The sequence below is a fragment of the Nansenia antarctica genome (assembly GCF_963989245.1).
Source record: "Nansenia antarctica genome assembly, chromosome: 4".
In the NCBI taxonomy this organism is placed as follows: domain Eukaryota; kingdom Metazoa; phylum Chordata; class Actinopteri; order Argentiniformes; family Microstomatidae; genus Nansenia; species Nansenia antarctica.
This window is the reverse complement of record NC_137689.1, coordinates 58,932,250-59,004,338: the sequence shown is the minus strand read 5'-3', so window position 1 is coordinate 59,004,338 and position 72,089 is coordinate 58,932,250. Positions and strand designations below refer to the sequence as shown.

The 72,089-nt window shown below is 42.7% G+C and overlaps 4 protein-coding genes across 4 annotated transcripts; 2 read left to right on the top strand and 2 right to left on the bottom strand.

Annotated features, from left to right (window-relative positions):
- Positions 1 to 6,595: 6,595 nt before the first annotated feature.
- LOC308154979 (claudin-23-like) lies at positions 6,596 to 7,411 on the top strand (the record flags this gene model as incomplete). The annotated part of the gene is made up of 1 exon (XM_080528205.1): positions 6,596 to 7,411. The coding sequence occupies one exon, from the start codon at positions 6,596 to 6,598 to the stop codon at positions 7,409 to 7,411; it is 816 nt and encodes a 271-aa protein (XP_080384331.1).
- Positions 7,412 to 40,610: 33,199 nt separating this feature from the next.
- LOC308156181 (coiled-coil domain-containing protein 17-like) lies at positions 40,611 to 46,295 on the bottom strand (the record flags this gene model as incomplete). Its single annotated transcript, XM_080529536.1, has 13 exons — positions 40,611 to 40,763; positions 41,146 to 41,256; positions 41,638 to 41,860; positions 42,204 to 42,419; positions 42,686 to 42,771; positions 43,169 to 43,278; positions 43,460 to 43,585; positions 43,805 to 43,956; positions 44,218 to 44,337; positions 44,758 to 44,914; positions 45,104 to 45,236; positions 45,770 to 45,919; positions 46,167 to 46,295. The coding sequence occupies 13 exons, from the start codon at positions 46,293 to 46,295 to the stop codon at positions 40,611 to 40,613; spliced, it is 1,866 nt and encodes a 621-aa protein (XP_080385662.1).
- A 2,640-nt stretch (positions 46,296 to 48,935) lies between these two features.
- Positions 48,936 to 61,885, top strand: smad2 (SMAD family member 2; the record flags this gene model as incomplete). Its single annotated transcript, XM_080528891.1, has 10 exons — positions 48,936 to 49,174; positions 55,315 to 55,404; positions 55,876 to 56,069; positions 56,280 to 56,414; positions 56,624 to 56,698; positions 56,983 to 57,036; positions 57,453 to 57,665; positions 58,189 to 58,326; positions 58,845 to 58,989; positions 59,506 to 61,885. 10 exons carry the CDS (start codon positions 48,936 to 48,938, stop codon positions 59,627 to 59,629), a joined length of 1,407 nt encoding a protein of 468 aa, XP_080385017.1. The 3' UTR covers positions 59,630 to 61,885.
- A 343-nt stretch (positions 61,886 to 62,228) lies between these two features.
- LOC308156180 (polyadenylate-binding protein 1A-like) lies at positions 62,229 to 63,327 on the bottom strand (the record flags this gene model as incomplete). Its single annotated transcript, XM_080529535.1, has 2 exons — positions 62,229 to 62,495; positions 62,590 to 63,327. The coding sequence occupies 2 exons, from the start codon at positions 63,325 to 63,327 to the stop codon at positions 62,229 to 62,231; spliced, it is 1,005 nt and encodes a 334-aa protein (XP_080385661.1).
- Positions 63,328 to 72,089: the final 8,762 nt, after the last annotated feature.

The window sequence follows — 72,089 nt, the reverse complement described above, 5'->3', positions numbered from 1 at the left end:
AAGACTCAAAAGACTCAAAAGGAACATAAACAACTTTGTATCAATATAATTAAAAAGGAACACAAACATTTGTTGTATCGATACAATACCTTACATAATAATAAAATAGTCATTACTCAGAGCCAGAGAAAACTGTCTTATATAGATTGTTGTCTTACAGTGTCTGAAATTCAAAAGAGAATATTTGCATGCCTATGGTTTCTCCAGGTGTTCAAAGAGGAAAAACCTAAATAGTTCAGAAAAATAAATACAACATGCTGGCATTCTTGCAAAACTCAATCGTTTACTGTTTACTGGATCAAAATAGCCAACATTTGCACTGATGAAGGTATTGCAAGAATGCCAGTGTGCTAGAGTTTCTTCTCTTGAGGAACAGTGTCTGTACTTGAGTATACTTGAGTGTCACAGAGTTGGGGTCAACCATTACCGTGAATGTGTTGGACAATTCAAGAAGTCCTTAGAGAGAAACAGCAGGCCCAGAGGCCTTACTGCTCATACATGGGGTTACGGAAGTTTGCCACTGATCCATAGTCACTGTCATCCCGAAGACGACCATAAGACACGCGCCTGGAATAGAGAGAGAGAGAGAGGGTTAAAGAGAAAGATTGGTTGTCATTATACAGATGCATAATGAGTTTGACCATTGCTTTAAAAATCAAATCATCCTAATACCAACCAAAACAAACTAGGAAGGATCTCCAATATCTGTCGCACAATCATTGGAGCTCCACAGACAGTCTGGACGCCACTATATGAGTAAAGGGTCCTAAAGAAAGTGGATAAAGTCCTATAGGACCCTTAACACCCCCACGAGTTCTTTACATTTAGGGAGCGGTTTCTCTGGCCCCCAGAGCAAAACAACAAAAATAGGGATGACCACTGCACTGCACTTTATACGATTGCACTTTATAACTGAGTGAATGTTTTGTATATTGTGTGGATGATGCCTTGAGAGTCAATATCTCTTGATGTCTTGTGAAAACCAAAGGAACTATTTCCCCATAAGGGATAATAAAATTTTCTACCACTACCTCCAATGGCTCTACTCACCTCAGTTTGAAGTAATAAGCTCCTCCAAACAGCAGGAGGACAAAGATAATAAACACAGATACGATGACTGCAACGCTCGCTGAGGAAAGGATACAGAAGATTAGATTAGATTAGATTAGATTAGATTAGATTCAACTTTATTGTCATTGGCGAGTACAAGTACCAGACAACGAAATGCAGAAGTGGTTAACCTCAGTAGTCAGTGAGTCCCCGAGGGCCTCAACAGTTTCTTCTCAAGCCCTCAGTAAGATATAGAACAACGCTCTTTATTACAAATGCTCGACATCTGTGTTGAAACCACTTCCAGTCAGTGACGTGGCATGTATCAACAGCTCTGGACATGGGGTCAGAGTTCTATCATTGCCATGACAGATAAGCATAAGGCCTGTTACTTATTTTACTCTTCTCAGGAGGTTAAAATATGTGGATCTATTGGATTTCTATTTTATTTGACCTCTCTCAAATTATCTAAAACAGTGTCATAACTATTTCTTGGCCCGAATAAAACAGCACTACCTGATAAAGGTTTAACATTAGACATTCTGAATGCATCCCTGATGTGAGACGAGTCAGCAGTCATATTAATACTCAAGTTAGATCCATGACCAGTCAAATCAGTCAGACTAATGGTCACCAGGGGCCGGATTCACAAAGCGTTCTTAAGAAAAAATGTGTTCTTAAGAACCACTTTTTTCTTAACTTTGCTCTTAAGACAAAATGTAAGAAGATTTGGTATTCATGAAGAAATTCGTATCTTTTCTTTAGTTTTTTTCTTAACTTTCTTCTTACGCTTTTTCCTAAGATAGAACTTAAGAACAAAATGAGATTCTCGAAAACAAAGTTCTTAGATTTCTTCTCAAATTTCTTCTTAACTTTAAGAGAAGCTCTCACCTGTCTTAAAACAGCTAAAGTGAAAGGTAAGTCTTACTTGAACAATTTTGTATTGCATTTATTTGATTTTATTAATATTTAGTTTCTGGTCTTACTACCCTCTGACCTTAGTCAGCTGACTAAATGATATCTATAACTGTATAATGTATCCTGAGGTCAAATAACTTGTTGTGCTGAGAATGAATGTGATTAATGATCAACAACACATACCGGTACAAATCGAATGTGGACTTTGACATGGCATGTCTTAATGTCCAATTCTAAAAATGCTCACATGTTCACATTCATAGATACTTACTATTACTAATCACATTTAAAATAAAAGTTATTTCTGCCCAAGGTGAAAGTCAAAGAAAAGAAACACATTTCTCAATCATAATTTAACTGCGTAATAACAATGATGATGATGATGATGATGATGTACCTGAACTGAGAGCCTGTTTCTCATTGACGTTACTGGATGTGGTTTGAGTAGCTGTACTAGACGGGGAGGTCTGGCCTGGTGCTGCTGTTGAGGACGACTGTGTGGTGGTCACCAATACCACTGAGCTTGAGGCTTGAGACTGGACCGACGTAGAGGAGACATTACCAGTAGTTGCATTCACAGTGGAAGATGTTACAGTCGACTGACCAGTACCAGCGGTGCCTTGATCCACACTGGTTGGTATCATAGTGGACTGGGCAGTACCAGTGGTGCCTTGATCCACACTGGTTGGTATCATAGTGGACTGGGCAGTACCCGTAGTCGCATCCACTTCAGTGGTACTATCCACATTAGTTGGCATCACAGTGGACTGGGCAGTACCAGTGGTGCCTTGATCCACACTGGTTGGTATCATAGTGGACTGGGCAGTACCCGTAGTCGCATCCACTTCAGTGGTACTACCCACATTAGTTGGCATCACAGTGGACTGGGTAGTGCCATCCACAGTGGGGGAGGTAGGTTGTGTACCTGTAGATGGCGTGGACCCACCAGGATATGCTGTTCCCTGGGTGGTAGTGATGGCTTGAGCCACGGTGGTCTGGTTTGATGTACTGCTGCCCTCCGTTGTTGGTGATGGAGAAGACAGGGGTGAGGATGAGGATGTTGGGAAGGCAGAGGTTGATGAAGGACTGGTGTTGGCAAGGGTTGTGTCGCTTCCAGATGCCACTGTAGTTGTTGATGGTAGGCTGGTGGGTGCTGAGGGAGCGGTGGTGTCTTCAGAGCTGTACACACCGGCACTTGTGAAGGGAGAAGGAGTGGTCACAGAGGCATGTGGGGTGGATGATGATGATGGTGATGGTGATGAAGATGGCTCTGTTTTCTTCCGGGCTGTACTGGCCTGTACACCACAGTACAACAACCCTGCAAGCACAATGGAGACAATGTATATAATAATCAACAATAACAAAAAAATCAATAATCAATACTATGCATATATTATATACAATAATAATACATGCATCCATGTTGCTAGTGTTCATAGTAGCAGCCTATGTGTTAGTTGATTTGGTATAACTTTAAGTTATATCAAACGTCAATCACAGATAGTTGTCATGACACTTGAAACCTAACCCAGATAAGATCTACCTATGTCAATTTTGATTTCCCTTAGGCCTAACTGTCTTCAGAGGTAATAAGATATACATACCTGTCAGGAGAATAAACGTGCCGACTTTAATAATCGTATGCGACATCTTCGTGCGCTTGATAAATGTATCTAATAACGCAAACTGCGGTAGTTGAGGTTGTTACAGTAGTCCTCTAAAGTCGAGGGCAGACGGTAATTCGTTTGGAGCAATTAATGTTCAAGTCCCGCCTCTTGATAGCGCTTTCGCCTGACCCCCTGGAAGAAAACACGCCCCAAGGCTATGTTAGATTAGATTAGATTCGATTCGATTCTTGAAAATACGTTTTGTCATTGCAAGTGAGTACAAGTACCAGACAACGAAATGCAGTTTAGTAGGCTATCTAATCAGAAGTGCAAATAGTGATATAAGATCATGATATAAAAAACATTATATCAAAACATGACAATGATAGTGATAGGGAGAGTATGGCAAGTATGGTAGTTTAGAGATATACAGTTGGTATATAACATATACATAAAATAAATACCCGACCGTGACCGACATCTAACGTGCGTGAACGGTCTTCTTTCAGTATAGCTGGGTTGTTGGACAATTACCTTTCTGGTCATTTTCATTTAAAGAATTATAATTATTCTTTCCTGTGTGTTATTGCTGGTCAGTAAGTAAAAAAAACAGCAACCAGTGCATGTTTTGAACTGTCTAATAACACAGTGAGTCATAGTTGGTGACAAATGTTAATTTACGGCCATGTAGGCTACTGAGCGAACCTAATGCACCTGTCAAAGCTCCCCGCTACTCGATCCTCCGTCTCATCGACATTGTTGTGGTTACCCAAATGATCCGCTAGAGGGAGTCATATCCCTGCAGAAACAATATTATATTGTCAAAACAGACAACGCATGGCCTCAGTATGGGTAAGCAGTATGTCTTAAATCAATACAATGTGCAAATAAAAAGAATACATATGCACAAAGAGGTAGTAGGCCACACCCATATATCACAATGAAATACTGTTCTTATAATTCTGTGAGGCTACATAACATTTAAATAAAAACACGGAAAACATTTTTCCTTTTTATAATCTGTGCATTCCCCCCCCCCCCCCCACACACACCCACACACACACACACGGGGTACATGGACAATGACTCTCAGCATCCCCCCCCCCCCCACCCTGGTGTACAATGACTCACAGTATCACCCTTACCCCCCCACACACACACACACACACACACACACACACACACACACACACACATATCTCTTTACCCTTTGCACAGACATTACATACTGTACATAAGCTTCCTAAACTGTACATAGCTCATAACTGTTTACCTCTAAACTACCATACTTGCCATACTGTACATCACTATCATTGTCATGTTTTGATATCACAATTTACACTTCTGGTTGGATGCTAAACTGCATTTTGTTGGAAATTGGTTCCATCCCCATTCCAGCCTGAACTCTTACATTCTTACATTATTTCAAATGTGTGAGGCCCGCCAGGTGCTCATGGAGTAGTGGTTTACTTTACCACATGCTGGTACAAGATCCAAATACAGGGGATAATATTACTTTATTTCCACACTGACATATACAGCAATGAAGACAAGACAGTCAATACAATACAGTGCAGTGTGTACAGGTGCAGTGGCAGTTCACATGTCAATATGCAAAAGTAGCATAGGTCCAATAGTAGCAGCATTCACATGTTAGTTAAAGTTAACTATTATCCTTCAACTATCCTTCCTCCTTGCACTCAGATGGACTCAATTGATCGAGGAACTTGTTGAAGGAATTTGCCATTTTGCATCTGAGCTTATTTTAGGAGTGTCATAGCCAAGAGGGTGAATACATAGGCTCAAGACATTTAAGCTTTTAATTAATAAAAAAAAAGTATTTTGTATTGATCAGTGTCAAAACATATCAACCAAATCTATGTTTAAAGTCAGGTTGGGGTGAATACCTACTGAAGGCACTGTAGGAGACTGGAGGGAGGAGGAGGGGGAGGGGGGAGGAGGGATGGGAGTTTAGTGTCTGTGCTTTGTAAAATAAGCTGTGATGTAGGCTAACAGTATGATGGACTGAGAAGAAACAGGGGAAAATCACAAATGTCCTCCTCATATTCAATAGGGTAAATGTAAATCTCACTGTTCACAATAAAGTCACATAACTAGTTCTAAATACCATAACTAGATTGGAATGTTTTTTTTTAAAATGCTGTCTGGTTTGTCCACATTCCTCATTACATCCTTAAACGGAACTTTCGGTTAGCCTACTCGAAAGTAAAATGCCTTGGTGTTATCTTTCCATGTAAAGAAGAAAATAGTGTTGTTCATTCTTGTTAAGATCTATAATGGTACTCTGTGCTTAACACTTAACACTTAAGGGCACTGAGTGAAAATTGCCATTACAGTAGGCTATTTGCATTTCACTTTCCCCCTAATATATATTTTTCAATGTAATTTGAGTGCCTTATTAAACGTTAACATCATTGAGTAATACACTAACAATGACAAAAACATTACAAATCCTGGTTGCGTGTGTGTGTGTTGAAGGTACACTGGGACCTCTGTTTAGCTTGAATGTTTGCACAATACATGACAGTCAGTTCTTCTTGTAGAGCGACATTCTTATCAACACATTCCCACGTCATGTCGTGTCATCAGGCTGTTTCGAGGCAGTCATCTGCAGTAAACATAATTAAACATTCGAAACACACTGAACATGATTGAGTCGCACGTAATAAGTGTTTTGTATTGGCCTACAGTATTCGGGGGAAACGTATGCGTTTAAAGTAAAAATAAATAAAATAAAGCGTCAATTGCATTGCAATCCGACAGGAGCTGTCCGACAGGTAGGCGTCACGTCACACAACAGGTGCATAACATCAAAGCCTCCGCAACGCCACACCCAGCGTTTTTGGGTAACACGCTCTCGAGGTAGTACCACCCTCAGAGTTTCAGTCAGACAAGTTTTTAAAGACAGCACTCATTGCATGCATCTTCACTTGTCTTGGACAGAGGATTACAACCGCATCACACAGCCTACGCAAATTGACAGCGGCAATTCAGCAGCCATGCCAAATCAAGCCGTGCAGTGGATGCGCACCTCGATGCGCACGCCGGGCATCCTGATATTCGGACTGGTCTTCGCCCCCTGCGGTTGGATCTTGAATCTGACCTCGACAGTGTCCCCGAATTGGAGAACAATCAACAATATTCCGGGTGAGTCTACAGACTTGATCCTAACACAAGGCATATGGGACATATGCAGGGCATTCGAATCGTCCCGAGAGATCCTTTGCAACCAAGATGACCAGGTTTACTTCAACAACCAGATTATTGAAGTCGCACAGGGGCTGATGGTGGCGTCTCTGATTGTGACAATCATCGGACTGGCCGTGGCCATCCCCGGGACCAGGTGTTGGACGGACCGCCCTAACTGGGTAATCGCCGGTCTGGGAGGTCTGCTGATTTTTTTGTCGGGTGTCATGACGCTCATCCCAATTGCCTGGTACACTCATATATTGAACGATATCACAGCAGTAAGCACGGATATTCGCGTGGGCTACTCCATTATACTCGGTTACATCGGGGGGATTTTTGAGTTGGTCGGCGGCTTCGTCATGTTCGTTGGGATTTGCCGTTGCTGTGGCGGGAAGAACCGCGGAGAGGTACAAGTGTCTGACACCACACGCTTCAGTCACACCCGGCCTCCCACACGGCGGGTCGACGTACCGAGCATCAACCGGAGCAATTTAAGCAGCGCCAGCAGCATCCCGTACTCCAAGGACTCCATGGATGACGACGTTGCCTTTCCTCGTGCAAAGAGCACCGGTGCCCGGACTGTCAACACCTCTTACAGCGGGAGACCATACGACGCCGACTTGTGAGGACATTGTGAATGTGATGCTTTGGATGAAGAAGAAAAAAGAAAACACACCAAAAAAACACATGACGAAATGAAGCAAATGCCTTTTTTATTATTAACATTGAAACCCTTTTTTGTGCTAACTTGTTCCATATGTTAGAGATTCTTCTTTTCTGGAAATTAGGCTTAGCCTACTTCCAAACGACTGTGTTTTTCTAGAATATGTATGCTTATTGCTTTGGCGTTAAATATTGTTGGAATACTTTTAAGCCGATCAACGATCAGCCGATCACGCACTTTATATTATTCAGGCCCACATTCCAGGAAAGACAATGTTGTGAATTAGATCTAACTCAAATGTTTAGGCCCTGAAGCAAATGTATACTACTGTAATGAGATTTTATTAATTAATGTTATTAAAATACCTGCTAAATTTACAAAAAGCTGTTGTGGACTGTTTGCCTTAATTCTGTCTCCTTGTGGAGACTGGGAGCTTACACCTGTGTCAATTCCGGTCAATCATAGTAGGCCTAGTGGGAGTAAGGGCTAGGGCAGTGGTTTTCAACCCTCTCCTCGGGGACCACCAGCCGTTCCACATATTTGATCTGTTCCACCACCAGCACACCTGATTCAACTAATCAAGTGCAAAGCAATTATGCAATTAGGGTTAACCACTGGGATAGGGGGTACATTTTTCAATTCAGTGGGTTCCCCCCATTTTCTGAATAATAGCGTCATATATGGTTTTGTCTTTATAGACTTCACTGTGAAACAGCATTAGCTTTGTGGTTGTTTCTGTGTGACTGGCGGGCTTTCAACCCTGGTGTTTCTGGTAGAAGAGTGGACAAGAGGACATCCTCAGCAAGGGTCACGGGGATACCTCATCACAAGAGCGTGATTCCAAAGCACCTCCACTACAACTGGGAATAGTCATGCTGTAGGAAATGTCTGTGATGTGGCCCCTCAAGAAAACATAATCTATTAACATAACATCCATCTATTCATTAGTATCAGAATTATACTTTGAATAGGCCCTATGCCTATGCCATGTTGGGTTGACTGAGCCTATGCCTATGACGTAGCTCTGGCTGTATAGGTAAATGATTAGTTCTGTTGCCCCTCAACATGTTTACATGTAGTATACGTGACAAATCTACCCTCAGAATGCCAAACACAGTGCCTGATATATATATAGGTACTTACACCCATCTAATCAGCTCAGATCAGTACCCAAGGGTGGGGGCTAGAGATTGACGAGGAAGCACACCATTTTTGTGAATGGACAACTTAAAGGTGCAATCCTTTGTTTCTTCAGCCCAAAGGCTTTTCCGTCACTTGCTTTAAAGTTAAGAGATTGGGTGGGGAAATGTGACCACATGAGCTCTGGATGCAAGACCTAACAGTCATCATGAGTGTTGTGTTTTTATGTAGGCCTACTGTGTTGTTGTATTATGCTTTGACGAAACCTGGCAGCAAATAAAAACATAATTGAAGGAATCAAGTTGCCATCAGAAGCTCTTTTCTTTATATAGCTATAATCACTCACTCGACTGAGCACTCTTCGGCCAGCACATAATATGATATATAATAGACAATATCAACACTTTAAAGTACATTTTTTATTTAGAAATGCATAGTTTACAAACAATGATCAATCGTATACTGTACTATTATGACAAGGTAAGAAAGTTTCGTTTATTTAGCCTTTCAACGTAATTCTTCAAGAAACAATATGTATCTGTCATGAATTGGAATTACCATTGAACAAATCCCCAATTGTGCCTTGAACATCTTTCCCAGAACTGGTCTCCACAGCCCACCTGTTGGTGTAGGTTTTGGTTTCAGACCTCAAGTAGCCGAAAATGGAGATGAACCAACCGCCAAATCTCTAGTCCTTCCTGGATTCCTCGCACCCTCTTTCCTCACCCCCACTTCTCAAAACTCACTGGAGAAGGTCCACGGGAGGAACCTGTGACATTCTCCTCCAATGAATTAAGAGGTGTTGGCGAGGAGAGAGGTTACGGAAATAGTTTTGCAACTGATGGCAGCATCATTGGTTGTACATTTAACTGCATGCCTCATTCCCAAATTAATGATATAGGCACAGCCTATGAAATGGGTTGTACATATGCACAAACATCAAAACAGTTTTGAGTCAAACATGAAACATCTTGACAATTAAATTACAATACTTGTGGGGCTACAATTCCAAACATGGAGCAGATTCTATTTTAGTAAACAAAGAATTGCATAACTTAAAGATATATACAAATTACAGTGTTTAACACAGAAGTATTTTACAACACTAATTTCCAATGTGATCCTCAATGGAAACCAGACTGAGGGCGGAGACATTGATCATACATATGAATGAAAGCAGCGTTTTTCAGTCCATACACCTGCAGTTTTACAAAAAGAGCCAAATAGATGAAAATTAAGAAAACCTACTGATCAGTGTAGAGTTTCACTTCAAATGTTTTGCATTGAACACTGAAGGTTTCTGCCACATTCAGCTATAGGAACTTGATGATTTTATAAAAAGATGAGAAGTATTGTCATTTCAATGACCAAAGTGACAAGAATCAAGAGAGAGAATGTAGATACGTTTTGCATTCGTATCAAAATCAATCTTTGTTTCACAAATAGTTGGCATTTTGTATCCAGAGTTAACAGGAAAAATACATATCAGTCTACTACACCCATCTCAACAACTTAGCTTTTTTGTTCTATGCCATTGAACTGCTTAACCACACTAGGCAAAAACATGTAATTAAAATACTGTAAGGCCAAACCAGTCCTACAACATCCTAAATAAGCTACAGTGTTTATTTTCAAACCTCAACCCAGCAGCCAAGGGTTTCAATGAGGAAAGAAATGCACAGTTGAAATTCCTGTCATTTTCTAAGCAACTGAAGCATTTCACACAAACAAGTCTCAGAGAAAAACATATTGCTGGAAGATCTCCATGATCTTCCACAACACAAACTGCACACATTCAGTCATGACATCGAAGATGTTGTATGATGTAACTGCATCTTCTGAGAATGATGAGATCCACCAGAGAATGTTCTGAGAAGTAGTGTTTATGTGTAGGAGGGGGGGATACAAAATCAGACAACAAAAACCTTTTAAATGACTTCTACAACCTTTACCCAGTTTTGCACATTACAAGTAGACAGACATTACCACTGGAAGTTGGAAGACTACAATTAGCAATTACATCAGCACAGAAGCATGTTTTGACTAGTATAACAGTCTAGTTCCTAGTGGCTCATAAGCATGACATGCAAATTCATGTGGTGTACCACGACAATGTATCCAGTTACATTGTCAATGTCCTACCTCGAGTAATGTAGGGCTCCATCTGCCCTAAACACAGCCTCCATCCAGACGGTTAGCCTCCTTTGCAGCAGTATCTGCTTTCCTGTAAACAAACGGCCTAATGAAACATCAAGTTGAGGATCAATATTCAGTGCAGTGCGACTGTGATTTGGACCGACCTGGAACACAAGACCTTGTGTTCATTATGTGAACCTAAAGTTCATTATGTGAGTTTTTATTTAATTTCAGTGAATGTCATGTGAAGCATGTGATGAATTAAGAAATTGTCATGAATTCTAGACAGTCACGGTTACCTCCGCTGGGCGTGTACTCTCTGTCTGATGAATGCGATGGCAAAGGCAAAGAGGATTACGCCGCAGAGGAATCCCAGGACGCCCAGCGTGAGTGGCACACTGACCGACTCGTTGACACTCTCGTGACAGGACTGGCCACGGTAGCCCAGTATACACTCGCAGACCGTGTCTTGGCCCAACATCACACAGTGCCCATGGCCACTACACTGTGTGTCACCGCAGGATGACTGGTCCAGAATGTCATTGCTGAAGTGAGTGGCAGCCATTACTGAAGATCCCCTAAGTTTACACCTGGGGGGTGGATGATGGAGGGATGGGCCCCAAACACTGAAATACACATTCAAATGACATTTTTCCATTGTGCATTGATGACAATAAATATAGCTCTCTTAGAACTCTATTTTGGCCCCATCTGATGGAAGGAATGTTACCACTCAAAATGAAAGACTAGGGATGCAACGAGATCAAAACGATAATTAACCATGTTTTGAAGCTATACAGTGTCTGTTTACAATTACATTGTTTACAAACAATGGAATAAAACAAGATTATTTTAGGTTCTGATGAGTACAAAAATGTAACTAAGCTCGAGGCATTAAGAAGTTGTATTCCTCAAGAATCAATGGCTATATATCATTCATGTCCAAAAATGTATCTACCAATTGCCCCTTTAACTCTCCAGAATAGTTTTTATTACTTTTTTTTCTCATTAAAGATACATTTTATATCTCACCTTTCATTGCCATGAGTAGATAGTCAAGTCTAATAATTAGACCTAGACAAGGCATGAACAAAACAGTCTGGGCAAAAAGAAGATGGGATCGATTCGACCATATAATAAGTTATGACAGCAGAGCTTGGAGGCAGTCTAGCCATCTGGTCCATCAAGTTTCACCACTAAACAATTTAATCAGGTCAAAAACAAACGCCCAGGTTGGGATGGTAAACCTGGCTTTACATACCAACATACTTCCTAACATGTACTTACTCACCAATTCGTAGAGTGTTGAGGCTATTTTTTAATCCTAGATTTGGTGTTTAGGTTACCTGTCCGTAAAATGGAATCTGTTAAAAGTGTTGTGCGCGAGGGAGAGAAAAAAGACTTCCCCCTAAAATAAATCAGGAAACAAAAGATGGGAACGGGAAGGAGAAAAGCCAAGCCCTTTGAGTTTGAATACCTACAAACAGGAAGAATCAGGTCGACACCCCTCCCTGTTCACCTACTTGGAATGAGTCACTCACACAAATGGACTGAACTTATACAAACACACACACACACACACACACACACACACACACACACACACACACACACACACACACTTCACACTCTCTCTCTCTGAGCAAGGCTCTGATATGGAGAATGAAACTAGGGGAACTTTCAAAACAAGCACTACAGGCAGCAAGGATAATACAAATAAAACTGTCTCACCTGTGAGATGTGTTAAAAAACATTGGGTGTAAACTGAGAGGGTAACCAACCCCAGCCCCCACCCACTTTCAGCGTTAAACTGCTGTGAACAGCTCTGCAATTTGCTATTCGATCAGACTGGTGGGGGTGTGAATGAGGAAGGGCCTTTGGGGCATGTTGAAAACACCACTATACAAGACCAGACATGACTTTTATGTAACAATGTACCTAGATGGAAGGCCCTGATAAGCAAAGATCCCAAAGTAGGTCTTTATGTCACAAACTGTATGCATGTGAACAGAAACCCACTTCAGTAAGTTAAAACATTAGCTTTCATCTAGTCTGGAAATTGATATAGCTTTACAATAGGGTAATGACTGACATGAGAACACATGAGACCCATTGACTTATTCTGTTTGTAGGACCCTACAGAAGGAACCGAAGCCTACGAATTTTACTCTCTTACACTTGTGGTTTCCTTGTCTGATGCAAATCTACATGTGATGTTTGTTTGAGAGAATAAACCACACCAGCAGGTTTCAGGTAAGTGCTATTTATTTCAATGAGGAAAAGGGGGAGGGCTATTCAGGTCACAGACATTCTGTCAATAGAGGTCACCAATTCCTAGGAGAGAAATCCACACATTTTTAGTAGATGATTGCAGTAGATGTGTGAATGAAACAGGCATTAATTACCGTATTTTCCGGACTATAAGTCACACTTTTTTTCATAGTTTTACATTACCATCTACAGCCGCGAGAGGGCGCTCTGGGCTTGTGACAACTATATGCTGCTCCTGTACCACTGAAGAAATTAACTGAAACATTAACGGGAGCTTGGTGAACTTGTTTACAGGTAACTTGCTTGTTGGACTCGCTGGCTTGTTATGTTAATTTAGCCTATTCAGCCTCCCAGGTATGTTCTTTATGCTATTGAGTAGCTGAATAACTGTTAATGTGTTACGTTAACATACCGGACACCTATTCAGCCTGTTGTTCTGTGTGCTATTGTTATTGTGTGGTTGAATAACTTGCTTTTCCAGATTAAATGTCTGTTCTTGTTCTTGGATTTTGTGAAATACATTTCTAAATAAATGTGATTTATAGTCCAGTGCGACTTGTGTTTTTTCTTCATGGCGCATTTTTTACTGGTGCGATTTATACTCCGGAGCGGCTTATAATCCGGAAAATACGGTAATACTATATTTGGAAAATCCATAAGCAGAGGACACTGGAGTAATAAACCAATTGTGTCCAGACCAAAAATGTACATATGCAAGCCAAACACTATGGTGGTGATCTTCTGTCCTGGAGAGCCACAGTCCAAGCTTTAGTCTCAGCCTAGTCAACACCATATGCACCACATCCCATTTCTCCACCCTTTTCCTGAAGGATACATTTGTGCAATTACAACATGGCTTTAACTTATGCTTTTAAATCCATGTGGGTAGGTGCACACTTCAAGCGGAAAGATGGAGAAATGGCACTCGCTTGATTAGCTAGTGTATGCGCATGTGCATGTCACTGCTGGGCTGGGACAAAAGTCTGCAACACGGCAGAACCAGAAATGAACAAAATAAAAAAATCACTGAGTTAAACGATTAAGAGAAAAGGCTCCATGTACCTCGTCAGGGTCATACATCTCGTTAGAGAAGGACTCTACATAGACCGTGCGTTCCTCCATGTCAGTCATCAGGGTCTCCTTTTCTGTGTCCTGGTCCCGAGCAGCTTTTGCTCTCCTGCAGATGCAATTCACAGAGACAGACATGTCTGCTGACCCCTTTCACATCGGATTGCAGTGAAATACCAGTTTGAGACACTGGCATTAATTCTACTGTATTACTCATGCTAGGCAACTGCTGGCACCGGTATAAAAGGGTTTTGCATGTGTATGTAAGAGGGGCTAAACCAGTAAGAGGTCTGATTTAGGCATGTTCACAGATACATCTTGTATTGTTGTTGCTTTGAGCAAGGCACTTACTTACCCAACAACTACTCAATTGTTAATGACTCCATTCATTCTGCTACCTTGAGCCTCTCAAAGTGTGAGTGTGTGGTAGGTTTCAGTGAAAGTGTTACTTTCACACAAATTTACTAATGTACAGTACTACTTTATCAAATACAACAATGAAGTGCTCTCCCCTAGTATATCCCCATGTCACTTGTACAACAACCCGCTAATTCCACATACCTCCTCCTGACGATGATTGCAGTGATGATTATCCCAGCGATGAGGCTGAGGAGACCCAGGGTGAGAGGGGTGTTACGGGCCCCCAGGCCCTCCTCATCCTGACAGAACTCCCCCTGGTATCCCAGCATGCACTGGCAGCGGGTCACTCCACCCTGCGTCACGCACACCCCGTAGCCACTACAGCGCTGGACGTCACATGACTGCGAGTCCTTTCGCACCTCGGTCCCCCCGTCCTGGGATTTGGGGGAGGGGAGGGCCATACCAGGATTTCCCAAGGAGGGTGGTGCAGGTTTGGGCTCGAGTCCAGATGCTATATCGTTGTACAGACCTGAGGGAGGGACACACGGACGGACACGCGTGTTTCAATACTCAATACTGATTGTTTTGCTACAGTCTAGCTTTCTTGCAGAAACCATCATTTGGTTAATCAAGCGGTATTTTTTTATTTAAAGTGAGAGAAACACAAAAATCACCACTTGCTTTGTGTAATCACCGCCTACCCGACCAAAACTGTAATTTAAGACCGATAAGTTGCCATGCAGTGAGTGTAGTGTTCCCCATTCCTGCTTAGCTGCAGATACTGCACTAGATAAGAGGGGAACAGAGAGAAAGAGCGTTCACCCACGCTTACACAGACACAGAGCTCTATTGAATGGGTGCATTGTTGTATCCAGCAGTAAGATAAAGTGTCCAAATGTATCTGCTGAATCAAACAGGTTCTTACGTCACCTGTGGAAGGCGCAGTATATTGGCAACCAGACAGACAAACCAACCATTGCTTTAAAATGTTGAATGAACGACACGCTACTAACAACTCTCTGCAGCTGGCTGTCACCCGCTTTGAAAAGAAGATTGACATTAGCAGCTCTTTCACTCAACCTCTTCCTAACACGACTACCACTTGTCCCAAACACACTAAACTACCTTCTGTCCGTGTTTTAACATCTTTCCCCTCCCACCTGATGATGTTCTAAACCAATCACCTGTCCACTCGATCCCATCAGCCATTTTCCAGACTCTCTAACGACCCCATTGTATACCCCTATCGGACAACCAGTCACATCTCTTCTCAAAAAGCAAACACATGACCCATCTCTTGCCCAAAAGTACAGACCGGTATCCCTTCCATCTTCATCTAAAACCCTATAACTAACTCTCTTTCAGACAATTTCCTTGACACACATCAACCTGGCTTCAAGACAGCCCACTCTACTGAGACTGCACTCCTTGCTGTCATGGAGGCCTTCCACACTGTCAGAGCTTCCTTACTCTCCTCTGTGCTCATTCTTCTGGACTTGACCACTGTGTTTGACACAGTGAACCACCAGATCCTTCTCTCCACCCTCTTAAGATCTGGGGGAACTTACAATCCTGCTCGTCTGATTGGTCCAGGCAGTCAGGCTTGCGGTCACAGAACTTGGCATTGGGGAGGCACGTGCTGCCATCCCAGCAAGCTCTGCTGCCTGCTGGACATCGGGGGGAGGGGGCACATGCCGTGGTATTCACAGGGTGCTGGTCCCGCCCACACCTGCAGCTACGCCCGCCCGGGTAGGGCAGGCAGAGCTGACTGCAGCCCCCGTTTCTGTCAGAGCAGCCATTGGTTCCTAGATCAGAATGAAGAGGAGAGGATCAGCTTAAAGGAATGTCATGTGTGCGGCAATGCAAGACAAACATTTGCATTGTACATGATGTACATAGTTACTTCAACAATCTGCAATAAAGAAAAATGTTATGTATTGCTAATAGCATTGTTTATCAATTATTTAACCCTTCTCTATTCACTGACTGATGATTTAGGCTGTTCTGGATAAAAGTGTCATGAGACCTGTCTGAACCGATCCAACATGGATGACATGACAGAATCTCTGTTCCTTCCTGCACTGTGACCTAAATAGCTAACATGGTTTAACCATGACTAAGATCATACAGATTTCATGCAAAGTGCATTCACATAGTTGTAAAACAGGCTATTTCCATTCTGAGCGCTGTAGAATAAAGGGCACTCAGTGTAGCACTCTGAAAGGACTAGTTCTAAATGGACCCGGGTGTCTAAGGTTGGGCCTTCATAGCTTGCCAAGCTCAGTCTTTCATCAGATATCAGATCGCTCCTCTCCTATTCACTTCTCTCAGGGGGTAGAGACCTTTTCACTGTGCCTATAGATGGCCACACACACACACACACACACACACACACACACACCTTACCTTTCTGGCTGGTCTTGCTGTAAGCCCTCAGAGCCACTACATTGGTCTTTACCTCAAACCATAACTGATTGGGTTGCAAACCATCACTGAACCATAGTTTAGTCACATCTGTAAAAGAGAAGACAAACAGTCTTAAGTAAGAAGACTGCAAATCATACATTCTTAATGTGATGGTTTTTACATGAAGGAATTCTACATTAAATAATTACATGAAGAAGGTTCTCTGAACCGGCCCCCGCAAAACTAATAGTCAATACTTCTATTTGCAAAAGTCACATGTTAGAAGCCACAATTGTAGTGTAAACAATAACATGCATGCAATAGATGTGCACAGTTCATAACACGATCATGCATGGGAAGTTGTGTAATACCAACCAATTGGTGAACAGCAAGAGAACATTGCATCTAAAACTCAACACCGCCATCATCTGGTGACTACAAGGGTTGCTATCTGGGTAGCCGTACAAGTGGCATTACATTAGGAAGGATAAAGTGTACTCGAGTTAGTGACCATACCATTGTCAAGGGTGACCCAGAGGTTGATGTTCTCAGTGCGTGTGAAGGAGATTATGAAGCCAGGGCCTGTTTTATACTGTTTGTATCCAGACCCATCTATACCAATGGAGCTGATGACTCCAGCACCTGGTTAGAAGACAAGGAGAACATTATCAATGCTTGGGACAGAAAACCAAAAGTAGACAAAAACAAGACCAACCACAAAGTAGAGAAAAACTAAAGCGAACTCCTAGACAAAACAATGTTGCACCTGTGGAATTACTGAAAAAAGAATTTAAGATAAGAAAAAGTGACCACAACCACCACTCGAGTACTCGCAAATAAAACAATACATGCAGGGTTTAGTTATCTTGATCACAGCTTGAGCAGCTCTTGAATGATGCAAGGAAAACATTGCTTAAACAGTTTTATACTTTATTCCATAGATATTTAAAAATACTTTAACTCCTGTTATTAAAATCACATTGACAGTTTTTATTTGCAATGGTGGCTGTTTTCTCTGCTCTCCAAATGACAGTTTAGCCCATTAAGAGCACATTGCAGCCTCTACCCCATAGCTACTTCTACTTCTTTAACTAGGCTACATGTCTAACTACACGTAAATCATGCAATTACTCTGGTGTTAAGGATCTTCTATATCTACACTTGAAAGAACAAACAAGGCAAGCAGTAGCATGACAGGGCTCATTTACAATAACTGTTAAACTGTATGCCTGAATAATAATAATTGTATTTGTAGCCTAACATTGAGTACATCTATTAAAGAGGAAGGACTGCAAACAGTAGGGAAACATGTGCATGTTGCATTCAGTCAAGGACGACCTGCAGCATTTCAATTCATGGAATCAATATTGAAGGTCACGTTGGAAGCAAATACCATTTCTATGCTTCACCCATTGGTTCAGAATGGACATTGGACACCAAGTAAATCACAGTCAACTAGGTATGTATTGATATGTATATTTTTATGATGTTTTACTTTAGTAACCTACTTACGGACAACATTAGAAGTAGAACTGACCTTTGTCTTTCTTATGTACCTTATGCTCACCATTTCATGTTTACAGTGCTCTAAACCACCAGTCTAAAGGCACCCGTTTCAAACAAACAGCATCATTGAAACGGCCTAGGATGGCAAAGAAAGCGGTGAAGCTTGTGAAAAGCCTACATTGTCAGATGTAACTCTTAAAGACTCAGTGTTTACTCCATTTCCATTCCAGGCAAATGGATCAGAGTCAGACCGACTGCCACATCACATCAAGCTCACGAGAAGGCAGGTGAAGGACATGCAGAAAAAGGTTGTATGGCTTTAACGCAAGGCTTTAAATGCAAGTTTGTGACAAAATTGTAGCAATGAGATTTCGACCGGACAATCATTTTGGAGTTGGAGCCAGATCTTGACCATGCACTTTTATATATTGAGCGATGGACATCGCAACGTTTATGACAAGCAGCTGTTCATGCAAGTCCAATCCATGATGAAAATATATCGTGGGTGGGCAATGAACACCAACTGGGATGGTTCCTTGAACAAGAAGAGATTTGTAAAGGATCAAATCTTCCAGAGATTTCCTCTGCTGAGCAACGCAGATTGGAACATTGTCACGGACAGAATAAATAAGTACATAGAGGTACCGGAAGATGATTTTCCTGATAAAATTGTTACATGTTGGTCTGAAAGGAGAATACAGACTAAGAATACCACGTGACCTATTCTCCTTGTCTCACATTGCCGTTTGTAAATAGCTTGAACAAACACATCTACATGCAAACAAACCATTAGCCGTTCTGATGAGGCTTGTTTTGCACTATAAAACACATTTTAATATTCAAGTAATTCATCACTAATTTATATGTAAAACAGTTGTGTTTATAATGAGAACAAGCTTTTATAGGACTAATACATCTTGAAATTGTAACAACCCAAAGCAAACAAATTCTCATATGCCCAACAAGTCACAGAACATTTAGTCCTTAGCACCAATACAAGTCATATGATATGACACTCTACATGTAAAATGTGTAAATGCAGTAAACCTATTTAAATACCAACCCTCAAACACTGAACTGAAATGTTTCTCCTCAGTTGAGGTTAGAGCAAGTGTCATGAATGACGAGTGTATTAATATCCACCAGAAAACCATCAAGCCTAACTGACTTTTAAAAAACAGGAATGTAGTCCAAAACCAACCCCAAAAAAAGGAGTCCATATTTACATTTACTGCAACCAATATGAAGTCCTAAAGTGCTCACCTATGTCGGCCCAGTACAGCTGTGTACCCTTGTTGGAGAACACCAGAGAGGTGGGCATCACAGCCTTCCTCCAAAGCAGCGTCCGCCCACGGCCATCCATGAAGGCACAGTCCACCTGGGGAAAGCTGTGGCTCTTCACCATGCCCACGGCCGTGAAACACAGGCGCCCAGACTTGGGGTGCAGAGCGATGGAGGTAGTGCCCTGGAGGTCTGGCTGGAGCAGGGCGCTGGTGTGCTCCCCCCCAGCAGAGGTCACATGGAGGTTGGGCTGCTTACTGCTGCTCCAGTAGAGGTTGAGGGTTACCCAATCGACGGCCAGCGCCGTAACCGCATCGTCCTGGAGCTTGAGGAGCCTGCTCCTTGGTGACAGGCCCTGGCTGCCCAGCTTCAGCAGGTCCACAGAGCCCTGGCCAGCGTCCGCCACATACATGGTGCGGTCCTGGACTGCCACATCCAGCTCAGAGGCCTCGTTCACCCCCCGAGGCAGGGCCAGCACACGGTGGTCGGGCCATTGCTTCAGCCCAACGCCTGCGCGCATGGTTCGCATGAAGATCTGCACAGGTCCGAGTGGGGGGGGGGGGGGGGGGGAAGAAAACAACATCAATTGCCTAATATCGAGTTGGAGGGGGTCAACTCAACTAATCAGGACCATTAACGTATAATGACTGGTACCTTGTTGCTTCATGCTGCTACATGAACCCAGTGTCTTCCTACCTGTGTGACTGTTGTGGGTGAGAGCAGCAGGAGAAAGGTGGTGTCCACAGGGGTGGAACAAGTTAGGCCATCCCCAGCTAAGAGGAGCCCCGCTGGGCAGCGACACACAGCACTGGGCCCCATGGCCACTCCTGGAGCCTCAGGCACTGTGGTCGAGCCCGGGGCCAAGAGACACAGATGGGAACACTTGAGCTTCTCACAGGGGCTGCTCACACTGGCCTGGGAAAGGGGGTGCATTGTCTGTAGAAGGACAGACGGTGAGGAAAAGTAGTATGATTTTTCTTTTAAGGATTTTTTAATGTTGGGTAGACAAAAGCAAACAACGTAGGTGATGGCGGGATTGGAACCCCACTAGGATCTACATGCATACTGAAGACAACAGGGCTTCCCATTGGACAATTTACAGCACTCAAACATGGCAATGCCATAGATGGCCTAAGTACAACAGCCTTCACATGGTGACATTTGAAGTATAAATAAATTAAATATGTCTTTACTCGAAGTCCAAAAGGCTGTCCTGGTCTTTTGAGCAGAACCTTGCGATTTTTGCCGGTGTTCTTATGGGCAGCTTGGATGGTCCTTCTCTTGGTGTCAGACCAGTAGACCATGTCATTGAAGAGTGTTATAGAAAAGGGGCTGGGTGTCTCTGTTAACTGTAGAAGCTTTAGAAAACAGATGGGAGAGTGAAAATGTTTCCATTCACAGGTGCAAGCCAGTTGAAATTAATGTAGTTATGCAAATGAGCTTCGATATTTCATTCTTATGACTGTTAAATTGCCCCTCCGGAGATGCATAAAGTCATATTACCATCTGAAGCCCATGATTAGATCGTGTTATTGATAGTTGACCTGATGAAGATACCAGTGGGATGGCTTAATGCTCCCCAGTAAATGATTACAAATGTACAAGTGGACATTGCTCTTTTCAAAACATACCTTGATATTCTCTCCCTCCAGCGTAGCAGAGCCGATGCACTTGAGTTTCTCATCAGTCCAGTAGATGCGGTCGGCGAGTGTGTCCACAGTGAGACTAACCGGCCAGCTGAGACCACTGCTGACCACAACCTTCCTTTCAGAGCCATCCATCCCTGCCTGTTCGATTTGGGGTTCGCTGCCGATCTCGGACCAGAACATCAACCTGGAGCAGGGATGAGGGGGAGTGAATGTGTGGTTACACCCCAATAGTCTTTCCTCTATTCTTCACATCCTCACTCCTTGCCTCCTTCTCAAACAGCGTTGGAGGAGAATAAGACCAAGAAACTTCTCCTATTTGTGAAAGGACAGATGCAGCTGAGTGAGTTGGTGAGAGAGAAAGACACTGATGACACAGCTGACCTGTGTGCATCAATCTGAAATTTCTACTCCGGCATATCTGACAGCAGCTGGTGAAACCGGGAACAGGTCAGTCGCCTTTTATTCTGAAAAATGTAAATAAACTTCAGCATTGTTGAAAATCAATGACACACTCGCTAGTCAAGCCAAAACATTGCAATGGATTTGGTGAGTAATACTCTACACTAAATAGGTAGTAGTGGGATTACTCACCGAATCCATTGCAATGTTTTGGCTTGACTAGCGAGTGTCAATGATTTTCAACGCTGAACATTTTTCAGAATAAAAGTCTTAACGGTCCGTCGGTTGGCGACTTGTTCCCCCTTTCCCATACGCCAGGCCACCCTCACCCTTTCTGAGGTAGCAGCACCAGGGAGCGAGGCTGCTCCAGGTCCTCGTCCAGAACTACAGCATAGTTCTGAGTCTTCACTGTTGTAGCGCCACTGATCCGAAGCGCCAGAATCTGACCTGCCATCCCGTCCACCCAGTATAGGTTCCTCCCGACCCAGTCCACAGCAATGGAATCAGACTTCACACCTGAGGGGGGAAAGAGAGCATATTCTGCTAGAACGCCACATAGGCCTTGGTCGAATACACGTCACATACTTTAGCTTCCGATTTCGCTTGCCTGGCACAATGAAAGCAATAGAACAGTAAAATGTCATATGTACATGTCTGATCAATGAATATCTATGAGAATTAGATATGCATGGCTATAGAAACAAATAATTCAGGCTTCGAGCATCTTTTTCGAAAATAATGCTACGCAAAATTGGCCTACTTCTCATGTAACAGGTTACATCCCAATCGTTTTCCACTATTCTTTGCATACCCTGTCTCTTTATCAAAAAGCATCGGAGGTGAATATCTTTGTGGAGGAACCTGTGAGGACTATTGGGAGGCAGCCAGTGACATATCCTTAACTTTATGAAACTCAAAAGTAATCTAGTTTGTTCCATTTCCCCAAAGACCAAACCGGACCTTTGACGAGCGTGCCCTGGCTTTTGTTGTTGATGGAGGCCCACTTGATGCTCTCCTCCTCCAGGCTGACCCAGAACACCCTCTGCTCTCTCCAGTCATAGTCCAGGGAGAAGACAGGCCTCTTGACCTTGGAGAGGACCCCGAGGCTGGTGCTCCGCAGGCCGAGGATCAGGATGTCGTACTGCACCGATGCCAGGAGGAGGGGCTCATCTGTATATAAAATAAAAAAAACAGATAAGATACATTTTATTGGGTAAAAAAGCTGGACAGAAGTCCCAGGAAACCTTCATAGCTCTTCCTAACAATGTATTCTGTAGAGAAAAAAAATCGTTCCTACGGTGTACTCTGTCTCTATGCTATAACCAGGTACCTTTGTTTACAGTACCTTTGGTCTTGCAGCTGCGCCCGTCCGGCTCCAGCAGGTAGCCCGGGTGGCAGCGGCACAGGTAGGACCCACGGGTGTTGAGGCAGGCGTGGCTGCAGACTGCAGGCTTGACCTCGTTACACTCGTCAACATCCACACAGGACAAACCGCTGGCCTGCAGCCTGAAACCTGCCTTGCAGTCACACCTCTGCAAGTGGTAAAAAAAAAAAAAAGATTCAGGGCAATATTTAAAAATAAATAAATAATATTAGTATTTAAAGACACTCTTGCCACTCTTTAGTTTAGTTTATTTATAAAAAAATAAAAACACTTTGTGAATCCGTTTTTAGATGTATGACATACCCATCGATCCAAGGCAATGTAAAACAAATATTTAGGTAGTTGATTCTTGTTTCCGTTGCAATAACTTTGGCTATGGCTGTGTGTACACAACACGACTCAGGACTAGATTCAATCTGGGGGTCTGGGAAATTTCCCGACAAAACCATTTCAATCCATCAGTTCAGACTCCACCCACCGGGCCATGAGGGGTGCTGATACAGTGGTGGTCACAGAGTGGGGTCCCAGGACTGGAGCAGTTCTTAATGGCACAACCGGGCCCTTCATCAGACCCATCAGGACAGTTCGTGATGTGGTTACACAGCAGTGACGGATTCACACACTCTCCACTGCTACACCGGAACAGGTGGTGGGCACATTTCGTCTGACCACCTACACATGCATCAGGAAACCAGAATAACCATAGACTCATGCTTAATCCATAGCCCATACTGTACACTTGTACTGATCTGAAAGGATTGAAAAGCATAATAGTTCAGTGGTTATCATGTGCGGATAGCATTTCACACATCAGTTATAGATGATTAAGGTAATCAATAGGCCCGGGTGTAATGTTAACCAATTGCTTACATGCAGGTGAATACCAGGTAGGGGGCACGGGTTTGATTTGGCATTGTGGATGAGTCTAATTAATACATTTTAGAGTATTGGTTTCAAGGTGCTGGTAAATGTATCGAGTTTGTCGTAGCTCACATCCAGCCTCGTCACTCTCATCCTCACAGTCCCTCTGTCCGTCACACCTCCAGGACAGGGGGACACACTGGCTCTTGGAGGCGCACATCCACTGGAACTCCCCACACTTCAGCGGAAATATCTTACAATTCTGAAATCAAGAGGAGATTACTTTGCGGTACATGTCTACTAATAAAAGAATAATCAATATCCCAGCTACATGCATGGAAAGACCATGCACATTACTTGAAACATGTCATGCTTTAAGAAGTTACTGCATCCAAATACAATTTGATCAAAAACAGAATGTTCAAATACACTAATAGACTGCATCATTTTAACAATCATTTAAGCCTCAATGATTACATGACGGCTTTTAACCCAGCCCTGAGCAGCAGAATACCCCTGTATGAGTGCCTGCCCCTCACCCTCTCATCAGAGCCGTCCAGGCAGTCCTCCTCGCCGTCGCAGAGCCACTCCTTTAGTAGGCACTCGTGGCTGTGGGGGCAGCGGTTCTGTGGGGGTGGACAGTGTGGGGGCATGGGGCAACCCGCCTCGTCTGAGTGGTCCCGGCAGTCAGCGTGCCCGTCACAGCGCAAGGCCACTGACACACACTGCCCACTGCCACATCGGAACTCCTCTCCGGCACAGGGCCCTGCCGCTGGTGGAGGGGAGAGCGTATCAGAATGAAGGGAGAGGGATGGGAGAGCAGGTACAGAACAGACATGAGAGGGATGGGAGAGCAGGTACAGAACAGACATGAGAAGGGAGAGAGCAAGAGGAGGGAGAGAAAGAGAGACAGTAAGGAAGCAGAAGGGAAACGGACCCACCTCGTGAGACACCACCACCACCCCCCCCCCCCCCCCCCCCCCCACCAAGAAAGGGAACCATTTTTTTGTTTATGTTTTAATCCACTATACAAGATCAATCAAGTAGCCAAAAACATTCAAGTTGATACATTTGGCTAGTCTTAGTCTTACCACAGCTCTTCTCATCAGAGCCATCCACACAATCTTTTTCCCCATCACATATAAAGGTCTCTGGGATGCAGCGGGTGTTATTGTCACAGCGGTGATTGCAGCCCTCTGTTGGTTTCCAGCAGTGTACTTCATCAGAGCGGTCCTGACACTGGGCAGTGCCATCGCACACCTGCTTCATGTCTATGCACTTCTTCCTGTGAGCACACTGGAACTGACCTGAAGGATCCGAACCAATAGGAAAACAGACAGCATGCATCAATAGCTTGTGCAACTTTGTTAGCAAACTTTGAGCAGCAAAACTGAATCAAATTGGGGCGGTTAAGGTGAATGTCCAGTAGTGAATTATGGTGAACTTAAAAGGAAAGCTTTACTAAAATCAGTCACCTGTCCCAAAACACAGCAAATGGTGGGGTAGAGTATCTGGCCTTGAGCAGAGTTAACTCCCTTGGTGGAGATAGGAACAGGCCTTATACTGGGTATTTACAATATCATTGTCTGTGCAAACAAGCCATAGCTATCTTAAATGACAATATTATATTTACTTGTCAAAACCCATGTTGTCACTTTCACAGGAAGTAAATATAAGCTTGTATGCACAAAACAATGACATTTCGGGCCCATACTGATGAGACATGTACTCATAGGAATGGAAATATACTCAATTATTTTAATGAAGTACTTCTTCAATAGAAGAGCAAGGAATAGGCGAAGGCAGATTTAGCACTATGCCATACATTTTACAGTACTAGCTCATCGTGGCTTCATTTATCTATACGATAACCAGTCAACACTGACCTGTCTTGCATTGAACTGCACAGTGCTGTTCATCTGATCCGTCCTTGCAGTCTTTCTCTCCATCACATACATGGCTGTACAGGACACACTCGCTCCCATCCGTACATGGCCCAAAGCCTAGTCGACACCTCAGGGATGCTGGTCTACTCACTTTGGAACTGTCGGCTCTGTCAAAGGCTGGTGGGTTGACACACAAAGACTAACCTAACAACTTGTATTGGCAGATAAAAGATAAAAGGCCCGAGATGAGTGATTCTCAACTCTGTAGGCACCGAGAGAACTGCACCTTTATGTTCTAGCCCAGCATGAACACACACATTTCAGCCAATCATTGAAGCATTGAGTCCTTTTGATCTGCAGGGTTAATACTTGACCTGAACAAAAGCATGCAATCCTCTAGGGTGCATTGTAATGGAGTTGAGAAGTCCTGACACTCCAATAAGAGCTGAAGTATGCAAGTTGAAGTAACCTCTTGCCCAAATATAATTTAAAAGGTGCCACTCCCCACACCTGGATCACATTTTTTATGCACTCAATTTAGCTGGCCATACACAACGGAATCAATTAAATATTAAGCGCAAACCCATTCCATAAAATTAATCAAGTCAGCTAAGTACACACAGAGCATATGAATGCATTTTAAATAGAGTTTTCACCCATGTCTGCTACTCACAGCAACGTTTCTCATCTGATCCATCGCTGCAGTCCCTCTTCCCGTCACAGACCTGGCCATCCATCAGACACCTGGTCCCCTTGTCACAGTGAATCACACAGGGGGCAATGGACGGACACTGCTTCTCATCCGACCCGTCAGCGCAGTGAGAGCGGCCGTCGCAGACCTGGGCCTTCTCGATACACCACCTCCTGTCCTTACACAGGAAGTCCCCTGTGGGAAGCCAAGTACTTGAGTTATTCAATCATTTTACTGCAGAATCAATGCATACATAGAAATTTAAATTCAGGTATAAACAAGGCATTGTATAGTCATCCATTGGCCTACTGTCCATTTTTCTGACGAATAAATTACATTTATCATCAAAATCTCTGTTACCACTGTCAATAGGGTTAGGGTTAGGGCCTCTCATAGGGCCTGCTTGTAAAATAATTCCATGCATCGCCCTTTCAAAGAGGCACATCGTCCCTTGTGTTGAAGTTGGGAACATCCTGCATAGGTCTCCATGGAGATCATGGCAAGAGCGTGATCTCACATAACTATAACTCTATTCACCAAAGTAAATAAGAAGACAAGACAAAAACCAAAGTGAGAATATGCCAGGTGAGAAAGTAAATGTAGTAACCTGGATTTTTACATGACACAACACAGGCCTCCTCATCAAAGCCATCAGGACAGTCTCTCTGTCCATCACACAGCTGAGTTTGGGAGATGCACAATGATGAACCTGGACACATCACTGAGGGACTCATACAGGCTAGCTGAGCAGGAGGCACGTCCAAAGTGAGTGTAGTTGAAGCTAAAGGAGTAAAACAGTATATAGTGAGGGAAGACTTGACAATTGGATAAGAGAAAATTATATTTCCAACGATCTTCAATCTTTTAGAGCAGCTATAAAGGTTTCTCAAATTCGAATCTCTCCAGTTCATCTTCCCAGACAATATCTAAATCTCGAATACAAACAAGATGGACGGACTTCAGATATAGAACCTTCATCAGCATTGTTTATAAATGCCTTATAATGCAATGTTCTCTGGAAAATGGCCATTGTTTTAATTCATCGGTTTGATTGAAGATTGAAAAAGTCAAGGCATTTATAAAAAAATCGATATCTGTAATCAATACATCTGACCGCTGCTTATAAAATACATGAAATAATAATCTTGAGTTGGCCATTTCCAATATGTGTTACTTAGAAACAAACATGCTTTTAAAGATTATCCCACATTCAGACCTAACGTTAGAAGCCATGCTAGGTGAATACTGAAGATCACCTGACTCCTCACAGCCCTCCTCATCAGTTCCGTCCACACAGTCTCTCTCTCCGTCACATAAGAAGGTTTCTGGGATACAGCGGGTCTTGTTGTCACAGCGATGGCTGCAGCCCTTTGTGGGCTTGAAGCAGTCCATCTCATCAGAGCGGTCCTGACACTGGGCTGTACCATCACACACCTGCTTCATGTCTATGCACTTCTTCCCGTGAGCACATTGGAACTGACCTGAGGGCCAGAGGGGATTCATAATTGGCAGGATTTGCACTGAAACACAATTTAGTGGCCAATTACAATAAAGGAGCTCAAGTGAAATTCTGACCTGCTTTGCAGAATTCCTCACAACCCTGTTCATCTGATCCATCCCGACAGTCCACCTCTCCATCACACACATGGCTGTGAAGGACACACTCGCTCCCATCCTCACATGGTTTAGCGCCTAATCGACACTTCAGAGGGGCTGCTGCCTGTGATGTAGGAGCAGCTATGGTTGGACAGTCAATCTCATCTGAACTATCATGGCAATGAGAGCGTCCATCACAAACCAGACTCCATACAATACACCTCCTTCTATCCTTACACCTGAAGTCACCTGGGAGAGAGAAATATAAGAGAGGATTTGACAACCACAGAAACAGAGGACCATTCTGGGGCGTAAAAGATTTCGGGATCATTGAATGTTTATGTAGTTACCTCGGTTTGGGCATTTTTTAATGCAGGACCACTCATCGAAGCCATCAGGACAGTCTCTCTGTCCATCGCAAAGCATAGTTTGAGAGATGCACAATGATGAACCTGGACACATCACTGAGGGACTGTTACAGGATGGAGGTTGAGTTGGCTGGACAGGTGGAGGAGCCTTGTAAGATGGTACATATGGTGCAGGAGCCCCTTTGTTCACTTTTGAGGAGAGAAACACTGAATTAAACTAATTACAAATTATCCTATTTATGTTTTGTCCTAATCTTGACAATAAGTTGGCCGATCTTTTTTTTCCATCACTACAAGTGATACAGATATAAAGATGATATATCATGAAGCTTTACTTGACACTCTTGGATTACTTCTATATGAAACATAATGGTTTGTGTGTCAATAGTGAGACTCACCACCACAGTCCTGTTCATCTGACCCATCTTTGCAGTCCATCTCTCCATCACACACATGGCTGTGAAGGACGCAGTCATTCCCATCCTCACATGGTTTAGAGCCTAATCGACACTTCAGGGGGGCTGCCGGTGTTGTAGGAGCAGCTATGGTTGGACAGCCAACCTCATCTGAACCATCAGGGCAATGAGAGCGTCCGTCACAAACCAGACTCCTCAAAATACACATCTGTCTGTTCTTACACATGAAGTCATCTGTGAAACAGAAATATTGGAGATTATGACAACAAGAATAATTGCTGGGAGAACCTTTCTGGACAGCAAAAGATTTCAGGACTATTGGCCGTTCATATAGCTACCTCGGTTTGGACATTTTTTTATGCAGGACCGCTCATCGAAGCCATCCGGACAGTCTCTCTGTCCATCACAAAGCATAGTTTGAGAGATGCACAATGATGAACCTGGACACATCACTGAGGGACTCTTACAGGATGGAGGTTGAGTTGGCTGGACAGGTGGAGGAGCCTTGTAAGATGGTACATATGGTGCAGTAGCCCCTTTGTTTACATTTGAGGAGAGAGACTAAATTAGACAATTCAAAATTCATCCTTTTTATGTTGTCCTAATCTTTTGACATTTTCAGTGGTTGAGCAGTCACAGTTATATGACCTGAAGACATGGACATATTAGAAGCAGATGATATCAGCAGAGCACTGCGTGAGAAGAACTTTCTAATTTAACAAGTGCCCAATGTTAAAAGCCACCCCAGACAAAGACGGCACACCGTTTTTCTCTCGACAGCCCTCCTCATCAGTTCCGTCCACACAGTCTCTCTCTCCGTCACATCGAAAGGTCTCTGGGATACAGCGGGTCTTGTTGTCACAGCGATGGCTGCAGCTCTTTGTGGGCTTGAAGCAGTCCATCTCATCAGAGCGGTCCTGACACTGGGCTGTACCATCACACACCTGCTTCATGTCTATGCACTTCTTCCCGTGAGCACACTGGAACTGGCCTGAGGGGTAGAGGTGACTAATAATTGGAGGGTTTGCTCAGAAAGCTAGGATTGGGCAATATCTAGAGCTCCATATTGTCAAAACATCCTATGTAAATTTTGCAATTATCATTAACAATGTAAATCATTACTGCCCCCTGATAACATTTGTCAACCCTAATACATTCCATTTAGTTTTAAATAACAATTGGAAAATGGAGAACATTCAAACCTGCTTTGCAGAACACTTCACAGCCCTGTTCATCTGATCCATCCCCACAGTCCACCTCTCCATCACACACATGACTGTGAAGGACACACTCACTCCCATCCATACACAGTCTAGAACCAATACGACATTTCAGGGGGGCTGTTGCCTGTGATGTAGGAGCAGCTATGGTTGGACAGCCAACCTCATCTGAGCCATCATGGCAATGAGAGCGTCCGTCACAAACAAGACTTCTCTCAATACACCTCCTCCTGTCCTTACACCTGAAGTCATCTGGGAGAGAGACATATTGGGGAGATTAGGATGCTTGGAGGACATTTCTGGAACACAAAAGATTTCAGAATCATTGGGAGTGCATATAGTTACCTCGGTTGGGACATTTTCTAATGCAGGACTGCTCATCGAAGCCATCAGGACAGTCTTTCTGTCTATCACAAAGCTGATTTTGAGAGATGCACAACGATGAACCTGGACACATCACTGAGGGACTCTTACAGGATGGAGGTTGAGTGGGGGAGCCTTTTGGGTGATATTCAGACACTACCAAAACATCTAGATTGACAACAACAATTGAAAAGTAATCAGAACACGGGTGCCATTTCTTGTCCATGAAGGCCAATACTGATATTGCAAGACAGTTTCTTCCTTGTGACATAGGAGCTAAAAGGGTACTTTGTCATTTGAACAATTTGTAAAAGATACACAACCCGGCAGAAATAGTTGCTAATGACCTCTTTGCAGTAATTTCCAAAACTTTCAAAAATAAACCATTGTTTCTTTCAGGCACACCCGGCATGGCAGATTATTTTGGCTAAGATTGCACTAATATCATTTTGCCACATAATATCTGCTAAGATACAAAAATATTGTATCTGCCAATAATTTATATCCATAATTGAAGGCGCCACCGATATAAAGACGATACATCATCACGCTTTACCTAACACTCTTGGATTACTCCTAGTTAGAACAGAATGGTGTATGTGTATGTATGTCAGTATGTGTGTCAGTAGTGAGACTCACCACCACACTTCTGTTCATCTGACCCATCTTTGCAGTCCATCTCTCCATCACACACATGGCTGTGAAGGACACACTCACTCCCATCCTCACATGGTTTAGAGCCTAATCGACATTTCAGGGCGGCTGCCTGTGATGTAGGAGCAGCTATGGTTGGACAGTCAATCTCATCTGAACCATCAGGGCAATGAGAGCGTCCGTCACAAACCAGACTCCTCAAAATGCACATCCGTCTGTCCTTACACATGAAATCACCTGGGAGAGAGAAATATGACAGATATTATTTACTAGGAGGCAGAAGGTTGGTAATTTCCAGAATCAGAAATAGTAATATATTTACCCATGTCCAGACATGTTGTTATGCAGGACTCTTCATCATAGCCATCAGGACAGTCTGTCTGTCCATCACACAGTTGAGTTTGAGAGATGCACAACGATGAACCTGGACACATCACTGAGGGACTCTTACAGGATGGAGGTTGAGGTCGCTTGACAGGTGGAGCACCCTTGACTGGCGGGGGTACATTTGGTACTGGGGCACTGTTAGAATCTAAAGGGAAGGAGCTGAATTAGAATAATCTAATTGACTAAGCCATCTACACTCCTATACCAAACACAACAACTTTCCAGAAGTAATCACAAGACAAACAGCAGTCAAATAGCCATTTTCAACAGAAAGTTCATCAACATTGTTATTAGCGCCACAATGGGGTATAACAAATCTGTGGCAAAAATGTTAGTCAAAACAATTGACTGAATAACAATTGTATTGTTCAATCATTCAAATCACTCAATTGACAGCCAGTAGTTACCCTGCAAAAGGTGAGTGCAAAGTCAGTGAATACTATAAATAGAAGAGATTTACCACAGCCCTCTTCATCAGTTCCGTCCACACAGTCTCTCTCTCCGTCACAGAGGAAGGTCTTTGGGACGCAGCGACTCTTGTTGTCACAGCGATGACTGCAGCTCTTTGTGGGCTTGAAGCAGTCCATCTCATCAGAGCGGTCCTGACACTGGGCTGTACCATCACACACCTGCTTCATGTCTATGCACTTCTTCCCGTGAGCACATTGGAATTGACCTGGAGGGCAGAGTGATTCAGTATCGGAAGATTTGCACTTTAGTTGGATGATAAAGAATTACAGTCATATTGGCCAGTGTGAATAATGTCAGACTACTGTCTACCTACTGAATTCATATTATTATTATTTTTTTTATGTGTGAAGAAATAGTTGATATTCTGACCTGCTTTGCAGAACACTTCACAGCCCTGTTCATCTGATCCATCCCCACAGTCCACCTCTCCATCACACACATGACTGTGAGGGACGCACTCGCTCCCATCCATACACAGTCTAGAACCAATACGACATTTCAGAGGGGCTGCTGCCTGTGATGTAGGAGCAGCTATGGTTGGACAGCCAACCTCATCTGAGCCATCATGGCAATGAGAGCGTCCGTCACAAACAAGACTCCTTTCAATACACCTACTTCTGTCTTTACACTTGAAGTCAGCTGGGGAGGGGAATAAATAAGACTGATTTCACTGAAAATTAATTGAACAACTAATCTCCCCCACCTCCAAACAGGAATGAGAAATCTGTTACCTTCGTTTGCACATGCAGCAACACAATGCTCCTCATCTGAGCCATCAGGACAGTCTCTCTTCCCATCACAGAGCTGAGTTTTAGAAATGCACAATGATGAACCCTGACATGTCACAGAGGGATTCTCACAGGCCGGTTGAGCAGGAGTCACTGTGGGGGAAACATTGAACATCCTTTACATTGAAGGACCATTCAATCACGCTCCAGATCAACTAATGTTTGATATTTCGGAGAAAATAATCTAGTCAATATGAATAATGAGAAATTTGTATTGGAATGCTTAGTACCAACCTCCCTTTATATCCTTGAGGGCTACGATCACACCTGTGACCTCATTCCCGACCGGATAACTGGCTACACGTCGACCAGCCTTGCGATCCCACAGCGAGATGACATCAGTCGCTACAGACACCATGTAGGGTTCGTGGGCGGCCATGATGGAACCGGGTACTCTCCTTTCCCAGTCAGCCAGGTGAGTCTCCCGCTTCAGGAGGCTCATGATCGACAAGCCTGAATAGGAGGCACAGACATGCATGAAACAGCATGAGATCACCTCCACTACTCTGGCTCATCTGTTTGAACTAAGAAAGGGTCTGAACATTAGTTGACTGTATAAAATCACAAATAAAAGTGTGGTAGACCTGGGATAGAACATATGCAAGACATTTGGGGATACTCAAGGGAGTTTGTGAAAACAAACATGACTATTGGGTAATTGACTTTCCACTGACCAGACCCTTCGGCATTCCAGATGAGACTATTAGACTTCCAGTCAAAGGCGATGCGACCGACGACTCCACCCCCGATGCTCAACACTTCCTTAGCATTTCCTCCCGGCAGCCTCATGCTGAGGATTCGCCCTGCCTCTAGCCAGTAGAGACTACCCCTCAGCCAATCCAGAAAGATATCCATGACCTCACTTCCTGCGTGGTACAGTCTACGCGAGAGATGCTGATCAGGCATGGTGATGCCAATGTTGACCTGGTCACACGACAACCAGTATAGATTCCCAGTTCTTTGGTCAACCTTGACAGTGCAAGCTGGGAGTGGAAATTAATAGCATGGGGTTAATATGCAGAATTGAAGATCCTAGTCTGGAACTACCCGTTCATAAATTAGTGTAACATTTTATTTGGACTTGATTCGACACTGAATCGTGTCATACAGACCTGGTTCAAAAACATTTAATTTTTGTTTTGTTTAGATTGGGACAGATACAAATTCACAGAGTTAACAATCAACAACAACAATCATGTGTCACATCAAAGTGCATAGCTATTGAGAATTGGCATGGTCTCAAGATATAAAGGATAGTCATTCATATAGTCATACTTGAGCACATCAAGCATACTTTCAAGTATTATCATATTGGATGCATTGCATTTACCTGGTTTCAGAGTTGGGACATTTTCAGATGAGTCATGGGTGAGGCTTCTGCGTTTAACATGGCCTGTGCTGTTAGCCCAGTATAGCCAGTCCCTCCCTGTCCAGTCAATATCAAATGACTGAATAGCCTCTTCAGCAGAGAAAACTGTAGTCTTCATCAGGTCTGTCCCTTTAAATTCCAACAGGTCGATTTTTGTGGCTGTTGCATAAACAAACCTTGGATCTGTGTGATAGATAACATTACTTAACATCACACAGCCCAATACTTACACCAGTGTTCATGCAATCAATCACATTTAAAATAAAGGATGCATAGCATATTGGCCTTGATATTGGTATTTCTTTTGGTCATTTCAGTATTGATATTTACCACCATGGAAGATATTGGTTTTGTTATCAGCTAAGAATTTCAAAATTTAAGTTTCATCCCTAATGTCAATTAATCCTATGCAGTGCTTTTACAGAACTGAGAGACATAATAAGATCAACGTACTGTCACAAGATCCATCAGGCATGAGCAGTTTCCCCTCAGGACATGTGCAGGTGAATCGAGTGGGTTGGTCAGAAGCGGGCAAGCAGATGAGACATTGAGACTTCACACAGGCCGACGTACCTATTTCACCAAGTCAGTCAAAGCAACAATAAGTGATTTTTGCATGCAGGGACGCCAAAAAAATGCAAACAATGGAGCAATGGCATTTTGACATGCAAATAGCATTTGATTTCTATGACATCTGTTTTTATTCATTTTTTAAAACATGATTCCAGGCTAAATGGCATTTGTTTAGAAATTCTCCAATGCTCACAAAAACAAACAATGACGTAGTCCATCCTGACGGCTTTGGTTATGACAGGTAATTCAGTTGTTCTACTGACATCACAGCATTTAGAAGTCATATCATTAGTTATGGGTATACACCATTGTTTGAAAATACCACTGACTAATATGCCTGTAAAGCTGTAATAAAAGCCTGTAAAGTCTGTTACACGTTAGTGGTAAGTCAACCTAAATAAATGCATTGTAAGTTTTGCACAAAGTGCCTTGATCTTTGTTGCAGGCTAAATTATTTACATTTTGTTCCACTCAAGCCTCAACATAATTTTTCTCTGTGTATTTAGACCTTTTTTTTCCAATGAGCACCTTTTGATACAGGTTATTATTAGAAGCAAAGAAGCACTCTTTATCCTCTCTTCAGTACCTTTAGGCTGCTGGAGTTCATGGTACACTGCTAGGAGTGGGAGGGACACCTTCTGTACAAAAGTGTTCTGTTCGTGTCGGTCACGAGAGGAGCGCCACAATCCCTTCTCATCTGTCCAATAGAACCACCTCTCAAATACAGCTAGGCTCTGCGCCGGTCTACCACTGTAGAAACTCCCGAATGTGTAACGGCCACTCCCATCCACCTTCACCGTCTCTATGGACTGACAAAGAATGGGAAGTTAAGCTCTTAACCATGTTGCATTAACTGCTGTGCCAAAGACAACCGAAACCAAGTAGACAAATACATAACGGGGTCAAATAGTCAGAAGCATAGAAATTATTTGAGATGAACATGATTTAGCATTGAATTTTCACTGTTTTAGTCAAGTGTCGCTCAAGAACTTTAATGTATTTGACTTACACATTTGAACCAGGTCTGCATCTTATTTCCCAACATCGCCTTTTTCATCTACCTGTTTTAAGTTACTGATCCAGTACAACCGCCGGGCAGCAACATCCAGAGTCAGACCTCGCGGCGACTGTGTGGTGAGCACCGCCAGAGTCGCCCGCCTTGACCCGTCCATTCCTGCTTTCTCAATTGTAATTCTACCACCCTGCCATGCGTTGATCCAAAACAATGAGCTATCAAATAAAAAGAGAAATGTGAAATTGCAAAACTTTCACAATATAATCTGTGTTCAAAAGTAAACAAAATATCCTCAATGCAGTCAAACCTTTCAATAGGCAGAAGGACAATTTCAAACGGGTCAATATCCTTGACCAGGATAGCCACAAAACCACTTCCATCAGAGGAGCCCACATAAATGGATTTTGTCCTTTGATTGGTCCAGTATAGCTGGTCATTAAGCCAATCGCATGCCAAGCTTTTTATCCCAGCCTGTCCTGATAGGAAATAGGGCAGAAACAGTTATTAATCATTACAAGTCGCTGCCAGTTAGATGATAGCAGTTCTAAATCTCAAGTCTTTCCTTGATTCCTTGCTTCCCTGCCTCCTTCTCAAACTCATTGTAAAAATGAGTGAAATGTAAAATGAGGTTCCACATCCTCCAATGAGTTTTGAGGAGGTGGTGAGAGGAATCTAGGACAAAGACATTTGACCAAGGACACTGGACAGGGCCTAAATACCAAGTTCTAACATAGCAAACGTGCTGGAGTAAACTGTACGTACTACCCACATGTGGACAACATAGTTCAAGTAAAGAAGCAGTAATCACCATCATAGAGAGTCCTGCTGTGCTGCTCCACAAACTTGTAAATACTCCCGTGGTCATTTGCCCAATAAAATGCCCTCCTGGCGATGTCAAACGTCAGAGCTACTGGGTCATAGCCAACACTTTGGAGAGCCTCGAATTTCAGTGTCTCCGGATTCAGCAACCCAATGATTCCTTTCTTTGCAGTGATGAATTTGAAATCATTTCCTATAAAAAAAAAAAAATGTTGGCAAGAGGTAGTGCAGAGCAGACCTCGATCAATTTGATTGAAAACCCATTGCCCCTACGGACTAGTTGCTTCAATTGCAGAGTTGGCCTACAAGAGTCCATATAGCCTTTCCGAAGTCAGTAATCTGATGCAATGTTTCAATGACAAATGGTAAATGGACTGCACTTATATAGCGCCTTATTCCAAAGCGCTTTACAATGACCTCTCATTCACCCATTCACACACACATTCACACACCAATGGCGGCAAGCTACCATGCAAGGCGCCGGCCCGCTCATGGTGAGCAATTTGGGGTTCAGTGTCTTGCCCAAGGACACCTCGACATGTGGCCAGCCGGGGTTCGAACCGCTGATCTGCCGACCTTGCGATCATTAGACACCGGCTCTACCTCCTGAGCCACAGCCGCCCCAAAACAAATGGTACCTTTAGCATAGCACTCAGTGCTTCCTTGCTGCTGGAAGCCTTCTCTACAGTGGCAGTAGAAGGAGCCTTTGGTGTTGACACAGTAGTGCATGCAGGGACTGTAGGGCAGAGAGCATTCATCCACATCTGCAAGGAGAGGATTGGGTTTAGGCCACTTTGAACGTTCATACCTGGCTATCCCTGGTGCAAGGGAATGGTATACGTAATCAAATACATTTAATGGTGAACAGCCTCCAACATCATGGCATGCGTTAAGTCTTTGGTTTTACTTTTTTTTTTAAATAAGGCACCACTGACCTTCACAGACAGCTCCATTGGCAGACAACCTCCAGCCTTGTGGACAGGTGCAGAGGGCTCCCCAAGGTTGATCCACACATGTGTGACTACACCCACCATTAGCCTCAGAGCACGTCCGACCTGCAGGGTAAAGTCAATCTACGCTAGCCAGTGTCTTCTGAGAGAACTGACATGAGGTCTACTTTATTGTGGACATGGTAAAAGACAGTTTGTAAGACAAACGCAAGTCTGTTGGTAGTCTCACAAGCCAGACTCGATATTTTGTTATATACAGTTAGTTGATTGGTTGCTTGAAAATCATTCATCAAATGAATGTAATTCCTACCACATGTGGAGGGTTCATCACTGCCGTCAGAGCAGTGCACCTTCATGTCACACTTCTTGTCAGGAGTCAGACACTGACCTCCAGGGCAACGCATACTCATCTGGCTACATGTGCCTGCAAGAGGAACAGCTCATCACTATTACCCTAATCACACACTACAGAGCCCAACTGAGCTGAGCTGGTTACACATCCACCACAGTAGTTGGTAAGCTGTAATAATTCTGGAAATGATAATGTGAAAAAAAGATGCATTGTAGCATATTCCCTCTCCAATTACTAAACATTAAGATAACTACAGAAAAGCCCCCAATTGACAGGGGGTCAGATTGCATTACAAAGGATAACTGAAAATCAGGGATGATTGGTTTAGTAAGAAGATGCACTTAAAGGCTCAGTCTGGCTGGAAATGATTGCATTACCAAACATACTGTACATATACATTGTTCTCAAAACGATACATTCCCACTATAGCCACCACTACTCCATTGAAATGAATAGTAGGACTACAATGAATTGCAGTATAGTCCCTCCTTGACTCCCCTAGTCATCGCATCTGTAGCTTACCACAATCTTGTTCATCAGAGTTGTCCACACAGTCATTAACCCCATCGCAGAAGAGATCCTTTGGGATGCAGAGCTTATTTCTACACATCCAGTCCCCCTCTAGACAGCCTTGGCTCGTTGTACAGTTCAGTTCATCTGAGCCGTCAATACACTGGCGCTGACCATCACACCGCGCAGAGTCACTGACACAGCCAAAGGAGTCCAAACAGGTAAACTGGCCCGGCTGACATACTGATTGAAGAGAAGAACAGATAATAATGGGGACAAAAAACAACAAAGTAGCATTCAATTCTCTAACAATGTACTTTAAGTGCCCTCTTAGTCAATGAAAATCCTTGAAAACATTCATACATTAGCACCTTGTAACTGCAGTCAGAACACAGCATGACACACCATGCGACTCTGTCATGAACTGTGTCACCCAACATGCATCATTCCCAATAGCTTATCCCACATTCGTTCTTCTGGCTGGCAGCAATTATCTCTCCCTTCTTGGCAATTTTAGAAAAGGAATCGTTAGGATATTTCTTCCTTGCTTGGTAATTTTTATTCTTCTGCGCACAAAGTCATGCAATATAATACTGTAAATGAATAACCCTATGTTTGTTGGACGATGGCAGAGAACAATGTCCCAGATATGCTGTGTCTGAGTGTACCACAATCAAATAAGTCACAGTTGCTACCTTTTGCATTAAATGTATTAAGTTGGGGTGAAAGCTTATACTTGAAAAGACAACATTGAATCCTCTCTGTAGTTGGAAAGTAATCTGAACGGTTCTAAAATGTACTGTATACATCACAAGAACTACTCCATGTGAGCCCCCAGAAGGCTCATAGCTAGTGTACTGGTTAGTAACAGGGGTTATGATAATGTATTCCCCAAACTCACTTTACAAGGGACAATGGTTCTGAACACTCTAGGCTATGAGGAATAAAGCAAAACTGCGCCTTTTCTCCCCAGCCTCTTTCGCGTTTCGTTGTTTTATGACAGTTGCGTAGTGCCCTGGCTGATTTGGGAATGTCCTGGATTTGAAAAAAATGTACATCCGTAAAGGTAGATCAGTTGGAAGACAGCTTAAACCAGACATACCGCAATCCATTTCATCAGAGCCATCCAAACAGTCACCGTTCCCGTCACACCGCCAGTAGAAGGGAAGGCATGGTCCATCATCGCATTGCCACTGGTTGTCTGCGCACTTCTGACCTAAACCCACATGATTGCAAATAGATTACGGGGGGGAAAGTTTGGCCTGTGATTAACCCAGGTACACCTGCAGCCCAAATGACTAGCTATATGCTGATTTAGATATTTGATGTGATGGCAGAGGATAACAGCTAACACATAAAGATAACCGATTGACTATGGTAATGCCATTAGGAAATCGTGTTACCTGTCGAAACATTCAAACTGGTAAATATAACCAAACAAACGAACAGCCGTAATTCCATGATCGACCACGCAGCTCGTTTGGGTCAAACAGAAACTGGTTTGGGGGAGGTCTTTATTGAAACAATTAAGAGCATAATTGAATTGGGTAAGTGAGCTCGTCAGTCTCCACGGGATCATTTCAGGGGGGCGGGGGTGGGTCCGGTCACTAAAAGGCGCTTGATTTAACTTACCTGGCGCGCCACTTGTGCGAAGTTATGTTGTCACACTTTTTATATATAACAAACAAAGGTTAGGGGTAGAAGGCCTATAATGTATTGTTAAAATTAATTTGAACACATGTGTTTCTTTGCACAATTATTGTATTAATTTTCCTTACGTAAAATGCGTAGCCTACCATCATAATAGACTCCGGCATTCCCAAACACCAACCCAAATTATATTTTAAGGTTTTTGTAAATCATAAATGTCATATTTATGCAATATGATTAACACACGGATTATTATTTTAAAATGGGGTAACGCTTCAGTAAACCTAACAATGTGTTTGTGTAAGTGTGTATAATTAGGCCATTATTAGGCATCATTAGCCAGGTATTAGGTCTTTATTCAGTGTTTCACTACATACAATTCATATAGCCTAAGCCCTAAGTCATTGTTATAGAAATCCAGTTATTGGTCAGTCCTTAACAGTTAGCTCTAACCATCTTAACTTATATATAAACTTATAAACTTTCCACAAATATTTGTTTTATTATAGTTTGGTCAGTCAGCTATCAGTATGGAACATGTTCTGAGAGAAGATCCAGGGTTGGCTCAGTGAACATTCTCTTGTTTTTCATCCAGTAGAAGAGATGCTGTTTGATATTTATCTCAGTTCTGGTCATAAGATAGCAGCCCAGAGTGTATTGGAGGGTCCTCATGGTCAATCTCTGAGAAGGCTAGTAGGTGGTCCTGGCTGGTAGTTGGAAGGTAAGGCACCTGGGCATGGAGGTTATGTGTGCTGAAACTGCTCCTGTCAGACATCTAGGGGAGAGAGAAACTGACCTATAATTTCCTGAACTATCCAACCAGTCATTATTTTGTTATATCACAGTATCACATAAACTGCCTCATATAATAACTTAACTAAACTTAATGGTAACGTTTTGTAACTAATGTTGGCAACTTGGCAAGACCTCTTCAAGGACTGAATACATTCCCACATGCTCAACTACCAGAGGAAAATAGTTGCCACAATGTTTCTAAGCCTTCTAGTTCTATATATCTATATATCTATACTGTATATATATTTATATGAAGCTGTGTAAGAGTTGGATTGAGTAAACAGTGTATTTAAACAGTCAAAATGCCAAAGTTCAATATCTCTGAGACTAGATAGAGATCCTGTAGAGATCCTGTAACATACCACAGGCAGGTATCTGTAGAGCCCCATATTGCTATGATTGATGGGAGCAGAGCTCTGCATGTCTGAATCCCTGGCATTCATGATTCTGATGTAGATCTCAGCATTGTCCAGCTGTAGGGGGAAAGAAGGGACAAACACAAGGCTAACCTCAATTTACCCTGACAATACGTTAATGTACAGCTTAAAAGTTAAAAAGTTGAATGAATTGCAGATTTCACTGTCTATAGTTGCCATCCTTGTAACCTTTACTTTTGATAATTTGACTAGACAAATACATGACTTTGACTTAGAACATGTTCTCATTTACAGCAATGACTTGGGGAAGAGTTGCAGGTGAGCATTGTGTTTCAACTGGGTAGATGCTAAGTGGGATACTTTGGATGACTCTTAACCCTTACCCTATCCATAACCATTTTAAATCAGAATTTGAATGGGGTGACATCAGAGACAGGCCAAGGTCCCAAGGATCCCAGTTAGCATGTACAACCTCACCTGTGGAACAGTATTGATTTCTCCTGTTGTCAGGGAAGGCCTGACCGGAAGAACACGAACTGGCAACTTCCATCTCCCACTCACTACACGGTTATGCCTGTCAAAGACGTCCACCTTGGCCCACCCCCGGGGCAACAAACGTGTCACTTCCTGTCCATACGCGTTATATCCTCCAGAGGCGTGGAGTTGAAGCACCAGGGAGATAGTAGAGGCAGGGTGGACTCTAGTGGAGAGGGGCAAGAGAAGCTCTGGGCATGTATGGATTGAATATTACATGGATCAAATGTCAAATCACTTCCACTAGACTCTTTGCCACCATAATACTATGCCACCAAATACAATTTTGCACCCTTGAATTTAACCCTCTCACTCAATTTGGCAATCCTGGGATAGGGCATAGCATAGTCTGCTGGCACATGTGGATTACGGGGGCGGGCAAGTGGTGCACGGCAACCCCAAACAGCCAATCGATTCAAATGACTTATGTCATCATGCACCCTCCCAAGCTAAAACGTCAGCCAAGTACGATGTACGATGTTGCTGTTAGGAGATCCAGCCCAGCTCACCTGGGCACAGCTTGCTTGGTGGATATTGTAGCCAGGTGCCCTCTCACATGCTGGAGTGTCTGGGCACAGAGGCTGGCTGGCTCACAGTAGGATGGAGGCAGTGGTGAGGGGGTGCCCACCTCCTGGTCACCACTGTACAGCCCCACCATCAGTCGACAAACCTTGTAAAATGGGCATAGCCCCAATACGAAGTCATAGAACACCACAAAGCCTGCGCTGCAGGGACACAAAATGGCAACAAGGTAATATATTACAAGACATGGTAATAAACCTCACACTGATGTGCTCCCATTCTGGAAGGATTTCCATCAGATCTGGGTAGGAATAGTATTTGTTTTGTTTAATGTACCTTGATTTAGTTTGCCTAGAATGCTGGGCGAATGCCATTGTAGTACTATTCCACAGGCTTTATTGCTCCAGAAAAGCTAAATAAACCACTTTTACCCAGGTCTGATTTCTATGATCCAGATGATGAAACTAACATTGGATCGTACGGTGCCGGACCCAAATCATCAAAGGATTCCAGGAAATACTTTTCAAGTGCTGGTGTCTGGGACCTCACCTCGTCCTGTGAAGAGGATCATGGTGATTATCAAAATAGATAGATTTTATGAAAATGTATGGATACATGGAGGAACACAATAATCATTTGTAACTTTTGCCTGAGACCTTAATGCCTAGATGTAACAGAAGTGGTACAGTGACCACGCTCACGTGATGAATAACCTTGGCTAAGACCTGAAGACATGCGTTAGCTCCCCGAGCTAATTCCTAGTCTTACACGTACCAAGTTTGCGCAGGTCTTTCACACCCAAAATCCAGGTTCAAATCCTGTTTAATCACCCAGTCCTTAGTTTGGCCGGCTAATACAGACTGCTGATATAATCAACCTCTTTCACCTTTGACAACTTTAACAAAGAATAGCCATGATGTACCAGTGGGGGGAAAAGAAGTGGGGATTTTACTGGGGACTTAGTCGTTCTCATCTGCTTCCTCAAATGGCTGATCTCAAGCTCCTGTTTCAGCAGGTCAATATCAATCTTCATGGCTTTGATGTGCTGGTCAAGGGGTTGATCTGTGACAAAGAAAACATATTAATACTTTTGATTGACTAACAGATTTATTTTTGGGCTATGTCACGTATATGGCAGTTTTAGACATAGATAGAATTGCCTCACCAAAGTATTATGATTATACCACATTAGTGTATATGAAGTGCTCAGTATATCAGCATAACACAAAGTAAACTTGAATACTGAAGTCTGTTGCTCTGATGAGAGTAGTCCCCCTCCTTCTCCTCAGTTGACCCCTCATGATCTCATCCTCAAGACGCTTGTTCTCCATCTCAACAACAGTCAGGTCGTGGTTGACATGGTGCCGACCTGCACATCAAAACCAGATAAGGTTGGTAACAGGCAGGCCCCGTCCAGAAACTACCGCTTTACATGCCCTTACCCCCTATTGGAGCAAGATGACGAAAGGTTCACCCAGCCATCGGGGCAAGCCCGACCTTGTTAGATCCAGACCTTTCAGATCTATAAGTGTCTATGGATTGTGGGCAAGCAGGCCGAAGTCTGATGATGTTTGAAAGTGGACCTTACGTTTGCTCCAGTCTCTGTGATGGGGCTGAGTCTGAGGCCACTTCCTCTGGTGCTGCCTCTCCACCTGCAAGGCTTCGTGCAGCAAATCCTGCAACTGGGCCAGAATGAGTGGTTCGGAGCCTCCATTTTGGAGATAGGATAGACGAAGGGCACTAGGAAGAAAACATCAGAACATCAACATCAAATTAGACAACATAGCCAACACTTGGTTTACTGTGGACCAAGGCTTGCAATTACAGGAGCTTATCTTTAGTTTTGCAGTCTACATATGTTAGAAATTAAATAAAACTGCACTGTGTTGGGTGTTCAAGACTGCAAAGTACTGTCTGGCATGTTGTTTGTTGCACCTGTATATGCTCTTCAGGGGGCAAAGAGGTCTTATTTAAACAATTGGCTGTGCATTTATACTGTACCTGATTTCGGAAGACAACATCCCGCCTCCATAGACTGGAATGTAGGTCTGGGTTGTCCTCTCCTTGTTCTTTGAGTTGTAGAGATGAGAGTCACTGTGTCTGCTAGTGACTCTGTCTCTCCTAATGTAACAGACATAACAAAGTCTCGTTATCATAACCAAACAATCACAGGCTTAGTGACTATAACCATAGTTCCCAGCCATTCAACACTAAGTACATATGGACAGCTTACAGAGAGTGAATTCTTGACACAGACAGGGAGACAAAAACAGAACGATTGGTAACACTTTAGCTCTATACCTATACCTATAAGTAGCCTGCATACTCTCATGTTATACAGTATAATGACTTAGGGGAATGGGAATGGTCCCTATTTTACTTACATAACAACCCATGGCAAATCGTAAACAAAAATCACTCAACCTCATTACTATATAATAAACTAAAGCCATTAATACATAACTCTGTTCTTACCAGAGTAATTACAGTCTTATTAGACAGGTATAAGAGCAACAATTATGTGAAATGTGTGATACTGACTCAGGGCCCATGTGTAAGTGCTGCATCTGCTGAACGAGAGACTCTAGCAGCCGAGTGTTTGTCTGCTCCTGGTCTCTCAGCTCCGACAACATCTTCTCCACCTGAGACACATTCCTGGTCTGAGCAGCCAGCTCTTGCCACCTTAGGCCGATGTCTGCTACCATGAAAAGGACTAAGCATTTGAAAACACCAACATATGCCCAAACCTTGGACAAATAGGTTTTTGTTTGACTGGAATAGTTTGATGGAATAGTGCACACTCAAAGGTTAAAACAGCACAAACACTTTAACATTATTCACATTTCGTCCAGCTCTGCTGTATGTATGTAGAAACAAGTCTCATCACCTCTTCTTTGCCTCTCCAATTTCTTGTTTTCGTTAACCAGATCGGCTATCTGTCTGCCATGATCTTCGGCAAGGTTTTTGACTTGAGTGTCATTATTCTGGAACCAATGAGCTTTGTTGGATGTGTTGCCTGCCTACAAGATCATGATTAAAGCCTTATTAGTTTATCTAATCTGGCTATTAGCATGAATATTAGCTTGAATAAGAGGACACAATTACAATGAATTACATTTCAAGACTTAATAGCACCTTCATAAAGCAACACAGTATTCCGCTATAATGTGCACACATCATCTATATAAGGACATTATGGGTGTTATAACAGGTCCATACATCTGGCTCCTAATCAAATATGACCTTACTTTACCACCCTTTAAATAGCATGACTTTTGCTCAGTGTAGGCCTCTTCTAGTGTGAGTGTGTGCTCAGTCATCATGATGAGAGTGTGATCAGCAGAGGAGGGTGCTTCATCCACTACACCACGGATAGCCCAGGCTATAAGGTGCAGCAAACTGAGCACCAATTACTTATGTTATTCATGATGTGTGATGAAACCAGTGAAAATCTATAGCCATTACTAACTTATGAAAGCTTCATAAAACTTCAAAAGCGGATAACTTATTGAGTAGAACATTACGGCTACTATAGAATTGCAATTATGCTCACCGGTTCACTGTTAGTTTCCCTGAGTGGAACAGGTCTCTGAATTTGATTACGACTCCCATCATGTAGGCCCAACTTCTCCATCTCCTGTCTCTGGGGCTGAGGCATCATCCGATCCCAACGTCTTCTTTGAAGCTCTCTCACTCTTTCGAGCTAAGAGAGAGAGAGAGACACAGATTCATACACTCTCTGACCCTCTATCACCTGTAGGCTACAGCATTCAATTCGAGTGATCCCCAGATGTAAATGGTTTTCAGATAGAGTGGAAGTATTACAGAACTTCTGTCAGGAATTACAAATATGAACCTGTCAAACTGCCCATCAAAGTTAAAGGAGCTTTATTTATTTATTAATGCTATCATTAAATAATCAATCAAGTACAAATTCAGAGCTACAGTACCATGTCCAGCGGAGTCTCTGTCTCCTTGGTTTTCTCAAACTTTCCCCCTATACAAAACTTTTCCTTATGCTTTTCAAGCAGTAACGAGGACTTGAAAGTCATTTTACACCGGGAGCAACTAAAATCCATAAACATATTTTCAGCAAATGTTAAGATATGATATTATATATTCAATATCGTAGTCTGATATAGTCCTAAACAATCGTTAACCCATATCCCTGCCTGTGTGTGTTCCGTGCACGGTGTACGGTGTTCTTGGCAACGACTAATCAACACAGATAAGATAAGACACACATTTACTTACGGGGGCGCCAACACACCAAATTCTGAGTGTAAAGTTAAAACATAAAGTAGCATTTACAGTAGGACTTGTAGGTTGTAACCTACATCTTCTCAGTAATTCTGATTCACATTTTAGCTTTGTATGTCTGTCAGAAATTGGTATAGACTGGTGGATAGCTTCAGTTTCGCTTGCTTGGGCTCTGGACACTAATTTACTTTTTACTTATTATGCATGGATATACTGTAGGCCCCTATGACATAATATGACATAGTGCAGGCTATATTAGTCTATCAACGCCTATGTGTAGCCTATTTAATTCAATACATTGGTGTGGTTGCGGCACAGTATAAATAGGATTTTTTTTTAAATGTTGGAATTATCACAATCAATCATCCAATCTAGTTTGATAAATTGTCAATGGATTAGTTCTGTTGCCACCATAGCTATGATGACTACATTTGTTTGGCAGATGCGGGTGTAGTCCAGGGCTACTGAACAACAATTGTGGATGTAATTACATTACTGGCTACACTCATAAACTTACAATCGAGAGGTTATAGTAATTGAATTAATGAATGGTGGAGTAGCCTATGCATGTCAAATTGTGTTTTGAGAAATAAACTATTTTACCCGCCCCTTTGGACTGGGTCCTTTATGAAGTCAATAGATAGACAAGCGCACTGACAAACCAAGATCTTACAGAAGGCATATCAATTGTGTTGACATATAGACAAACAAGCCATCCAATAGATAGCGCCGACATACAGTTTACGCACAAGAAGCCATGATCGGCACAATTTCGAACCAATTCATGAGAGGTATTTGGAGGAGGTTATCCAATTGAACACAGTCCTTAACCAATAGGAAATTAGGAGGAGGGACAGGAAAGTGTCGCGTTGTGTGTGATTAAGTTTGGTTGAGCTCTCTATGAGGGGCCATCATCTACTAGTGTATTCGGCGGCTTGAGAAAAACATAGTATTAAAAGTCTAATTACATATCACCAGATGGAAAATGTACTGGTTTTGAGAGGTGCCTAATTTGTTACACAATACACCGCTATTTCCACTGGGTAAGTACTCTTAATAGATAAATGAGCCTGCTGGCTGCAAACATGTACCAAACCTGTTTATTTGTCTGTTATACAAAGTAGCAAGCTTGCTCGCATTTTTTTTAGGAGAACTGTCAGTCAATGCAGACAAAAGAAAACTGTACCATTCACTTCAGTAGGCCCTTAATGACTAACAGGTACAGAATGTATTGTCTTCTCGGGATGATTGCTGTTGCTGTTGACATTTTCCTGATTTTACAACAGCTTTTCTGAATCGGGGGTGGCAGTAATGGGTCCACTTGATTAAAGTCACTTGGCGCGCCGAGCAGGTGGAGTTTTCTCACTTTGCACTATTATTCCACTGTCCCTGATGTTAGACTCCGCCGATTCGGCGAGTCTGGTGAACCAAATCAAACCCATGTTCATGTCCCGGTTTGTGTCATTGTAGCCAGTCTTGTCTCAGAAGTAACTGCGGGAGTAGAACAATCGGATACAAAGTAACATTTGCCGCAGACACTTTGTATAAAACTACTACGCTTACGCCTTTGGAGGTGATTTCTAGAAATAGCCACAGCTTTGTTTTGCATTTGCAGGGTACAGCCGCCTTTTGTCGAACTGGCGAATGCTCTTCAGGAACTGCTTGTCTTGTTTTCGGACTGTTGATAATCAGTCCAAGGTTTAAGCTATAGCGCTTGAATTGAATCATTAGAAGGCGCTTGTGCTTTCACAGACTACGATATAGCGTACTGTAATGGTGCTTTGTTTCAATGGTGGTCCTTACAGTTGCTTTTTAACGTCCCCAAATGTATGGTGTAGCCTATTATGGATTGTCATTACTGTGATGACGGATTAATCAGTAGCAGCGACCTCAGTTAGCCTCTCTGAACTCGCCAAAAGCTGCTGAATACAGGACCCTTTTCCTGTGGATCATTTCACATCAGCCCAGTCTATTAACTGCCACCTCTTTTTCTTTGTACCAGGACTAGTATGCCTATCCTCAATGATCCCTGTGTTTGGAGTGAGTCGACACTATCAAAATGGCATTGATGGTGGCCAAAGTTAGATTTAGTGTTAAAACCTCAGTATGATATTTGTGATTATTTGTAAGGGAATGACTTTAAAACCTATATAATATTGATCTCTATAGTAGCAGTAGGCAATTATTGTAGGCTTAGCCGATATGTCCTGCTGTCAGCTTTCAGCATTGTTTTTTCTTCTTCCATAGGTTGCTCGTCACCCACACTTCCTGCTCCCATCACTTTCTCCCTCCCTACAACCCAGAGATATCCTACATCATCTCAACCCTTGCAACCCTTCTCTGGGGCCGAGTCAGGGAGGCTTGTATCCTTGCTCCACACACCTCACTCTCCCTTTGTGTCTTTGCACTGACTGGTCACAGGAGGTGGCAGAACCTCGACCTCCCCGGTGTACCCCACCATGTCCTCCATCTTACCCTTCACCCCTCCGGTGGTGAAACGGCTGCTGGGCTGGAAGAAGTCTGCCAGCGGCTCGGGTGGAGCGGGCGGAGGCGGGGAGCAGAACAGCCAGGAGGAGAAGTGGTGTGAGAAGGCCGTGAAGAGCCTGGTGAAGAAGCTGAAGAAGACTGGCCAGCTGGACGAGCTTGAGAAAGCCATCACCACCCAGAACTGCAACACCAAGTGTGTCACCATTCCCAGGTATGCGCCCAAAGAACCCTCAAGACACATTCATTGGCACACACACACACACACACACACACACACACACACACACACACACACACACACACACACACTCCATACACCAACAGACTCTGAATTTCTTTACAGGATACCAGCTTTGTCAGAAGTTCAGGTGCAACAATGCTGCAACAATGCATGGTTGGCCTCATAATTTTGCTGCTCAAGAACAATGTTTTAGACTTCAACCTGGAACCTGGTAGCTTAGTAATCTTGATTGAAGACCAACTGAGGCCTAACTGAAGTGGATGATGAGTAGTTAATGGTCTGTTGTGGTGCAGTAGTTATCCACTTCCACTTGCCATAGGATAGCATCGGAAACGAAACCCATATAGAGGAAGCATAGCTGGTATGATGGCATAAGGAAGACGAGAGAAGACCAGTCAAAACAGAAGTGGCTTTGCAAAAGGCCCTTCTCACTAACTTTTTCTTTATTTGTGTACTTGTCAGGGATCATGAATGATATATCATTTTATGGTGATCTATGTGTATATCACCTTGAATAGCGCATTGAAAGATTTTGAAGACTTTAAGTAGCCTACCCTTATTATGTGAACCCATTGGCATAATAGAATGTTGATCTGAATTAGCCAACGCACATACATACATACCCTAAACCCTTTTCAGATGCATGTCTATTGTAGTTGTTGTAGCCTAACTAACAGCCTAAATGCCTTTCTTGAGGTATTTGTATCTGATTTTATCTAGAAGCCAGACAATGCTTAGAAATGTTTTGTCACAGGTCAGTTTCTTCTTGCACAGATCCTTCCTCTGTCACGTGAAGAGTTGGAGGATCAACAACTTGAGTCAGCACTTTCAGCCTCGACTATTTTGTAAAGCTGTCAATCTCAGCTACATTCCCCAGCAATCAGTCTAAGTGAAGGTGATAAGGACCATCATCCTATTATGAAAGGTCGCTTCCACAAAGCATTCATGCCAACTGTACTGTAAATATGCCCTCAGCTCCTCTATTTAGTGGAAACCCCATTACCAGGATGCTCTCTGGTGTAAGAGTCTGGGTTTGCAAAACACTGATGTTGTAGGACCCGTCTCATTACATGTGTTTTCAGCTCCTTATCACTCGGTTAACCTTGGAGGACTGTGGAATGGCCAAGCCTGGGAGGGCTCCAGCCAAATCCCATGGGAATGGCTGGATGTCAGATGGTCTTGGTGATAATGTGTCCCTGTGAAAACTCTCAAACACTTCAGAATATTTGCTTGTTGCGTGCCACCTATAGTGTCTGTTGCATCAGTCCTATGTTGAGAATGAAATACTGAAGTCAAGGCTACCTATTAGTAGTAGTTTATCTTGGTCCTATTTAGTATATGAACATAGAACACACATATCAATAAGGCATTAAATGAAATGTAAACCCAAAAAAATACCGTTTTTAATTACCGGTACCGTATCATTTATCATTATATTTTTAGCAGATTGAACTACACATTCTTAATTCTTTGTCACAATTATTCCACAAGTTTACCTGTAACAGATTATACCTCTGGCTGGTTTCTGTGGAAGACTGATTTTAGACAGATTTTACTTAACCCTAGAGAGTTCCAGATGTGATGGAAAAGGTATATCCCTGATGCCTGTCTAATGTAAACCTTGTTAATTATAATTATAAAGGTGCCTTTTCAACGTATGCGTCTCCTGTGGCCACATGTTAAATTGCAGCTGGATTCAAACAGCTTCCCAGGCTTCGAATAACTACACCCCAAACTTTGTAGACATCTCCAGACTACTAACAGGTTAGCCTGCTCCTTTCATAATGTAACATAAATAATTAAATAATTTAGGGTTAGGGTTAGCCCTTAACCCTAACCCTTAAGCCTGTTGGTTCCATTTAGAAAGCATATATCTTTATCTCACTAAGAAAGGAAAAAGCCATCTAATTAAGCAGCCATCTTAGATTGCAAACAGTTTTCATCCCACTTTTTTCGTGTCATTGGTTAATACGCCCAGTGACAGGGTGCCTGAGTGCTTACCAACGACATGTATATGTAGTACATCTCACTCCCAGATACTTCAGCCCAATATGCTCGGACCTTCTGATAGACCATGTGTCAAACTCTCCCAAATCACTTGTAAATCTCTCAAATCAAATAAGGAAGAAGTTTGTTACCAGGGGCATGTTTGAGTTGTTGTTATTCCAGGGTTATGTGCTGTGCACAATAGCCTGGGAATAGGTTAATATGTAGTTGACAGAATGTGATTTTATGGGCTGAATAGAAGATATCAGGTGATGAGATTTTGTCATGGAGTTTAATCAATATGTAACTATCATAGCATGAAAAACATTTTGTGCTATACAAGAGATTTGCAAAAATGCTCCTTTAAATGATTATGATATTCAATAATGATATTATGTAATAGACATAAAGAGATAATGCTAATGTCCCGGAGAAGCTTCATTTCATGGGAGATTGACCTCTCTCTGGTCACACTGAGATTGAATGCAGCTTTCTGGAGAAGACAAACAAACTAATCTCTGGAGATGGGACTTCCTCTTTCAGCCCCTGCTGTCCAACCCACGTTATCAGCATAGGGCCTTAGGTCAGAAGTGCTGATTGTCAATATGTGGCCTGCCTTCAGTCAGTGAATAGATTAGGAAGTGGTTAGGTTTTTCATCTGTCAGCTAACCTGGCTAGTTATAGCATGAATAATAGTTTAACTGGCCATACCCTAATAGAAACAAGATTGAGACTATAATGTTTTTTTTTCTTTTATCTCAGAAAACAAATCTTACCATTAACCGTAGTCTCACAAACAACACATAACTTTAGGTCATCGATATTCAACCCCTTCTACTTTTAAGGAGAGAGGGGTTGAGAACGTTCTAGATAACAGATCCTTTAGGACCAGGATGATAACTCATTCCCCAGAAAACAGACGAAAAGGTAATTTAGACCTTCTTGTTTCTATCTTCTTGATCTTGATTGTAAGAAGGAACTGGAAGCATCTGAGTTTGAATTTGTCCTTAGGTTGCCTGAAGGATACCAGAATATTTTAAGTATTTGTGTACACACATGAAATGTACCATGTGCGTAGCTGTATTAAAGCAGAGGAAGGAGAGTGAGGATATTGACTGGAGTGAGTCCTGAAGCCTCTGATGTATGGTTCTGATGCTATAAAAGTAGTACTGCACTGCAGCGCTGTCAAAACAATTGTTACAGAGCGGAAGTAACAGTGTTACTGCACTGTCAGGGGGTATACTGTCTTTTAGAATTTTATTTCATTGCACAAGTTTTTGATAGAACACTGCTAATACATTTTTGGCTTCACAGTGCTCTCTACAGTCCAAACTGAATCATGTAATGGATGTTTACTTTTTGTCTTTCTTTCGCCTACAGATAATGTAAATGCACTTCAGTCTTGTTGATGTAGATCTTTGCCAAGTTGTCCTCAGGTTTGCTCATTCCTAGAAGAGTTGACAAGATGGCTGGACAGTCACAGAGCTTGTTTTTCCTTTTTGCTTGTTTTTAGCTGCTCATCAAACCAATTATTGATTTTGCTCTTTCTGGGACCCCCCTCCTCCTCCACATGGATTAATCTGTAATAAAACAGCAGAGCTCTGACTGTATTGGGCGTGTTAATTAGCAGGAGGCTGCACAAGAGGAGTGGCACACCATGGTGGTTAGGAAGTAAGATGTATGGAGACCCATTGAAGCTGGCATGTGATGTCAAGAGGTGGTATGATTGATAAACTGTTGGTGATGCAGGCCGGTTGTTTGAATGGCCTTGTCTGGTGTGTGACTTTTAGACATGTCTATTGTGCAGCGTAATGTCTGTCTGTTCATTGTAACTTGAAGAAAGTGGTCTGTCTGCTGATTGTAACAAGACAAAGATGGTCTGATTGTCTGTTCAGCATTGTCCGTTCAGTGTAGTCAGTACAAGATTGTCTTCATCAAGCCAAGCCACTGGCTTTGAAAGATTGCAGCAGCTAAGCAGATGGTATAGAGGCTATTAAGAAATAATGGGATGCACACATACTGTATGCCCCCCCCCCCCCCACACACACACACACACACACACACACACACACTCACTCACTTAAAAACGCAACAGGGAACAGGGCTTAATTCCTCAAAAGTGGGTCACCAGTCTGTAACGGGGACCACGGACCTTCCCTCTGTAGTGCAATCAGCCTCTAGAGGACCAGCCAATCAACCCCCTTAGTTGGACATCATGCACAAGGAGCAGCCAATCAGCCTCTAGAGCTAGTAGTTGGGAATAGGGAACAGCCAATGAGTGTCAACGGTAGGCACAAGGACCAGCCAATTATCCACCACCAGTGTTAGGTAGTACTGGAGGGGCATTTCATGAAATTATTACATTTTAACCATATTATATACTATTATTATTATTATTTACTATTATTATTCATTTCAAATTTAGATTTGCATGTGAAATTCAACCCCAGTGGGAGAAACACTCTCATCTGTGTGTTTGTACATTTGTCGTGCTCTGCTTTAGTCTGTGATATACAGTAGTAATCTAGCTGCATCTGTACCAAGGATGGACCAGTCAGCAGTGGATCATCAAATGTTAATTTCCAGGAGGAGACACATGACACTGCGGCACCAATAACCTAATCTGTCATTACCTAACTGCAGACGGTGGTCAGGGTCAGTTCACTCTGACTCATCTTGTCTTGTCTTGTCTGAACTCTGACCTAAGGTATAGGGTTCATTATTACAGGCCAGTCCAGGCGCATTGCAATTGGGTAATCCATCAGCACATTTTGGCCTGGGCTAACCCTAACCCTCAGAAATTAAAGGAGTACACACTTAACTCAAAAATCTTTTTCAAATATATTTCTCATTAGTCTATTGATGATGGTAGTGGAGAGGTAGTGTCATATGGTGTGTACCGTTGTTTGGTTAATATCTACGTCATGTTTTCAGTTTATAGACAAATTCAGTTCACTTTGCTGAGAAAATTAGTCTGACACGGAAGTCAGGGTATTCGTTTTACTCATACAAGTCCAGGTACTACAATAGTGTATTGTATTTCTAAAGCATGATAAAGTATGACCCAGGGAGTTGGCTAGTGTTTTTTGTGAGGTTAAGTTCAGCCCTGTTTCAGAGATTCTGCCAAGGTTTCTGGAGAAGCCAAAGGGGCAGGACTTCATTAATCACATATCAAGTCACTTGTCACGTTTCCCCTGTCTGTTACCTCCAGTCATTCATGCAATTTGTCAGAGCAGTGGCATTTGTTGTGTTTGTCATCCAATAATCACTGTCTGTTGTTAGATGTTGCCTTGTTGTTTTTTTATTCATTTTTAGATTTACTGTAACTCAAAATATCAAACATTAATTTGCATATGCCCTAAAAAACAATCCCGCATGGTTCAAATGTGTTTAAAGGTGCTCTATGCAACACTTTCTGGATTAGAATTGTTTTAAGTACAGTGCCTTGCAAACGTGTTTACCCATCTGTACATTGTGTTGCCTCAGACGCTGACATGGTAATACATTTGAATTCTGACCACATCTTACTGGACACTTTCAAAGTGAAAGAAAAGTAATGTCTGTTTGCAAACGTATTCACCCCCTTTGCTGTGGCACTCAGAGAATTAGTTCAAATGCAAAAAATGCTTTCCACATCCGAGAATGAGAACCAATCGTGAAACAGGAATGCGCTGCTAGTCCTATACAACGAGGGTGGTGTACTGATCACTTAGAGCAACTTTCTAGCCTCAAACAGCGCATGAACACATTTCTCGCCTGGAATTTTATTCAGATATGTCATTGATATTAACGAATATCTGCACACATAATTGTTACGTAGAGCGTCTTTAACTAACAGAAATGCAATATTGATAGCACATTATCAGATTTTGGTTTGTCATCTCACATTGCGTCCCTATGTTCTTCTCATTCAAACAGTCTCTCCTATTAGCCGACAGGCATGTCCCGAAGTGCACTAGCTAACCTCTTGAGGACACGGCCATCTCCAATAAGAGACCCTACTGTTTGACTACCCTCATGTTAACTCATCTTGGTATTTTTGAATGAATCATGCCCCATGTTTATCATTTTTTTTGTTTTTGTTTTGTGTTTGTGTTTTTGTTTGTTTTATTTTCTGTGCACAGCAATTGCTCTGAAATATGGGGACTGAGTACACCACATACGATAGAACAGTGGGATACCTCTGGCCTTTACAGCTACCCTGACCAAACCAGGTGACTATCTCCTCCTCTGTCATGTGCTTCTGTTAACTCACTCAGCCTGTGGGCCGCAGGTGGGGATGATGATGATGATGATGTTTGCTCCAGGGGGGTTATTAAGTTTAGGTATACCATGACTATTCTTCTTAGTTTATTTGTTCTGTTCTCTGATATGTTTCATGCAGTAGTTTCTTATGAACTTACCGTAAATTGACAAGAGTGTCTACATTTTATGTTCATCATTTATTATCATACATTCAGTCATTTCAAGTAAAAGAATAGTTGAGGAGTAGTTTTTAAGGATTTCTATACATTTTTAGGGCATTTCTTAAGGTTAGAAATCAAAACGTTCTCCTCCTCCAACTCATCTACCTTCCCTCTGTTCCCACATGTTATCTGTTCCTGTTCTCCCTCTCTCCCCTCCTCCCTCCTCTCTTTCCTCCCTCCTCTCTCTCCCCTCCTCCCTTGTCTCTCTTCCCTCCCTAGGTCCCTGGACGGTCGCTTGCAGGTGTCCCATAGGAAGGGCCTCCCCCATGTCATCTACTCCCGCCTGTGGAGATGGCCCGACCTGCACAGCCACCATGAGCTGCGCGCCATGGAGACCTGCGAGTACGCCTTCAACCTCAAAAAGGACGAGGTCTGCGTCAACCCCTACCACTACCAGAGAGTTGAGACACCAGGTACGCAGTGTTGAATCCTCCCCAAAATATCTAAATATATTATATATAGTTATAGAATTTCCCAGGAAATCAGATAAGAAAAATTACCTAATTAAACATAATTCAACACAATTGGGAATTTACTACCTATTACTATATTGTGCTTTTTTATTATGTGTTTTAGTATAGCTGTAGTATTTTACGTTTTTTGATCGCTTCGGTTCGTTCCAGTTCTTCCGCCTGTACTGGTACCCCGGCACACAGAGATCGTTACGGAGCTCCCTCCACTGGATGACTACACCCATTCCATACCGGAAAACACCAACTTCCCCGCTGGGATCGAGCCCCCCAACAACTACATACCAGGTCAGCAGTAGTCCTAAGCTCCTGTGTCACTACACACTTCCTCAGCCCTAAAAATAACAATGATACTGCTCTAAGGCCTCTGTACTACTACAGTACACTGGACGTGGCTAAATCTTTTCCTGCGAAACAGGCCCACACATTTTTCATAGACATAGCTATGCGTAACGTGTGTGTGTGTGTGTGTGTGTGTGTGTTATACTGTGTTGCAGAGACTCCTCCACCAGGCTACATCAGTGAGGATGGGGAGACAAGTGACCAACAGATGAATCAAAGTATGGACACAGGTAGCCACATTCCCTGGATGGGCGACAGTCACTGCTGGCCTGGGGAATGACTCTAGACTGTGTTTATCTGGGTCTGCAGCTGTGTGTGCTGCATTGCTGACTCGATATAGAAAATATGTGTCAAATGACTGTTTAATAAAGAAAAACAGCTATTGTTCTTCCCTTGAAAATAGTCCATTTACATTTGTCTGAACACGCTTGTCAGTTTTTTTCTTCTTTCAATAGTAGACTTCTTTTTATAGCACTCTAGAGTGCAGAAATAACCAACTGTCTTTGTTTTCCAGGTTCTCCAGCGGAACTGTCACCAGGCACGCTTTCACCCGTCAATCATGCCATGGGTAAGAGCATGCCCTCTTGTCTACTGTTCTTCCGTTCTTTACTTATTTTAGCAGAAATGATGTGTTCCTCTACTGAAGTAGTAGAGTTTGTATTCACAATTTCTACTGGAGTCAGTAGTACGTTCATGGATAAGGTGAGACAAGCATTGTCATCTCAAGCTGTAGGTTCATTCGAGGTATACACGACTTGGCTGTTGATAGGCTGTTCTACTTGACTGATGTGCTAAAATAGGTAACTTATTAGCCGTTGTGCTGTCTCTTTCCACAGGTATGTGTTAGGACAAATGAGGATATCTCTGTTAAATTGTTTGGTGCAATGGAACAGTTGCTCTGGATATGGTCTTGGTTGTTGTTGTGTATCGAGGCCAACTAACTCTCTGTCTCTCTCTCTCTCTCTGGGTGTGTGTGTGTTCCAGACCTCCAGCCAGTGACGTACTCGGAGCCAGCGTTCTGGTGCTCCATAGCTTACTACGAGCTCAATCAGCGGGTGGGCGAGACCTTCCACGCCTCGCAGCCCTCGCTTACTGTCGACGGCTTCACGGACCCCTCCAACTCGGAACGCTTCTGTCTGGGACTGCTCTCCAACGTCAACCGCAACGCCACAGTCGAGATGACCCGCAGACACATAGGTACAGTTAAACTCCCTCTCTCCCTCCCTCCCTCCAATCTCTATCATAGGTACAGTTAAACTCCCTCTCTCCCTCCCTCCCTCCAATCTCTATCATAGGTACAGTTAAACTCCCTCTCTCCCTCCCTCCAATCTCTATCATAGGTACAGTTAAACTCCCTCTCTCCCTCCCTCCAATCTCTATCATAGGTACAGTAGATGACTCCCTTCCAATCTCTATCATAGGTTCAGTAGACGACTCCCTTCCAATCTCTATTCCCCTCCATCTCAGTAGGCTACTCCATCCCATTTCTATCACCTTAAAAGTAGGCTACACAGAGGGTAGCTTGAACATGGAGAGAAACTTTTGTGAATGTTGTTGTTGACAAATGAACAAACCTCACATCAAGTCAACTCTGAACCTAAACTTTCAAACACAAGGATACCTATTTGTTATGACACACACACACACACACACACACACACACACACACACGCACCCTCACATATATCCTAACTAACCTTTTTTCGGCCTTCCTGAACAGGCAGAGGAGTGCGGCTCTACTACATTGGTGGCGAGGTCTTTGCCGAGTGTCTTAGTGACAGTGCCATCTTTGTTCAGAGCCCAAACTGTAATCAGCGGTACGGGTGGCACCCAGCAACAGTATGCAAAATCCCGCCAGGTAAGAATCACTTGTCATCAGACATCCAATGGGGAGCTGAGGCTCATAGAGATGTTTCTGTTCTCAGGCATGCACAGATGTTCTTTTTTGGTTATTTTTTTTAAATGTGCTTTATTTCAAAATGCTACACTTATATCAACTTGCTGTTTCTTGTCATGTGACAATTGTCTTCAAGAACGTGATTATTAGTACACAAATAACATAAAAAGGCTACTGACATTTCAAATATCATGAATGATATTATTTTATGACATTATAAAAACTCCCTGCACTCTGCTTGCAAAGCAGTTAATGTCAACGTTTTGGTCCGAAGACCTTTGGTTAGAAGATAAGAAAAGTGTTGCTAATACCAATGGGTGTAGCATGTCCCCACTGTCATGGCACTGGAACTCCAGAGGTGGAGACAAGACCTCCGAGATGACCGCATGAGTCTTGGTGATAAAGTTGAGGAGTGTGATCATAATTTTTATGATGATGATGATGATAATAAATGTTTTTTTTTATAATGTATCCCTCAGGATGTAACCTGAAGATCTTCAACAACCAGGAGTTTGCCGCCCTCCTGGCCCAGTCGGTGAACCAGGGCTTCGAGGCAGTCTACCAGCTCACCAGGATGTGCACCATCCGCATGAGTTTCGTCAAAGGCTGGGGGGCAGAGTACAGGTGAGAGACGAGGAGGAGGAAAAGGGGGTTAAAGGGGTTCTGCTGAGAGAATGCTCAAAAAGATCTCCCTAGGTTTGCAGGCCTGAAAAGGTTTGGTAGAGAACAGGTGAGGGATGTTCTTCTCTTATGGGTAGCTTCTCTGATGGGTGGCCTCCTTGTTGTGTTAGAGACGCTTGAGTGTCTCAATGACCTGGAGAGTTTACCTGGTGGGGGATTATGCTCCTGGTTCAACAATCCCAGACAGCTACTTGGGTAAAGGGATCCTAGAAAAAATAAAAATTGCTTAATGGAAACTGAAGGTGAGGGATGAGGAAGATTGACAAATGTGGAAGAAGGTGGAACAGGTTGGGGAGTTCGGGTAGAGTAAGTGTGAGGGAACGGTTGGATTGAGAGTATAGGTGAGATGGCCAGATTGTTAAAGATAGATGGCCAGATTGTTAAAGATAATATTGGTAAAATGATCCATATTGTGTATGGCTGACTGTCAAACAATGTGGTTTCAATGTTGTGTTCCAGACGCCAGACTGTGACGAGCACCCCATGCTGGATCGAGCTCCATCTGAATGGGCCCCTCCAGTGGCTGGACAAGGTCCTGACCCAGATGGGCTCTCCCTCAGTCCGCTGCTCCAGTATGTCCTAATACCAATGCTGGGGGGGACCATGACAACCATCCCAGCAGTTTCCCAATCCTTGGATGTGCTTTACACCAACTCCTCCGACTTGTATATGTATGGCATGACAAATGATAGTCACAGGAGTCGGTTTAAAAAGCCACCAGGCTCGACGATGACAACCACCACCAACCAACTACCACCCAAACCCCTTCAGAGTCTACGATCACAACAACAGTGATGACCACAAAAACAACTACAGACTAATCTATAGTCTCTCTCTGTCTCTCTCTCTCTCCCCCCCCTCCCCTCTCTCCCTCCCCCCTCCCCTCTCTCCCTCCCTTCCTTCCTTCCTTAGAGACGTTTCACTGTTCACAGCAGAACATGGCACTTGCTGTTCCCTTCAGCTTCATGCACCTTTACGTTGTTTCTCCCTCAACCCCTCTGTATTCGATGTGGTAGCAGTAGAACTGAAATGTATGTTTATCTAGATGACCAGGGGAGGGCGCCATAGGTTGAAATATGAACTTCCTTCTGGTAATTTCCAGGTTTCAAGAAGCGTCCCCTCCGAACAAATTTGAAAGCTAAACTAATGCTTTTGCCTCTCAGTCTGTCGACTTGGCAACACGTGACCTTTCATGGTAAGAAAGGTTCCACCTTGATGTTTTATCAGGGGATGGTAAATAGACAAGCATCGTGTTATTGTCTTTCACCCCCCAGTGCTCTTCTGTAAGGACAGCCAAGTAATACATATTGTTATTGACATTTCTGAATTACTGCCCCCCCCCCTACCGCGCGCACACACACACACACACACACACCCTCTCTAAAAGAATGTTGCCTTTAATGTATAGTTGTTTGCGTTTGCAAGAATTATTTTTTAGTTCAATATGAACTTATAGGAATGTTAAACCACAAAAATAAATTAAGTTAAAGTTAAACAAAAGACCCATAGGCTCAAATCTAAATCATATGATTATCTATCTAGGCAGACACAGAACGAGACCGACTCTGTCAGTATTCTAATTTAGCACAGAGTGGAAAGTCCTTATGGAATGGTTTTGGAGTCTGGTTTTCATAATGAAAATGGGTTGTTTTACCAAAATGTCCAGTTGTCACTAAATTGGCCTTATAGTCCAAATCTTTCAAAACATCAAGTATTTAAGCTTTAAGTATTGATGAACTACTACTAGATTATCCTATACAATTACAGGATTATTTTTTCCTTAATCTTTCTTTTAGCTATGTTTTTGTATTTTCATGTATTTTTATATATAAATATATTTAAAATCTTTAAAGCTCTCTTCCTTTTTATTAGAATTGAATATTTTTTTAGATCATGCCCTCTTTTTAAAGTTGCAAGGCTTAATGACAAGATGTCTTATCATACAAGAAGTATGTAGCAAAAGTCTTTCACAGATACCTGTGTTTTTCCACTGAAAGCTTTTTCAGCACTAGCAGTTTTCCCAATGTACATGTTGCCCCCTGAAAAACGAATACAAGAGGACAACGCCTCATACTTCATCTGTGCTATCCAGAGATCTTTTACTCAAGTATTTTCGCCTCAAAAGTATTCGGCACCACTCGTAACTTGAGGGCTTTTCCAAAGACTGAGGCTGTTCAATGGCGTTAACAGCTATAAAACCTCATATTTAATATTTCGGACACTTGACAGGGTTCTTTTAGCTGGCCAATGAAGACAAGACCACCTGACTGCTTTTCCAGGGAGAATTGTGCATTTATTTTAGTGTGTGCTTGTTCTATACAACTTACTAACGACTGTGATCTAGCCGTCTGTCATCCTTTACTTGTGGCAGTGGCGAGACTCTTGAAAAGATTCATTCCCTCCCTTTCCCACCCTGTCCATCCTCTTAGGTGGTGATGATGATGATGATGATCTAATGACACCTGTGATTTTACCAGGTCAGTGCAGCAGTGAGGAGTTGAGACTTGGCAAAGAGAACATGGCCACTAATGTTGCTAGTGAATCTGTGGCCATATAGACCGATCGGTTCCTTCTGCTTGCCATGTACTGTAAGACTGGGTGTGGAGAGGAAACCAAATAGACCATCAAGTGGACCAGACATATATGCATATAAATGTGTATATACCATTTTATTTTACTTTTCTCTTTGTTTTTCTTTTTTTGGCAAAGCATTTAACAGTGGATGAGCTTGTGTTACCATTAGAGAGATGTACTGGTAGGACGTGAACTTCAGACTATAAGCTTTTCCGGCGTGTTGCATATGCAGACTTCATAATAAAGTACATTAATAAAAGTTTTAATTCTCTTGACTGTTGCTTGTCTGACTATCCTTGTGTTGTGTACTTGTGTGTATGCAACGTTACTTTCTACAATGTACAGCTGTTAAGTAATGATATTCTGATCATTCTGACAGGGTAAATGTATGTTGATTTTTTCCCCTCAAAAGTCAGTCTATCTTTAAGTATGCTGAGCCAGATGGTCCAGCTTACCCTTTTCTCTACACAGCGGCAGTCATATGAATTCTAAATAAAATCATGCATTCATTTTGCAATATTTATATTGTGACATTTGTTCAATGTTCAAATATGTTTCTTTTTCAATGGTGAAGCAGGTTTCAAAATCTTCTGGGTCAGCTGATCCAGCTAGTAGTTGAAGCGCGCCTGTCGCTCCTCCTTAAGCATGGCCAGGGCCACGAACAGGGGCTTGGAGGCCACAATGCGGCCGTTCATCTCAGTCACAGCCTTGGTGGCCGCCTCAGGGGAGCTGAAGCACACAAAGCCAAAGCCCTTGCTGCGTCCACCCGCCATCATGACCTTTGCGCTGGTGATTATTCCAAAAGAGGAGAACGCTCTGTGCAGACGGTCATCATCCATGCTGTGATGCAGGTTCTTTACATACAGATTTATACCCTGTAGAGAGAAACCCTGTTTAGTGAGATGCTTTTTAACATTTCTCAAATACTGAACAATAACAAAAAGTACGATCAACCGGAGGTACACAAACCTGGTGTCTGGTATTGTGGGCCTGCTTCATGGGCTCAAACCGGGGCTTCAGCTCAGTCTGGGACAGCTCTTTGTCCTGCGCATAGCCTACGTAGACCTTCCGCCCATTTAGCATCCTGCCATTCATGTCATCAATGGCCTTCTGGGCGTCCTCATGTCTCTTGAAGCAGACAAAGCCGAAACCCCTGGACTTACCACAGCCATCGGTTATGATCCGGACACTCAGGACTGGTCCATATTTTTCAAATATCTCCTTCAGCTTTTCTTCATCTATGTCCTCTCCAAATCCGTTTATGTACAGGTTAATGAACGCTTGGGCCCTGGCTACAAGTTCAGCCTCTCGTTCTTTGTGAGATTTAAAGTGTCCAACAAACAGTTTTCTATCATTGAGCAGCATGCCGTTCATTCTATCAATGGCTCTTTCAGCAGCCTCCTGGGTCTCAAAGTGCACATAGCCGTAGCCTTTTGAGCCGTTCTCATCACAAACCACCTTGCAAGAAAGCACATTTCCAAAGGAAGAGAATGTGTCATTGAGGATCTTACTGTCAATCGACTTCTCTAAGTTATTGATGAAGAGGTTGCCGACACCACTCTTCCTCAGAGAAGGGTCACGCTGAGAGCCCATGATGCGCACAGGTCTTCCATTGATAACATCAAAGTTCATCATGTCTAGGGCACGCTCAGCATCAGCTGGCTGTTGAAAGGTGACATAGCCATACCCAAGGGATCGCCGCGTCATCATGTCTCTGCGCACTTCAATAGAAAGAATTTCACCAGCGGGCCTGAATTTTTCATATAACATTGCCTCGGTGGTATCCTGGTGGAGATCTCCAACATACAAGGAGGCCATAATAATATTGATTTAGTCAAACAAATTTGAAGAATAACAAGCTTGAAGAATAACAAGCTTGCTCTGTGCAGAGGAATGACAGAGAAAGGAATGTCATGTGGATTCTGGAACCCAGCTTCTGGAACCCAGCAAATCCTCAATGTTCTATCTCAATTTCTGTCTGTGAATGTGTAGAAGAATTGTACTTTAGTCAATGTTACCTCAAGGGCCGTAGCTAAGGTCAATTTTACAAAGGTCATGCAGGGGTTCAGGAGGAGTCCTTCCTCAGGAAATATCTAGGACAAAACAAGATTTCCCACTTTGTTTTCCTATTTTTTTTAAATTGCTGCAACTGTGCTAATGCCCCTCCCAAATCCCGAAATGCAACTCAGTAATATTATAAGAGCATATTAAAAATGTTATAGATTTTATCAGATTTCATTCATCTTATTGTTTGCGGCCCTTGACCACCTCTCTCCCTCTCTGTCTGTTTTTTCACTGAAAGCTTTTCAGCAGTAGCAGTTTTCCCAATGTTGTTGACCTCTTCAGCTGTCCTATCCAGAGATCTTTTCTCATCATAATTGTTTCAATGTTCAAATATCTGTGTTTATTTTTCAATGGTGAAGCAGGTTTCAAAATCCTCTGTGTCTCAGCTGAGCCAGCTAGTAAGTGAAGCGCGCCTGTTGCTCCTCTTTACGCATGGCCAGGGCCACAAACAGGGGTTCGTCTGTCTCAATTTCTGTCTGTGAATGGGTAGAAGAATTCTACTTTAGTCATTGTTACCTCAAGGGCCGTAGCCTTGTATTTTTACAAAAGTCATGCAGTGTAAGATAAAAACTACATTTTGGTCCATTCTAAACTACATAGTGAATAGATCTTATTTAAGCTACCAAAACCACTGTTTTCATCAACCACTAGAGGGAGGTATGGGTACACTAATCAATTGTCCAACACTCCTCTTAAAAATAAGGGTAGGTCCTATATACACTGAACAAAAATCTAAACGCAACACTTTTATTTTTGCTCTAAGACTTTTTCTATGCAATAGGTCTATTCCTCTCTAATTGTGTTCACACATTTGTTTAAATCTGTGTTAGTGAGCACTTCTCCTTTACCGAGATAATCCATCCACCTGACAGGTGTGGCATTTCCAGATGCTGATTAGACAGCATGATTATTGCACAGATGTGCCTTAGGCTGGTCACAATAAAAGGCCACTCTAAAATGTGCAGTTTTATCACACAGCAACAATGCCACAGATGCAGCATGCAATAGGCTAGGTGCACGATCTCCCTACTTCCTGAAAGGCAACTGGTATGAACATATCCTGTCTCACTCTATTGGTTTAATTGATTAATCAGCTGTGCACTGTGTGTTCCAACAGTTTACCGCACAGCTGATTAATCAATTAAACCAATAGAGTGAGACAGGATATGTTCATACCAGCTGCCTTTCAGGAAGTAGGGAGATCGTGCACCTAGCCTATTGGCAGGAATGTCCACCAGAGCTGTTTCCAGTTAATTGAATGTTAATTTCTCTACCATAAGCCATCTCCAAAGGCGTTGGAAACGGCTTATGGTAAAGAAATGAACATTCAATTCACCGGCAACAACTCTGGTGGACATTCCTGGAGTCAGCATGCCAATTGCACACTCCCTCAAAACTTGCGATATCTGTGGCATTGTGCTATGTGATAAAACTGCACATTTTAGAGTGGCCTTTTATTGTGACCAGCCTAAGTGCTCACTAACACAGATTTAAACAAATTTGAGAACACTATTTGAGAGAAATAGGCCTTTTGTGTACATAGGCCTTTGGAGCAAAACCAAAAGTGTTATATATTTTTGTTCAGTATATGTCATGATATCTCTATAGCGAATTGTAGGCTGATCAATATATTTGTAAGCCTATATCTATCTTTTGAGGACAGTTGGTAGTCAATTAACCATCTTCGCTTGGATTCTAGAGAAAGAGTGGCAATGTGTTGTGACTTTTGACATGAAAAGATGATGACAATGCTTCAGACCCAACGACAGTAGGCCTACCTGTCTTATTGACAACCAACATGCCGTTGAAATGCAAAAGTTAGCATTTGGTGACAGTGACTTCTACAAAAATAAGTGTGATAGCAATCTGTCCTTGTCCGTAGAAGTGAGTCATTTTCTAATTTGGGTGAACTATCCCTTAAGTACCTCTGAGGCCAGGAAATCTGATTTCTGCTCCATGTATTTGTTCTTTCACAAACATCATCTTAAAAGCATAGTGGTATTGTTTCCTCGGCATAGCCAAGCACAGTGAGTGTGGTGCTGTTAAACATCCCTTGCACATTAAAAGCCTTTTTGAGGTTGAGTTAGAGTAAGTGGTTTCTGTGAGTTACATCGTTACGGTTCATAATTTATGCAGCATTTATAGGCTTGATGTTCCTTATGGTTTGGCAGTGTTTCAAATCTGTCCCCCTGTGACCCATTAACTCATACCAGTAAGCATTTCCCATACAAATTAATATACCTTGCATACAGTTTCTGGAAGTGTAATACAGATGGGTTAACAGCCTTAGAAATGTTTTACTTTACAAAAGTATACATGAATAGGCTTACATATTCATTTGTGTGGAAATATTTTAGGAATTAATATTAACTTGATGTTCTATTCAGAACATCATTTATCTACAAAGATACACCCATAATACCCTGAACATAAGATAGTCCAACATGTTAATGTTTACATGACAAGTTAGCTTATCTCATAACAAGCTCGCTAATGTATCATTGATAGAACCTTTGTCTGCTGTTTTTTTTAATGCTCTGGGGATAAGGTTTCTTTAGGAGTTCCTTACATTTGAAACATCTTGACCCTAGAAGCCCTTTGTGTGTTTTCTGGACATAGGGTGGCTTAATCATGTATAAGTTATAGCTCCTAATTAAGACGGCGTCATAACCTATACTTGACCCTGGTTGCATCACAATAGCCCCTCCTGAAGCCTTTGTGTCTTGCCCTCTTGACTTGTCCAGTGTGACGTGTTGGATGTCCTCCCGAGGCTTTCTCCTACTGCTCTGGCATGGGGCAAAGCAGGTAACTGGAGTACTGGGTCCCCAGTCAAATTAATTAGGGGCCCAAATGAGTTTTCCACTCATAGTATGCAGCGACAATGATGACCAGGTTACTGGGGCCACCAAAGGTCATGCAGGCAGGCAGGGAGTCTGGGCCATGAGGTGACCTCCGGAGAAACATCACACACCCGGTCACTTCTATGGCTGCTCTCTGGTTCACTCTCTGGTGTCTTCTTCTGACTTGAGAAAGAGGAGGGCTACCGACTATTATGCAGACCCTGGTCAAACACATACTGTAATTATTTCAGGTGTGCTTGATTTAGCTTGGAGTCTGTACTCTTGGGACAATTCCATTGGTTCTATGGTAGCTGGCCAACTAAAGCAAGCAAGTATATAGAGTCATGGACAAAAATATTTGCACTTCTGACAGATAATGCACCACTTCTCCCAGAAAATTGTTGCAATTACAAATGCTTTGGTATTCATATGTTTATTTATTTTGTTTGCATTGGAACAACACAAAAAAGCAAAGAAAAAAAGCCAAATCTGATGATTCCACACTGAACTCCAAAATGGACTGGACAAAATTATTGGCACCCTCAACATAATATTTGGTAGCACACCCTTTGGAAAAAAATAACTGAAATCAATCGCTTCCTGTAACCATGAATACGTTTCTTACACATCTCTTTGGACCACTCTTCTTTTGCCAACTGCTCCAGGTCTCTCATATTTGAAAGGTGCCTTCTCCCACCTGCTGTTCTGAGATCGCGCCACAGGTGTTCTATGGGATTTAGATCTGGACTCATTGCTGGCCACTTCAGAACTCTCCAGCACTTTGTCTTAAACCATTTCTGGGTGCTTTTTGAAGTGTGCTTTGGGTCATTGTCCTGCTGGAAGACCCATGACCTCTGACGGAGACCCAGTTTTCTGTCACTGGGCCCTACATTGCGCCCCAAAATTATTTGGTAGTCTTCATATTTCATGATGCCATGCACACAGGCAAGGCATCCGGTGCCAGAAGCAGCAAAGCCACCCCAAAACTGTGAACCTCCACCATGTTTGACTGTAGGGACTGTGTTCTTTTCTTTGAAGGCCTCATTTCGTTTTTTGTATACAGTAGAATGATGTGCTTTACCAAAAAGCTCTATTTTTGGTCTCAACTTTCTCCCGTAAGTTTTGACAAACTCCAGTCTGGCTTTTTTATGTCTCTGTGTTAGCAGTGGGGTCCTCCTGGGTCTCCTACCGTAGCGTCCCATTTCAGCTGCAGGTCAGCTTGAATTTGTTTGGAAGTTGATCTAGGTTTTTTATCCACCATTCGAACAATCCTTCGTTGCAATCTTTCATAAAGGTTTCTCTCCCATCCATGTCCAGGGAGGTTAGCGACAGTGCCATGGGCTGTAAACGTCTTGATAACGTTGCGCACAGTGGACACAGGAACATTAAGATCTCTGGAGATGGACTTGTAGCCTTGAGATTGCCCATGCTTTTCCACCATTTTGGTTCTCAAATCCACAGACAGTTCTTTGCTCTTTTTCTTTTCTCCATGCTCAGTGTGGTACACACTCAACACAAAGGTTGAGTCAACTTTTCTCCATTTTAAATGGTTGCAAGTATGATTTCTACATTGTCAGCACCTGTAACTTGTCACAGCCCTAACCCAAATGAAAGGAGCATGACAAGGTGTCCTTTTCCTGTGTGGAATGATTTGACTTTTTTTCCTCTGCTTTTTTGTACTGTTTTGATGCAAACAAAATAAAAAAACATGTGAATGAATACCCCCAAAAATGTAATTGCACCAATTTCCTGGGTGAAGTGGTGCATTAGCTGACAGAAGTGCAGGGGTGCCAATATTTTTGTCCATGACTGTATTATGATCTGGGTCTGCTACCTATAATATCACAACCACGGACCGCAAGCTGATCAGCGGTCTGTGATAAGATATTACATTTGCTCCCTCAATTGTTTTTCAATTTATGAATAAAGTGGAGTGTGAATTCTCTGTCTGACCAACGACGTGTTACGAGTGATTGATGTCATGCCTTATCATGAAACAAATTTCAAAATTGAAAGAGTGTTGTATCTTAACTTCATATATATATACAGTAGCTGAGTGTTTCCATATTGCCACAGAACAACAGATCTGGCAAAGGAACACCGACCTTCATGTTGCGCGTTACTTGATGGTGGCTGCCCAGAGTGAAGCCTCCTGCATTCCCTGTTCTAACCACAACGTGGCAGCAGCTGAAGAGGATGGCCACGCTCTTGCAGACATGCACCAGCTGTTCCGAGAGCTGTGATTGTGTGAGTCTCTCTCCCTTCACATGGTAATTAAAGCAATTAAACAGATTATTACTGTTTTCCTAATGAGTGCTGCTCCTAGCCAGTCAGAGGCTGTGTCGTGTTGACATCATTTAATTGTGTTTCAACTGGCGACCGTATGGACCTAATCGACGTAGGCCTCACTCACACTCTCGGCATGGACAGCCTTGTCTGAGGACATGCAAAGAGATTACATTTTGAGTCCAACAAAAAAAGGACAGACCTTTGACGGGATTGATGGGATGGGATGGGATTGAAGTTTTTTGTGACCTCATTCTGATCAATGGTTTAGCGGTAGTTTTGGTACCTCTCCACTGGGATCTAGGGTCGTTTTAGCAGCTGGGTCAAGAGATATGCTCTGAGTCTGACCCAACAGAGCATGTTTTTCATACTCAATAAAACACTGTTTATCAGTTAAATGCATCACATAACTATCATTTATCCATACAGCTAAGAGGCTTATTATAATTTGCTACATTATGTTGATGTAAATCATCAAAACATGACTGTTGGGTCTGTAGAGTGATCTCTCCCCGTTCGGGAAGACTGTTGGCTAGTTGTTCATAGGGCCTAATACACTGCTTTTCCCTGGAGTTGGATCGATGATGTCATAGCCCAGAGTATGATGTCTACGGGTTGGATAGGTAACCGAGGCAATGAGAGTAAAACACCCTGCATTAGTAGCTAATGTAGCATACAGGCAATCCAACTAGGGCTGGGCTTTACAGCAGGCAGTAACAGAGAGCATGATGCCATCCCACTGTCTATTTGAAAAGTCATCAGTCCAGGTGAGGTGTGTGTGTGTGTGTGTGTGTGTGTGTGTGTGTGTGTGTGTGTGTGTGTCATGTGCATGTGCGAGAAAATATGAGTCCTCCTGGGAAGAGTGTGTGTGTATGTGTTTGTGTATGTGTTTCATTTGAGATCGGGATACAATCACATCAGGGTGCGTGGATAAGCTTTCTCAAGCCTCACCTGCCATTTTTATTACCCTGTGTTTAAAGGGACCACCCCAGTAATTCACCACACCCCTTTCCCACCTACAGCATTACATGATAGAGTATGTGTGTGTGTGTGTGTGTGTGTGTGTGTGTGTGTGTGTGTGTGTGTGTGTGTGTGTGTGTGTGTGTGTGTGTGTGTGTGTGTGTGTGGGGGGGGGGGGGGGGGGGGGGGGGGGTATAAAAACAGTTAGGCTTAATAATTGATGTGCTGCATTTCAATCAATTTTACCACAGTGCCAGGCTAATTAAGGGTTGCCTCGCCCTCCCAGGGGTAATTTACAGACAGAGCGCAAGAAGAGTTGATTCCATTTCTCCCACAATTCATGGGAATTCTCTATTTCAGGAAGCAGAGATGGCCGCATGTTCCTCCTCTACCCTCCCCCTGTCTCCCGAGGCGGGGGACTAAATGCAATTAATACAGCTGCTTTACCGGCTGCTAATTATTAAATGACAAAAAGAGAGAGATTATTTTACACCAGACTAATTTAAAGTTCATTGACGATGGTTTTAATTAATTAAATAAGAAAAAAGAAAGTACACTTTAAGCGGGACTGACGGCATTTGCATACGAAGGTAATCATTATCCACTGCGCTGGGCTCTCACCTACACCGGAGCTGTAAGGAGGAGCTGGGCGCTAATGAGAGAGCCTTTAAAAGCATTTTCTGAGTATTTAACACTAAAATGAATAACTAAGCAGCTCATTAAGAACAGGAGGATGGGGGAGTTGGAAATGGGGAGGGGGGTGTTCTGATCCTTAAATATACTGAACAAATGCCCCCCTCCTCCCAAAACATGACACGACTCAGCGTTATTTTGCTCTATTGCATTTTATGAGTCATTTGAGTCATGTTTCATACAATTTTATGATATCACATGGCCTAATCCATTTCAGTTGACACTGGTGTTGCTGTGTGATGTGAACGGTAGTGGTTGGCCATTATTACCAACAAAATATGGGATCTAGGCCTATATGCAGTACATGCGTGAAGTGTGACTTTGTGGAACTGTATGACCTCCGTAATTATTGGGACAGTGAACCATTTTTTTCTCTTGGCTCTATACTCCAAATGTTTGGATTTGAAATCAAACAATTACTATGAGATTAAAAAATGTATACATAGTCCCCCTATTTCATAGCACCAAAAGTATTGGCACAATTGGCTTAACACTAGAACAGCCGTGCCTATTGTACTATAAGAGCCGCCTCGGGGGGGAAAATGACCATAGTCTTTACAATTGAAAGCTGCTATTTACACACAACAACCACTAGTTGGCTGTCAAATTAGCCTGTAAATTAGCCTGCCTCCTACACAGCTATACTAGCATAGCTATAACATAGCTATACTAGCTTATCCTGATATGATTTTGAAAATACAAGGATACTGGGTGGTAGCACGCACATATCTCTCTTGAAAGGAGGGTCCTGAAATTTGATTGAGTGCCATATTAATATATATTTTTAAATGTACTCACAGGGTCCCACCCACGGCTGTTCTAGTGTTAAAAGGTTTTTTGTTCTTAGTCAGGTGTGTTCTGTAACATCATGTGTGCAGGCATAAATGTGCTATCAATGTCTAGTCTTGATTCTAGGCTTTGCGTTTGCCTTTTGCGTTTGAGTCTGCTATTGGTGTCTGTCAACATGAGGACCAAAGAGGTATCAGTGAAAGTCCAGGAGGCCACTATGAGGCTGAAACGTTTAAAAAAACAAAAACAAAAACAAAACAGAAACATAGCCAAAACCTTACCAAAATCAACAGTTTGGAACATCGCAAACAGCCTGGTAGGCCAAGGAAGACCTCTAGAGTGGACGACTGAAAAATGCTCACCATAATTAAGAAAAATTCCCAAACAACTGTCTGACAGATCAGGAACATTCTCCAGGAGCTAGACGTGAAGACTTTATCAGCTGGATTACAGAGGCTACACTGAAGGTGCAAACCACTAGTTTGCCTAAAAAACAAGTAAAGACGAATACGACCATGCACCAGAGTAAATGCAAGAGGAAAGTTTAGAGAAAAAAGGAACTACCTCTTCTGTGAAACATGGTTGAGGGGGTGTTATGGTTAATTCAAGATGTACAGTAATTTCTGATAGCAGCAGCAGAATGAATTCCAAAGTGCACCAGAAGTCTTGTCTGCTTGAGTACAAGCAAATGCCTCCAAACTCATTAGATGGCGCTTCATCTTACAGTGAGAATGACCCCATATATACTGCCATACTGATAGGAACCTGCATTTCATTTCTTGAAGATAAGATTTTAGACAATAAGACGTTAATCTTCTACCACTCCATCATTGAGAG